The sequence below is a fragment of the Phyllobates terribilis genome, unplaced genomic scaffold (assembly GCF_046119375.1).
Source record: "Phyllobates terribilis strain yellow unplaced genomic scaffold, ASM4611937v1 Scaffold_2__4_contigs__length_985480577, whole genome shotgun sequence".
Lineage (NCBI taxonomy): Eukaryota > Metazoa > Chordata > Amphibia > Anura > Dendrobatidae > Phyllobates > Phyllobates terribilis.
In genome coordinates this window covers 235,732,793-235,804,881 of record NW_027362762.1, presented here as the reverse complement: position 1 = coordinate 235,804,881, position 72,089 = coordinate 235,732,793, and positions in this window count along the sequence as shown.

The following is a 72,089-nucleotide window of genomic DNA, read 5'->3' as shown; positions in this document are numbered from 1 at the left end:
TCACCATCTCTCTATCCTCTGAACTTCCGTTTCTGACAGTCCTGCTCTTGCTGCTTCTGTGGCCGCGCCTATGCGGAATGAGTGTGTCCCGTAATCTTTGGGGTGGTTCCCTGCCGATGTTATGCATTTATTAAATATAGCTTGGAACTGGTATCTTGCTAATGGCGTCCCATCAATGTGTGATAGGAACAAATTACTTTGTGATCTGATGGTTAGATATGGTTTTACTATTGTTACCCGACTCAGTGTACCGTTTGTGGGTTGTAGAAGTACCCAAGTGCCCCTGCCCGCTGGAACCATTTTCGATTTGTGTATGCATTATTGGCTATGACTACGTCCTGGTGTAATAAGCCTCCACTGGTGCTAATTTTGGATTGAGGGACTAATTCGCTTATGCATAGCGCCCCGAAGAAGGCGATCACAAATGCAGTAGACAGTAGTGTTGCTTCAAATTGTGAGTGTCATGTTAATGGTGTTAGGGATATGATGTGAGAAATCAGTTTTAGTGACACGGGACGGGACGTCTACACTCCTGACTTGGCTGACCCCTTTTCCACCCTTTTATGGATTGTCTGATGATGAATCTTTGTCACATCTCCCCAATTCAGTAGTTGGAAGTGAAATGCTACTCCGGTCAGACACCGCTGTGCTGACGCCCCTGATATGCCCCTCATCATTAGCTGGTGGAGAAATTCTATGGTGACTTGTGATCTGGCTTGTTCACATTGGTCAACCCGTCTGCCTGCTACTAGTCGTGTCCACTCTTCCCATGCCTTACCGTATGCTTGCCACGTCGACGGGGCAACTGACGCTCTGATTAATGGCATCAACTATTCGCCACTAGATCCCATAGGGAAGGTGGGCAACTGTTGTCCCGATGGGTGGGCATTGTGGAAGAGCTCTGTGAAAATCTGCCAATTGAATTGTTATAAAGCGTTAGCAGCAGCTTTAGACCCCTTAGCATAGTGGCTAGCGCGGACACATACATTGTGTTTTAGGCACAGGAATGCTAGCCTGGGTAGTAGGCCTAGCACTGGGAGAGACGATGATGCCATCTTATTAATGCAGTGCGCTAAGCTGGTGTTTTTTGTTATGAAGCGTATATTTTTGTAAGCCAGGAGCGCGCCCCATATTTCTATTGCTACCACTATTGGGAAGAAATATTATTTTCAGGGCTAGATGCAGCGAAAAATTATTATTAATTGAAAAGCTGGTGGAGCTTGGTATAGATGGCCTAATACAATGAGACCCACACACTGCTAGAAGGCCAAATATTTTTTCAGAGGTAGATGCAGAAAAAAATTATATTCAGTTTGCAACCTTATGGAGGTCAGTATAGATGGACTAATAGAACAAGTCCCACACACAGCTAGAAGGCCAAATATTTTTTCAGAGGTAGATGCAGAAAAAAATTATATTCAGTTTGCAACCTTATGGAGGTCAGTATAGATGGACTAATAGAACAAGTCCCACACACAGCTAGAAGGCCAAATATTTTTCAGAGGTAGATGCAGAAAAAAATTATATTCAGTTTGCAACCTTATGGAGGTCAGTATAGATGGACTAATAGAACAAGTCCCACACACAGCTAGAAGCCCAAATATTTTTTCAGAGGTAGATGCAGAAAAAAATTATATTCAGTTTGCAACCTTATGGAGGTCAGTATAGATGGACTAATAGAACAAGTCCCACACACAGCTAGAAGGCCAAATATTTTTTCAGAGGTAGATGCAGAAAAAAATTATATTCAGTTTGCAACCTTATGGAGGTCAGTATAGATGGACTAATAGAACAAGTCCCACACACAGCTAGAAGGCCAAATATTTTTTCAGACGTAGATGCAGACAAAAAATTATTTTGAATTTGCAACCTTATGGAGGTCAGTATAGATGGACTAATAGAACAAGTCCCACACACAGCTAGAAGCCCAAATATTTTTTCAGAGGTAGATGCAGAAAAAAATTATATTCAGTTTGCAACCTTATGGAGGTCAGTATAGATGGACTAATAGAACAAGTCCCACACACAGCTAGAAGGCCAAATATTTTTTCAGAGGTAGATGCAGAAAAAAATTATATTCAGTTTGCAACCTTATGGAGGTCAGTATAGATGGACTAATAGAACAGGTCCCACACACAGCTAGAAGCCCAAATATTTTTTCAGAGGTAGATGCAGAAAAAAATTATATTCAGTTTGCAACCTTATGGAGGTCAGTATAGATGGACTAATAGAACAAGTCCTACACACAGCTAGAAGGCCAAATATTTTTTCAGAGGTAGATGCAGAAAAAAATTATATTCAGTTTGCAACCTTATGGAGGTCAGCATAGATGGACTAATAGAACAAGTCCCACACACAGCTAGAAGGCCAAATATTTTTTCAGAGGTAGATGCAGAAAAAAATTATATTCAGTTTGCAACCTTATGGAGGTCAGTATAGATGGACTAATAGAACAAGTCCCACACACAGCTAGAAGCCCAAATATTTTTTCAGAGGTAGATGCAGACAAAAAATTATTTTGAATTTGCAACCTTATGGAGGTCAGTATAGATGGACTAATAGAACAAGTCCCACACACAGCTAGAAGGCCAAATATTTTTTCAGAGGTAGATGCAGAAAAAAATTATATTCAGTTTGCAACCTTATGGAGGTCAGTATAGATGGACTAATAGAACAAGTCCCACACACAGCTAGAAGGCCAAATATTTTTTCAGAGGTAGATGCAGACAAAAAATTATTTTGAATTTGCAACCTGATGGAGGTCAGTATAGATGACTAATAGAACAAGTCCCACACACAGCTAGAAGGCCAAATATTTTTTCAGAGGTAGATGCAGAAAAAAATTATATTCAGTTTGCAACCTTATGGAGGTCAGTATAGATGGACTAATAGAACAAGTCCCACACACAGCTAGAAGGCCAAATATTTTTTCAGAGGTAGATGCAGAAAAAAATTATATTCAGTTTGCAACCTTATGGAGGTCAGTATAGATGGACTAATAGAACAAGTCCCACACACAGCTAGAAGCCCAAATATTTTTTCAGAGGTAGATGCAGAAAAAAATTATATTCAGTTTGCAACCTTATGGAGGTCAGTATAGATGGACTAATAGAACAAGTCCTACACACAGCTAGAAGGCCAAATATTTTTTCAGAGGTAGATGCAGAAAAAAATTATATTCAGTTTGCAACTTTATGGAGGTCAGTATAGATGGACTAATAGAACAAGTCCCACACACAGCTAGAAGGCCAAATATTTTTTCTGAGGTAGATGCAGATAAAAATTATATTCAGTTTGCAACCTTATGGAGGTCAGTATAGATGGACTAATAGAACAAGTCCCACACACAGCTAGAAGCCCAAATATTTTTTCAGAGGTAGATGTAGACAAAAAATTATTTTGAATTTGCAACCTTATGGAGGTCAGTATAGATGGACTAATAGAACAAGTCCCACACACAGCTAGAAGCCCAAATATTTTTTCAGAGGTAGATGCAGAAAAAAATTATATTCAGTTTGCAACCTTATGGAGGTCAGTATAGATGGACTAATAGAACAAGTCCCACACACAGCTAGAAGGCCAAATATTTTTTCAGAGGTAGATGCAGACAAAAAATTATTTTGAATTTGCAACCTGATGGAGGTCAGTATAGATGACTAATAGAACAAGTCCCACACACAGCTAGAAGGCCAAATATTTTTTCAGAGGTAGATGCAGAAAAAAATTATATTCAGTTTGCAACCTTATGGAGGTCAGTATAGATGGACTAATAGAACAAGTCCCACACACAGCTAGAAGGCCAAATATTTTTTCAGAGGTAGATACAGACAAAAAATTATTTTGAATTTGCAACCTGATGGAGGTCAGTATAGATGACTAATAGAACAAGTCCCACACACAGCTAGAAGGCCAAATATTTTTTCAGAGGTAGATGCAGAAAAAAATTATATTCAGTTTGCAACCTTATGGAGGTCAGTATAGATGGACTAATAGAACAAGTCCCACACACAGCTAGAAGGCCAAATATTTTTTCAGAGGTAGATGCAGAAAAAAATTATATTCAGTTTGCAACCTTATGGAGGTCAGTATAGATGGACTAATAGAACAAGTCCCACACACAGCTAGAAGCCCAAATATTTTTTCAGAGGTAGATGCAGAAAAAAATTATATTCAGTTTGAAACCTTATGGAGGTCAGTATAGATGGACTAATAGAACAAGTCCCACACACAGCTAGAAGGCCAAATATTTTTTCAGAGGTAGATGCAGAAAAAATTATATTCAGTTTGCAACCTTATGGAGGTCAGTATAGATGGACTAATAGAACAAGTCCCACACACAGCTAGAAGGCCAAATATTTTTTCAGAGGTAGATGCAGAAAAAAATTATATTCAGTTTGCAACCTTATGGAGGTCAGTATAGATGGACTAATAGAACAAGTCCCACACACAGCTAGAAGCCCAAATATTTTTTCAGAGGTAGATGCAGAAAAAAATTATATTCAGTTTGCAACCTTATGGAGGTCAGTATAGATGGACTAATAGAACAAGTCCTACACACAGCTAGAAGGCCAAATATTTTTTCAGAGGTAGATGCAGAAAAAAATTATATTCAGTTTGCAACCTTATGGAGGTCAGTATAGATGGACTAATAGAACAAGTCCCACACACAGCTAGAAGGCCAAATATTTTTTCTGAGGTAGATGCAGAAAAAAATTATATTCAGTTTGCAACCTTATGGAGGTCAGTATAGATGGACTAATAGAACAAGTCCCACACACAGCTAGAAGCCCAAATATTTTTTCAGAGGTAGATGCAGACAAAAAATTATTTTGAATTTGCAACCTTATGGAGGTCAGTATAGATGGACTAATAGAACAAGTCCCACACACAGCTAGAAGCCCAAATATTTTTTCAGAGGTAGATGCAGAAAAAAATTATATTCAGTTTGCAACCTTATGGAGGTCAGTATAGATGGACTAATAGAACAAGTCCCACACACAGCTAGAAGCCCAAATATTTTTTCAGAGGTAGATGCAGAAAAAAATTATATTCAGTTTGCAACCTTATGGAGGTCAGTATAGATGGACTAATAGAACAAGTCCCACACACAGCTAGAAGGCCAAATATTTTTTCAGAGGTAGATGCAGAAAAAAATTATATTCAGTTTGCAACCTTATGGAGGTCAGTATAGATGGACTAATAGAACAAGTCCCACACACAGCTAGAAGGCCAAATATTTTTTCAGAGGTAGATGCAGACAAAAAATTATTTTGAATTTGCAACCTGATGGAGGTCAGTATAGATGACTAATAGAACAAGTCCCACACACAGCTAGAAGGCCAAATATTTTTTTCAGAGGTAGATGCAGAAAAAAATTATATTCAGTTTGCAACCTTATGGAGGTCAGTATAGATGGACTAATAGAACAAGTCCCACACACAGCTAGAAGGCCAAATATTTTTTCAGAGGTAGATGCAGACAAAAATTTATTTTGAATTTGCAACCTGATGGAGGTCAGTATAGATGACTAATAGAACAAGTCCCACACACAGCTAGAAGGCCAAATATTTTTTCAGAGGTAGATGCAGAAAAAAATTATATTCAGTTTGCAACCTTATGGAGGTCAGTATAGATGGACTAATAGAACAAGTCCCACACACAGCTAGAAGCCCAAATATTATTTCAGAGGTAGATGCAGAAAAAAATTATATTCAGTTTGCAACCTTATGGAGGTCAGTATAGATGGACTAATAGAACAAGTCCCACACACAGCTAGAAGCCCAAATATTTTTTCAGAGGTAGATGCAGACAAAAAATTATTTTGAATTTGCAACCTTATGGAGGTCAGTATAGATGGACTAATAGAACAAGTCCAACACACAGCTAGAAGGCCAAATATTTTTTCAGAGGTAGATGCAGAAAAAAATGATATTCAGTTTGCAACCTTATGGAGGTCAGTATAGATGGACTAATAGAACAAGTCCCACACACAGCTAGAAGGCCAAATATTTTTTCAGAGGTAGATGCAGAAAAAAATTATATTCAGTTTGCAACCTTATGGAGGTCAGTATAGATGGACTAATAGAACAAGTCCCACACACAGCTAGAAGGCGAAATATTTTTTCAGAGGTAGATGCAGACAAAAAATTATTTTGAATTTGCAACCTGATGGAGGTCAGTATAGATGACTAATAGAACAAGTCCCACACACAGCTAGAAGGCCAAATATTTTTTCAGAGGTAGATGCAGAAAAAAATTATATTCAGTTTGCAACCTTATGGAGGTCAGTATAGATGGACTAATAGAACAAGTCCCACACACAGCTAGAAGGCCAAATATTTTTTCAGAGGTAGATGCAGACAAAAAATTATTTTGAATTTGCAACCTGATGGAGGTCAGTATAGATGACTAATAGAACAAGTCCCAGACACAGCTAGAAGGCCAAATATTTTTTCAGAGGTAGATGCAGAAAAAAATTATATTCAGTTTGCAACCTTATGGAGGTCAGTATAGATGGACTAATAGAACAAGTCCCACACACAGCTAGAAGCCCAAATATTTTTTCAGAGGTAGATGCAGAAAAAAATTATATTCAGTTTGCAACCTCATTGAGGTCAGTATAGATGGACTAATAGAACAAGTCCCACACACAGCTAGAAGCCCAATATTTTTTCAGAGGTAGATGCAGAAAAAAATATATTCAGTTTGCAACCTGATGGAGGTCAGTATAGATGGACTAATACAACAAGTCCCACACACAGCTAGAAGCCCAATATTTTTTCAGAGGTAGATGCAGAAAAAAATATATTCAGTTTGCAACCTGATGGAGGTCTGTATAGATGGATTAATAGAACAAGTCCCACACACAGCTAAAAGCCAAATATTTTTTCAGAGGTAGATGCAGAAAAAAATATATTCAGTTTGCAACCTGATGGAGGTCAGTATAGATGGACTAATACAACAAGTCCCACACACTGCTAGAAGCCCAATATTTTTTCAGAGCTAGATGCAGAAAAAAATTATATTCAATTTGCAACCTGATGGAGGTCAGTATAGATGGACTAATAGAATGATGCTATGCCCAAAAGATTTTACTTCACTAGGTGCAGTAAAAAAATTGGTATTCTATACACAGGTGGTATATCTTGCAACACAGATAGGCTACTCCACTGACTAACACACTCTGCAATAGGCCAAAAAGGATTAGCTTTGCTAGATTCAGCCAAATGCTGTGAAAAAAACTTGCACAGCACTGGCACAGACCTGCCTGGCAAAAACTGATGGGAACTGATGTAACCTAGTCCTGAAAAGGACTCCAATTACAATTAGTCTTTACTCCCACAATCTATCTATTTAAAAGCACAGACCTGCCTGATAAAAGTCGTAGGAAATGCTGTAACCTAGTCCTTAAAAGGACTGCAATCACAACTATTCCCTACTCCCAAGCTATCTGTAGATTTGTGCGAAAATTGGCTTGAAATTAACAAGGTATAGCGCACACAGCAACAGCGGTGCCGTCTAACACGCAGCTGCAGCAGTGAGAAAATGGTGGCGACGGGGAAAATGGCTTGGTCTTATAGGGCAAGGACATGTGACATACACTGTCAATGACACATGCCCTTGCTTGTGTGAAAAAAAGCACTTCGCTCCGTGTGTGCGCTGCTGATAGGCTGACAGATTGCACCTCCCACTGCAAATGCGGGAAAGAGAAAAAAAAATGGAGATCTTCATTGTTCCTGCAGAGATCCATCCCCTGCCCCTCCCCCCACCCCGCTGTACACTCAAACTGCATATTAACATTAATTTTCATCATTACTGAGAAAAAATCCAGTTATGATTTTGGTGCACGAACAGTTATCGAACATAACCTCGAACAGCCGAATTTTTCTCAAATAGTTCGTGTTCGCCGAACGGCTCGAACACCGCCCAAAACAGCTCGAATTTGAGATTGGCGAACAGTTCGAGTAGAACAACGCTCATCTCTAATGGAGGCCCTCCTCTATGTGTCTTTAAATTGGTATTGGGGTTTTTCCTACATATAGGCAGCCCTTGCAGTCACTGCATGGGCATTACCACTATAGTAGATCCACTCCTTTATAATGGGAACATTTTTTTTACTGAGGCCCTCTTCTATGTTTCTTTAAAGGGGTATTGGGGTGCGTCCAAATTTTTGGCAGCCCTTGCAGTCACTGCATACGCAATAAAAGTATAGGAGACCCACTCTTTAATAATGGAAACAACAAAGCATAACTGGCTGATGGCACTCTAATAATAGTAAGGGACAACTGCTGGCCCTTTAAGAATAGTAAGGGCCACCGGATGAAAAATAGTCCCTCCTACATAAATGAAACAGGATGTGTCTGATAATGTCTCACACACCACATGGGAAGATAAGGTAGTAAAATGTTAAAATTACATTTAGTGGTAAATGTTTTTTTCTCTGCTGAAAGCAATGCAAAAATGCAAAAATGCATCAAAAATCCTATGTGTGAACATAGCCCAAGGTGTGGAGGATCATTTTTGTTTTTAGTTATTTATGTTGCCTTAGATACAAGTCATCGTCACCCTTGAAAGGATGTTCCTCAACATTTTCCCCTGGAAAATCCATTTTGGTTTAGTTTTTGTAGGTTTTATTGTGAAAGTAATATTGTATATAGTATTGTAAAAGTAGCATAATACTCTGACAGAATTGTTCACAGCAGTGACCTGGGAGTCAGAGATGCTTCCAAGGGTCTTCCCCATGCTGTTCCCATGTCATTTCAGCATTGTTCCCATTAATTTTGGCAATTTTTAGACCCCCTGCAGACCTCCCTGGGAAGGCTGTCGGAAACATGCTCCAGTTTCCCATAGACTTACATTGGGCTCGTTGCTCATGTCGAGCACTCAAGAATTCCAATTTGTTCAACTCGAGCAACGAGTACCCGAGCATTTTTAACTAAAAGTTACCCATGCTCTAGTTTGACTGCTGTAAATTGTAGTTCATCACTGATTTAAGTCATTGAAGTGTTGAATCCCCAAAGGTCGTGACTGCACAAACCAGGTGCCGCACCTGCAGTTCCTTTGTTATGAAAAGTCAGAAGGTCGTGCATTGCCATATTAGACCTATTGAAATGGGCTGACATTTTTGAGGTTATAGCATCACTTTTCTCAAGCATGTACAGTGGTGGCCAAAAGTATTGGCACCCCTGCAATTCTGTCAGATAATACTCAGTTTCTTCCTGAAAATTATTGCAATCACAAATTCTTTGGTATTATTATCTTCATTTAATTTCTCTTCAATGAAAAAACACAAAAAGAATTGTCCTAAAGCCAAATTGGATACAACTCCACACCAAACCTAGAAAAGGGGGTGGACAAAAGTATTGGCACTTTTTGAAAAATCATGTGATGCTTCTCTAATTCGTGTAATTAACAGCACCTGTTACTTACCTGTGACACCTAACAGGTGTTGGCAATAACTAAATCACACTTGCAGCCAGTTAACATGGATTAAAGTTGACTCAACCTCTGTCCTGTGTCTTTGTGTGTACCACATTGAGCATGGAGAAAAGAAAGAAGACCAAAGAACTGTCTGAGGACCTGAGAAACCAAATTGTGAGGAAGCATGAGCAATCGCAAGGCTACAAGTCCATCTCCAAAGACCTGAATGTTCCTGTGTCTTCCGTGTGCAGTGTCATCAAGAAGTTTAAAGCCCATGGCACTGTGGCTAACCTCCCTAGATGTGGACAGAAAAGAAAAATTGAAGAGAGATTTCAACGCAAGATTGTGCGGTTGGTGGATAAAGAACCTCGACTAACATCCAAACAAGTTCAAGCTGCCCTGCAGTCCGAGGGTACAACAGTGTCAACCCGTACTATCCGTCGATGACTGAATGAAAAGGGACTGTATGGTAGGATACCCAGGAAGACCCCACTTCTTACCCTGAGACATAAAAAAGCCAGGCTGGAGTTTGCCAAAACTTACCTGAGAAAGCCTAAAACGTTTTGGAAGAATGTTCTCTGGTCAGATGAGACAAAAGTAGAGCTTTTTGGGAAAAAGCATCAACACAGAGTGTACAGGAAAAAAAAGAGGCATTCAAAGAAAAGAACACGGTCCCTACAGTCAAACATGGCGGAGGTTCCCTGATGTTTTGGGGTTGCTTTGCTGCCTCTGGCACTGGACTGCTTGACCGTGTGCATGGCATTATGAAGTCTGAAGACTACCAACAAATTTTGCAGCATAATGTAGGGCCCAGTGTGAGAAAGCTGGGTCTCCCTCAGAGGTCATGGGTCTTCCAGCAGGACAATGACCCAAAACACACTTCCAAAAGCACCATAAAATGGTTTGAGAGAAAGCACTGGAGACTTCTAAGGTGGCCAGCAATGAGTCCAGACCTGAATCCCATAGAACACCTGTGGAGAGATCTCAAAATGGCAGTTTGGAGAAGGCACCCTTCAATTATCAGGGACCTGGAACAGTTTGCCAAAGAAGAATGGTCTACAATTTCAGCAGAGCAATGTAAGAAGCTCATTGATGGTTACCGGAAGCGGTTGTTCGCAGTTATTTTGGCTAAAGGTTGTGCAACCAAGTATTAGGCTGATTGTGCCAATACTTTTGTCTGGCCCATTTTTGGAGTTTTGTGTGAAATGATCAATGATTTGATTTTTGCTTCATTCTCTTTTGTGTTTTTTCCATGCAAGCAAATTAAATGAAGATAATAATACCAAATAATTTGTGATTGCAATCATTTTCAGGAAGAGAAACTGAGTATTATTTGACAGAATTGCAGGGGTGCCAATACTTTTGGCCACCACTGTATATGTGAAAGAAATGTTGCACTATCAAATTCAGGTTGCTGACCATGCAAGCAGTATGAGCTACTTTGGCCAGGCCTTAGGCAGCCAGAATGTTCTGGGTATTGTAGCTCAAGACAATTTTGAGCTGCAGTTTAGAGCAAGCCCTCCAGCTGCTGAGTTGCCGCTTCATGCACAGCAACAATTTGTTTGCCATATGGCTTGGTTTTTCTCTCCCAGGCTGTAAAGCTGTAAAACTGCTTGGCAGTGTTTTTCCTCCCCTGATGTGCCTAAACAGTGGAAAAACCCCACAAGTGACATCATTCTGGAAATTAGACCCCTCAGAGAACTTGTATAGATGTATGTTGAGCACATTGAACCCCCAGGTGCTTCACAGAAGTTTATAACATTGAGTTATGAAAATAAATTTTTTCCACAAAAAATGTTTTTAGCCCCAAATTTTACATTTTAAAAAGGGTAACAGGAGAAATTTCATTATATAATTTATAGTTCAAATTCTCCAGAATATGCAGATATCCAATATATGGGGGAAAACTACTGTTTGGGTGTACGGCAGGGCTTGGAAGGGAAGGTGTGCCACTCGATTTTTTGAATGCAAAATTTACTGGAATAATTAGTGGTCACCTTTGGAGAGCCCCTGATCTGCCTAAACAGTGGAAACAGTGGAAACCCCCCCACAAGTGACATCATTTTGCAAACTAGACCCCTCAGGCAACTTATCTAGATAAGTGGTGAGCACCTTGAACACCCAGGTGCTTCGCAGAAGTTTAGAACGTTGTGCCATTAAAATAAAAAAAATCACATTTTTCCCACAAAAGTATTTATTTGCATTCTCATAAGGGTAACAGAAGAAAAGGACAAAACTTGCTGTGCAATATTTCCTGAATCCGAAGTTACCCCATATGTTGGTAAAAACTACTGTTTTAGCACACAGCAGGGCTCAGAAAGGTAGGAGTGACATTTTGGAATGCAGATTTTGATGGAATGGTCTGCGGGTGTCATGTCGCTTTTGGAGATCCCCTGATGTGCCTAAATAGTGTAAAACCCCTACAAATGATCTCATTTTGGAAACTAGACCCCTCAAGGAATTTATCTAAATGTGTGGTGAGCACATTGAGCCCATAGTTGCTTCAAAGAATTTTACAACCTTGATCTGTGAAAATGAAAAAAAAAAAATTTTCCACAAGAAGATTGTTTTAGCCCTAAGTCTTTCACAAGCAGAGCAGGAGAAAATGGACCTCAAAATTTGTTGTGCAATTTCTACTGAAAATGCTGATACTCCATATGTGGTCTAAAACTACTTTTGAGGCACAGTGCAAAACTCAGAGGGGAAAAAGTGCCATATTGGAGTTCAGATTTTGCTGGACTGGTTTAAGGGTGCCATGTCACATTGTTAGAGCCCCTGAGGTGCCAGAACAGCCGAACCCCCCATAAGTGATCCCATTGTACAAACTACACATCTCAATGAATTTATCTAAAGATGCAGTGATCATACTGACACCAGAGGTATGTCACTGCATTTTATACTATTGAGCAGTGAATAAAAAATAATTAAATACTTTGTTTCATGCCTAGAAACATTACATTTTCACACTGGGAAATGGGTAAAAATGGCACCTAAATGTGTCCCCAATTTCTGCTGAATGTAGAAATACCCCATATATGGCTGTACAGTACTGCTTAGCCATACGTGAAGAATCGGGAGGGACGGAGCGCTATTTGCCTCCTGGAGCACAGATTTTCCTAGACTATTTTTCAGACTCCACATACAGAGCCTCTAAATGCTAGAAGAACAGAATCCCACCACAAATTATCCCATTTCAGAAATTATACCAGTTTGGGAACTTATCTACAGGTGTAATAACGATTTTGACTCCATGGGTGTTTTCCAGAAACAAGAAGCAGTGAATGTTGCTGAGTGAAAATTGCAAACTGCCGTTGTAGTGACTAGCACATTGTAGTGACCAGTACATTGTAGTGTCCAGTACATTGTAGTGTCCAGTACGTTGTAGTGCCTGTACATTATGCACAGCTTGTGCTTCTGGAGACATGAACTCGTAAATTAGGGGGCTCTCATTACTACAGAAATGCCAAACATGAGGATGCTAAATGTGGTATAGACATAATGGGGCTCAGAAGGAAGGGTAGCATTTGGATTTGGGAGCAGATATATTTTGGAGGGCCAGGAGCCACAGCACTTTTCCAGAGCCTTTGTACTACCAGTAACGTGCAAGCCCTCTATTTTTTTCGATAACAGTTGATGGACCTGAGTGGGGGCTTTTTTGTGGATTGAGTTGAACCTTTTATTGAGAACATTTTACATAACATTTTGGATCACATTTATCCGGCGCTCTACGCTGAGCACTTAGTTTGGGATTTCCATCTAAATCTCTGAGTGACGTGATTCAGATGAAACTCCTGAGGGATCCATTCACTAAAATGAGGCAGCAGAGTCACTCTGGATGCCGTCTGGCCTCTGTACAGCATTGTCCTTTTTTTCAGAAGTGCAAAAAACTGTGGAATACCGCGCTGTTATGCACGCCTAAAAAGACAAACACTGCCGGATCATAGGTCAGATGGCATTCTCAGTGCCTCCATCTGCCTCATTATAGGAAATCTTCCGCTGAGGGTTCAGTCTGAATCAAGTATTTTAGAGAATTACACTTAAACCCAAGAGTAAGCGCTCAGCGCAGAGCGCAGGATAAATGTGCGCCTTGCCTTACTGCGATCTTTGGGAGGCAGAATGAAGAAATCAACAGCAAGTGACGAATCGGTTTTATTTATTTTTTATGCTGTTCCTCATGCGGTAGAAGGGAAAAGATGACTTTGTTCTTTGGGTCGGCGCGATTACAACAATAACAGATTTATAGTGGGTTTTTATGTTTGGCTGCTGTCACACACTAAAAGATTTTTTTTGTAAAAACTAGTTTTTGCATTGCCATATTTTAAGAGCTATATTTTTTCCACATTTCCTCTGACAATGTCACATAATGGCTTGATTTTTGCCGGACGAGTTGACGTTTTTATTGGTACCATTTTTGGGCACATGAAATTATTTAAACGCTTTCTATTCCCATTTTTGAGAGGCAGACAGAACAAAAACAATTCAGGAATTGCTTTTTTTTTTATGCCATTGTGGTAAAATTGATAAGGCAGATTTATTATTCGGGTCAGTACGATTACAGTGATACCACATTTATATAGTTATTTATGTTTTGTCGCTTTTACACAATAAAAACTATTTTATAAAAAAAATAATTATTTTTGCATGACTTTATTCTGAGAGCTATAACTTTTTTATTTCTCTGCTGACAGAGCTGTATGGCAGCTTGTTTTTTGTGGAAAAAGAAGATGACGTTTTCAGCAGTACTATTTTTATTTCCATTCGTCTTTTTGATCGCGTTTTATTGCTCTTTTTGTTTGGCGGTATGATGATAAAGTATAGTTTATTGCCTTGTTTTTTATTTTCAATTTTTACAGTGTTCACTGAAGGGGTTAACTGGTGGGATAGTTTTATAGATCAGGTCATTCTGGACGCGGTGATACTAAATATGCATACTGTAAGGTAGCGCTATTCATCATGCTGGGGGTACTCGCTTCACCGGGTCAATTAAAGCACACCTGCAACATTTTTCTGGTAATTCACTGTCCAGCAGTTTATTAATATCATAAACCGCTCATAACAAAGTCCATCTCAGTGGCTCGCTGACACGTTACACTTATAATGTCCAAGAGACCTTCCAGTGACAGATAAGCCCACTTGGCTCCAGATACAGCCTTCAGCAAGGTAACAATACCAATGTCCACATCAAGCAGCGTTTTTACCGTTGCCGGGTCTTAGCTGCTTCTCTCAGCTCTGTTCTGCCAAAACAGTCGATTAAGGCTCACTAGCCGTAATCTCTAGGCCACGTGCCTTCCAAGACTACTGATATCCCAAAACACAGGGATCCAGCCTCTGCCTTCCAGGCTTCACCAAGCCTCTCTCCAGGCCTCACCAGGCCACTCTCTCTCCCTCTGTTTAAAAACCACCAGGATTTATATATCCTTCTGTGCACACAGGACCTGTGATGATGTCACAGTCATGTGATCAGTCACCTTAGGGGGAGGTAAATGGTCAGCCAAAAAACACCCCCTGGACATTTTAGCAATGCAGCAAGCTGCTGCATTACATATCTCCCCCCTCTGTTTAAACTTGTGGGGTTGAACACATAATATACACAATCATTATAACCCACAGTTCACACAGAGACCATGTACTTGACATTTGTGCTGCTCAGCCCCTGGAACATTAGTCATAACATTAGCCCATTCCTTAGGGACCTACCATCTGTCATTGTCACAAACTTCGTCAAGTCACATTTCTGAGTCGTAACCTTGTCAGACCTCCCCCGCTCCCAGCGGTCAGTCGTAACCTTGTCAGACCTTCCATGCTCCCAGCGGTCAGTACAGCGGTGTGACTCACTAGCCCTTGTATCTAAGGTCAGGTCTGACTTTGTGCTGCCCCATACTCTATTGGGTCATTTATATACGCCTCTCAGACCTGAGTTGCTGGAGGTCTCACTACCTCTAAACCCACGCCCACTATTCTCAGGACATCCTGAAAGGCCTCTAACTTCTACTGTAGTCATCCTATTATTTGAAGGGCCCTTTTTGCATGGGCCTCTCAAACCTGAGTTACTGGAGGTCTCACTATTTGCAGACGGCTGCCATCTTCTGCTGCTCAGATGATGCTGTCTTTCCAAGCGCAGTCTGGTGAGATTCAACTGTTCTACCTCTCACAGGTAGGTCACTCAGTACTCCAACAGCATGTGTATATATGCAAGACTTTCTTCCGTTCCGACAACGGAGAATGACACCATGCTGTCTTCATTTGGTATCCAGTCCTGACGATCACCTGGACTGCCTACTTTCATCACACCAGACTTCTTTACCATCATTTGCATGGTTCGGCCATTTCTCCCAATGAGCTTTCTTTCCAAAGCATGAGGCACCCGGATGACTTCTTCCCGCAGACTTTGATCTTTTCTCATAAGCTCCAGTTGTCTAATGGCTTGTTCTGTTTTCACCCTGACAAACCGCATCATGCGAACACATCGCCAGTGCATGTCACTTAGGATAGCTACCCTCTTCACTGTGACTTCGGTTGTGGACAGGACCACCAGCTGTTTAGCTTCTGAGGTCAAGTACACCTTACAGGCTCTGACGGCCTTCTTAAACTCTTCATGCACTGACTCTCTGGTGCATTCTTCTCTCAAATCTTCGGGTACATCTATGAGACATTTGTTCCGAGACGTTTCTGTCTCACCAGTGGTCTCCAAATGATCCTCTGGCTCAGCTACTCACCTCTCAGCAACCCACCTCTGAAGCTCTTCCGGCTTCAACTGCTCCTTTATCAGCAGAATCCTCTCAGACCTCTCTGTCTCCAATGTGCCCACTCGTTTTCTACAGCCAGTCTCTCAAGCTTCTCTTGCTTCAAATGGACTTGGAGTGACTCCTTGAGCTCCCAGATCTCAGCTTTTACATCCACCGAATCACCCAAGCTCGCATTATTCAAAGAGGCATTTGCTTCATACCTCCCTTCTCCGATAGACTCCTCCATCCTGCAGATTCTATCCTTAGGGCACGTCTCTGCCCTCTGGAGATCATCACAGAACATCTTCATCTCCTTCACCTGAGCTTCCAGACCTAGGGTCTTTCTGTGGAGATCATCATTTTCATCACGGGTGTCCTGCAGAGTGGTCTCAACCACTTGGCGCATGTGCTCTGCATACGCCTTATCATCCTCTAGTTTTTACTTAACCTTGAGGAGATCCTCATGGTCTCTCTTAATTTGTTGCAGTTCCCCACTGAGTTCAACATACTCCTTCTTGGATTCACACAGCTCTTTCTTCACTTGGTACAGCTCTAACTGTACCTGGGAGAAACGATCTTTCACCTCGCACAACTCATCTTCACACTCTGCTTTGTCAAGCTCCAATTGAGAAACCTCCTCTTTATTTCTCTGGAACATTTCTTTCCATTTGTGATTTCCTCACTGCTTTCTTCCAGTTCTCGGTGCAAGTTCCTTACAACCTGGTTTATTTTCGGCCATTCAGACTCCAGGCTCAGCTGGTCTGAGGACCCGTTCTCCAGGTTTTTCCTTAGTTGCTGCACGTCACTCTAATACTGCTGACTGACAGGCTCCAGCTCTTGGTCATGACTGGCCACCTCCTCTTTCAGGGCTGTCGGATCCTGATCCTCCTGTCTCAGTAGATCATCCTGCTTGTAACGAATCTGCAGAATTGCATCCAACTCTTCATTGTTGTCTGATACTGTACCAGAGGTTGCTGCTGGCAACGTCACCTCCTCTTCTTCTAAAAGAGGATCCATACTCGGAATAAAGGCACACAGCCTTGCATTTTCTTTATTTACCCTTTCAGCAAAGGCTACAGGAGCAACTTTTTTGTGGCCCTTGCGCCTTCGACGACGAGAGGGGGACTTTCTCACTTCGTCTAGCTCCTCCTGACTGAACTCTCTTTCTACTTTTATAGTGTCACCGTCAGCTATGGGGTCCGTGTCACTCCCCATGGTGTTGTGGACCAACATGTCACCTCCCACTTTGACGTCAACCCCTTCTACTGGAGATACCCCATTATCAATGGTCAAATTGTCATTTTTAGGCGGTACCAACCCACAACCAGTAACCAATTTTGGTTTTCTAAACTCCACGCTCTTTTTAAACTCCGCCCCCTTTTGAGTCTCTGCCCCCTTTTGGACACCCACACCAGTAGGGGGTACTTTACAAAAAAAAACAGCAATAGTCTTAGGACCCAGTACACAACATCTCTTACTACCTCCCTGGGCACTCTGGGATGGTACCGGCGCCACAGGAGAACTCACAGAATGTTCCGCTACCGCCATTCTGTAAAGGGCCAACAACTCCTGCCCTTCCTGTGCCAAGACCTGCTGTCATTTCTCAAATGCCTGCTGTGAGTCCTGTTGTTGTTTCTCAAATGCCTGCTGCGAGTCCTGTTGGCGTTTCTCAATTGCCTGCCTTGAGTCCTGTTGTCGTTTCTCCTAGCAACCAGGCTGCAGTTGCCCGCATTCTGCAACCACATGTAAGGTAGCGCTATTCATCACGTTGGGGGTACTCGCTTCACCGGGTCAATTAAAGCACACATGCAATGTTTTTCTGGTAATTCACAGTCCAGCAGTTTATTACATATCATAAACCGCTCATAACATAGTCCATCTCAGTGGCTTGCCGACATGTTACACTTATAATGTCCAAGAGCCCTTCAAGTGACAGATATGCCCACTTGGCTCCAGATACAGCCTTCAGCAAGGTAACAATACCAATGTCCACATCAAGCAGCGTTTTTATCTTTGTCAGGTCTTAGCTGCTTCTCTCAGCTCTGTTCTGCCAAAACTGTCAATTAAGGCTCACTAGCTGTAGTCTCTAGGCCACGTGCCTTCCAAAGCTACTGGTATCCCAAAACACAGGGATCCAGCCTCTGCCTTCCAGGATTCACCAGGCCTCTCTCCAGGCTTCACCAGGCCACTCTCTCTCCCCCTGTTTCAAAACCACCAGGATTTACATATTTTTCTGTGCACACAGGACCTGTGATGATGTCACAGTCATGTGATCAGTCACCTGAGTGGGAGGTAAATGGTCAGCCAGAACATACCCCCTGGACATTTTAGCAATGCATCAAGCCACTGCATTACAATACTTTTCTTGTTTATTTTTTTTTACATAAATAAACGTATTTATTGGATGAATAATTTTTCTTTTTTTGTGCTTTATTTTGTAACTTTTTTATATTTTTAAAATTTTTATCAACTTTTTTTTTACTGTTTTACATTGTCCCACTATGGGACATCAACTTCAAAGTGACAGATCGCTGATCTGATACTCTGCAATTCTTTTCCACTGCGGAGCATCAGATCAGCGTCTGATAGGCATAGTAGTTGTCTCAGCTCTTGCTCTCTGAGTAGGCACTGACAGGCCACCTTCTTGAAGGACCCTGAAGGACCCTGTGGCCATCTTGGGACCAGGGGGTCACCATGGAGACCATCAGCACAATGCTATCACATCACGATGTGCTGATGGGATCACAGAGGGAGCTCACTTCCTCTGCGATGCCCCACAATATCACTGTCCCTATTGACAGCAGCATCACAGGGGTTAAATGCCCGCAATCGGTGCTAGCATGGATAGTGGACATTTCTGCGGGGTTTCACCTCTCACATACAGCTGACATCTGCATGTGATTGTAGCGGCGCTCAGCTTGAGCCCGCGCGATCACTGCACCATATATATACTGCTTTTTGCGGGAACACAGCTCCCGCTGACCAGTATATGTACGGTGCATGTCGAGAAGGAGTTAAGTAGCTGGGCAATCTTCAGAACAGAGAACACCTGGAGAAAAGCCCAGCACCTCCCAGTCACAGATTAGACGGCCGAGCTGTCAATCAAAGTACTGACAGCTCAACACGCACATCACAAGAATGGATGGCCGAGCTGTCAATCAAAACACCGATAACTCAGCATGACCCAGATTCCATAGAGCAGCAAAATGTCACTCACAGAGTGGAGGAATCTTGACAGTCAAATTAGAAAACAAAAAATGGTTCATAAGGATAAATAACATGCATACCCCTTTTAAACATGTAAAGCGCCATGGAAACAATGGCGCTATAATAATAAATAATAATAATAATACATCACTACAGCTCTGATACCTCATTTTAGAAGTGTCAGCTGAGTAATTAATGATATATTATCAACTACTTTAAAATAGGGAGTAGTGGGAATTGTTTCCAAATATAAGGACTATGAAGGGAATTCATCAAACAATTTATGCAAGAAAATTGGCCTTAAAAAGTTGCATACTTTATGGCAACACTTTTGACATTTCTACGTCTGCTCCATCAACTTTTTGAAAAGTGTGTGGAGCATAGCTAATTCGCTGTGTCATAACACAGCCCAACAGATTCGCTGTAGTAACAAAAACTGTCTTAAATAATACCAGAAATGTTACTAGAGCATGTTTTCTAACACTGAATATGCAGCTGAAATATGGACCAAATTTATTAAAAATCATACAATGGTTATCTTGCTCCAGCAGATTCTAGATCAAGACTGATGCATAAAAAGATAGCTTTGATGAATTTTCCATCTCAGTGAAGTTTGAATCTTTTTTTTTTAATAAATATTGTGTATATATTAGACTGATTAAAAACAGCTTACTATTTGTGTATACATCTCAAATGCAGAATTATGGTTACAAGCAACAACGTCTGTGTGTAATTTATCCTGTAACATCTAGTAATGAAGACATAAAGATTAGCATAAGAGATGCATGGACATAGTGGTAGTATATTTTCATTTAAAGAGGAGATTTCTACAGTTTGAGCATGTTAAACTAGCCACTTTATGGAATAGTGGCTGAGGTGCTGAATAAAATATATTTTTACTTTTTAATTTCTCATCTCCATAAGGCCACATTCACACGTTCAGTATTTGGTCAGTATTATAAATTATTTGTAAGCCAAAATCAGGAGTGGAACAATCAGAGGAAAAGTATAATAGAAACACACGCACCACTTTTGCATTTTTACCCACTCCTGGTTTTGTCTTACAAATACTGATAATAACTTGTGAAGCTTAGATTCTAATTTATGCTAACTTCAAGGGGGCATTAGCAGAAATTCATCTCCATGTATATGTACTTTTTCCTCTGTATGATATTGACCAATTATAAGCAGGAGATATCATGCAGGTGAAAAAAAGAACATGAACCTAGATTATGTTAGAGCCATCTTTCCCTATGTGAGAAATGAATTGACATACAGCCCTGCTATTCTCACTGATTTGACTGCTGGTATCCACTGTTTAAGGTAGAGCAGAGCTGTGTGTCATTACAAACACATTTTGCAGCTTTCATCTAGCAGCAGTCAGTGTGGGGAGGGGCTAGTAGAGCAGAGCTGAAAGTGTCTTGACCATATAACTTACAGCTCAGGTATAATAACTGCTGTGGTAATCTATTCAAAACTGATATGGGGTTTAAATGACAGAAAGTTCCATTTTTCTCCAGCTATTTCAATCTGGTAATGTGTTTTTTTTTTTCTCTTTGCATTTTCTCTGCTTTCTTCCATGAAATGGCATAGTAATAAATATTTTCAGCATCAATTAATTACTCAGTTGGTAGAGCAAACGATTGCACTTTACAAGAATCATATGTATAAACAGCAAAAGGAAAAGCTAAAAAATGCAAGTTGATTTCACTGGGGCAGACACTTCTACACTTTTTTCTATGTCACTGCTTAATTCATTGTCATGGAAACAAAATGTATCAAAACTGTTCTGTTTTCTTTCAGTGACCCAGTGAGCACAATTGCTACTGAAAAGGAAAGCAGACTGAGGCAATTTTTACAAATGATATGCTTCAGTTTGTAAGCCATTCAATTTTAGATTTTGCCTTTGTGCCATACAAACAGATACAGCTTGTACGAGAGCATATATTTTACATGTCAAGGGACAAAAGGTAAAAACCGGGTATAGTTAGAGGCCTCATTGTCCAGGTGTAACCTATTATTTCCATGTCTTTTTTATAACAAGTGGCTTTCACAAAATTTTATATATATATATATATATATATATATATATATATATGTATCGCATATATAGCATGTGTGATGGCCAGTGCCCATCAAGTGTTACAAGACATTCTGGGATTATAAGTAAATGCTGCTAGTTTATAGTTTTGTTTATCTAAATTACTGTCTTTGAAACACACAATCACCAATGAAGACAGCCAACAACTGAGATATCCCAGCCAGATATTTTTTTGTTATGATTTATCTTTCTCCATGAATGTATTTTGCTCAATCAAGACTAATTTTGCTTTGTTTTATCCTGGCCTTTACTGTTGAGTTGCCATGGAAACGGCACTTCATCTGATTCTTGAACTTCAGTGGCTGAACGCGTTCATAAAACACATCTCTGCTTCCACTGTGGAGACACTAAGAGCCGATTTTGTGTATTATTGTCATTAGAAATTCACACAAAATCTATCAGCAAGTAAAGATAATAGCACAGAGCTACATCAATTAAATAGAGTAGTCAATAATTCATTCTTTAATTAAAGCTTCCCTTTCCAGCTATAGATGTAACCTTTCAAGTGTTAAAATAGGTGACCTATGAGCTAATCATTAGGTCTGAAATATAATTCTCTAATTAACAGTTTGCCAGACACTAATGATAAAAAAACAGCAAATATCATAGAACATTTGCTAGCTGAAAAAACTTTCATTTATGAAAATGGTGTGTAAAATTAAAACAGGTTTAATAAAACAGGTTTTCAACATCTATATAAACTTGTAATAATTAAACTATAATATTTTCTACGCAAGGGGCAAGTATCAGTAATATATATTGTTTTGTTACAACTCAAAGGATGTAATTGCTCATTTATTTCCTAATAGTATGGCATGCATTGTCTTATGTTGGATGCAAAACTTTGGTTTGCAATACAGGGAAAAAAGTTATACCATTGTATAACAGCAAACATATACCAAACTCTTTTGCAGTTAGTTGGATCTGTAATACTACAGTGGAGTAAAAACATTTGCCGTTCCCTGATTTAGCTGCCACATGAGTAGTCCTTGACTGCCGAACAAGAGCCATGCATTGTCCTCCTACTTGCCGACATTCGTGGTACTTCTGATTGTTAGGCCCAATGCAATGACATGGTCCCTGTGGTATGCACCCATAACATCATGTGAGGATTACTGACCAGAAAAAACACTGGGGATGCCAGCAGGTAGGAAGAGGTCTGCAGGGCTGGTGGCAACTACCAAAGTGGCCACTGGAAAATGGTCCTGTTGTTAAGGATATTAATATACAATGAAGATATACAAAATGTTGACACCCTGTACCACACCAGTGTTAGGTTCAGAGGTCTCATAAGACGTGTCAGGATTATATGGACATTGATCTGCTTCGTGCTCCAATGGACATTGATCTGCTTGCTCTGATTTCGCTAATTTATTGTGCAGCTGTGAGCAATGATCATGAATAAATGAAATAATTGCATCTTTCAGCAATGATCAAGAATAAAGATAAGCATCATTGGAAACACCCAAGACACTTGCTATATAAACTTGTGTAACTTGCTTAATAAGCAGAATTTATGCTTTGACTCCTGACTGGCAGTCAAGTGTCATCATTTCTCCATGTACGTGCATGCACCTTCGCATCAGATTTGGCAGTAGACAATTAAGAGGATTGCACGCCCCTAGAGTGTGTCCCAAATCACTGTGAATCTGTTTCCTCAATTCTACATTATAACCTATCAACAAGCTCAGGTAAAATGTTTGATGACTTTGCCTGTGTACACACCCAAAATAACACTGCTTAAAGAGAATCTATAAGTAGGATCAACCCTCTACAGCTTTCTATTTGGTCATAGGAAGCTGAAGAAAATGATGCCTTGATATCTGTGATCCGATGTCATATTCCAGGCAAGCTGTTCAGGACTATGGGCCGGACACTGATCTGCATGAGAATCTGCATCCAGAGCTTATTTTAACATTGTTGCAATACGACAGGGCTTTGAGAGCTGTAGCAAATGTGTTTGTAAGGGGACAAAGTTCAGTTCTACATGTTTCACACTGGTAGTATCTCATTTTATTAAAAATAAGCTCTGGAGAGGGATTCACATGCAGATCAGTGTCCGGCCCATAGTCCTGAACAGCTCATTTACATATAAGAAAAACATGGATTTCTCTCCAATAAGACATCGGTTTGCAGATATCCAGGTATCACTTTATTCAACTTTCTATTAACATCATGCCAAAATAGACAGCATAGGTTGGTTGATCTTACTGACAGATTCCCTTTCAAGGGAATTAGAAATCTTAAACCCCTTCAATTTTCAAGTTTGCACTTTCCTATTTTTATTCACCCTCTTTCAAGAGTCATATCTTTTTTTTCTTCAGTTGAAATAGCATATTTATTATGTGGTAAAAATGACCTCACAATATGATTCTTCATTCTTCATTCTTCTTACATTGTTTTTATTGTTGAGCGAGTATGTTCTATTAACCCTTTCGCCGAGTATGCTCGGGCCGAGCTCCGAGTATTTATAGCTGCCCGGTGATATGGTTGAATCGCTACCGTGTGCATGATTTGCAACTGTTATTACATGGGAGGAATGTCTATTTCTTACACATTCCTCACATGTAATCAAGCTGTCAAACAGTTGCAACTCATGCACACGGGAGCGATTCAACCATTTCACCGAGCAGCTGTAAATACTCGGAGTTCGGCCCGAGCATCCTGGGACAGAACATACTCGCTCAACAGTAATTGTTTTCTTTTATTATCGAAATGATTAAACAAAAAATTCTGAAATTTGAAAAGAAAGTTTTGTGCTGCTATTTTCTGATACCCATAGCTTTTGTTTTCTATCAATAGAGCTGAATGAGGACTTGTTTTTTGCATCATGAGCTGTCATTTTTACTGATACAATTTTGGGATGCATAGACTGTTTTAATTGCTTTTCATTGAAGTGATATCATAGTCTAGGTCTTATAAAATTTAGCTCTAAAGTCCTTACCACCTTTTTCCTGACATTGTCATAGATATTGCTGTTTCCAAAGCAAAGGCTTCATAAAAATACTGTTTGAATAAATTGTTTTCATTCCATATTTTTGAATCCATATTTTTCATTGTATAAAAACTTAAAATAGTATATTACAGCTGCCTTTGATTTTTAGCAGCAAATTATACAGTTAAACAACACTTAATCTTCAGCGTTTAACAATAAAAAGAAAAATAGTAAGTAGGATTTTGTCATTACAAGTAATGCAGCTAATTTAGTTACTGGTTCTGGCAACAGAAATATTGATAATACCATGGTGAATGTACAGCACTTACTGAGACTCATTTGACTCAGTATACAGTACATCGCATTAATGAGATATAAAACAAGTATGTAAAAGGAATCTACAAACATAAGCATTATTTTTTAATTATTCCTATTGGAAACTTGCTTTATTTTGAATGATCTAAGAAAATAAAATTAATATTAATTTGTGGAACAACTGATTTAGAATAGAATAGGAATATTTGAAGTGGTACTTAACACTCTGTATCACTTCCAGATCGATAAGGATGGCATCAAATGAGAAACAATTCCTTGGAAAGTTGACTATTAAAACAATTTGCATAAAAAAAAAAGTTATTGAAGATTACCAAATCAGTGTTTTAAAGTCAGAACACACAGGCAAAAATAATACAGAAAATAAGAAAAAAAAATGTATCAATGATCCCAATATTGAACATGGTGTAAGATCTAACCTCATGATTAAACGTTTTTCTAAATGTAAAGGAGAGTTGCAAAGCAAGTGTCTCTGAGTAAGTAATAGCTTTGACAAGTCAAGCTGAAGTGACCGTTTAAAGATACACGGCAAGACACATCCTGCATAGAATTGTAATGCATAGCTGTCATCCATTGAGGAAGTCAATGCTAAAGTCAAAGTTCAAGAAGAAAGAAAGACCTCTTTACACTTTTTCCAATGCTCATATCAGTAAAGATCAACATTTTTGGAAATATAAAGAGAAATAGATGAAAGAAGAGGGAATAAACAGCTGCCTGAAAAGTGATGATACAGACAGTGTATTTCAGACTACCTCAGAATCCCTACAGGCACAGGTCACATCTTTAATATAATGGGCATGGGCTAAAAAGCAGCTAAGCAGTAAGCACTGAAAAGAGTACAGTAGATAGACGACAACTATCTTCTATAACATACGTGTCAAACTCCGGCCCGGATGCCAAATTTGGCCCGCAGGATGGTTATAGTTGGTACGCAACACCAGAACCACCACCCCTATGTGGGTACATTATTTTGTTTGGAGGACTATGTGAGGCCCATTATTCTGTATGGAGGACTATGTGGGGCCTATTATTCTGTACGGAGGACTATGGGGTGCCCATTATTCTGTATGGAGGACTATGGAACACTCATTATTCTTTATGGAGGACTATGGGGCACCCATTATTCTGTATGGAGGACTATGTGGGGCCATTATTCTGTATGGAGGACTATGTGGGGCCATTATTCTGTATGGAGGACTATGTGGAGCCCATTATTCTGTATGGAGGACTATGTGGGGCCCATTATTCTGTATGGAGGACTATGTGGGGCCCATTATTCTGTATGGAGGACTATGTGGGGCCCATTATTCTGTATGGAGGTCTATATGGGGCCCATTATACTGTATACTGGTTGGCCCGTGACTTTGTCCAAGTTTTTAATGTTGGCCCTCGATGTGTTTAAGTTTGACATCCCTGATCTAGAAGTACTGAACTACAGTACATCTGCTTTTAAGCTCAGTTCTTTAATTCTTGGTTAAAAAAAATGATCGCTTGTTCACTTATATAACACTTTGAAATACATTATTGCCATTTACTTTTATACCAAGCATATCCTAATAAGTGAATGCTTACAGCAGACTTGTTTCCCATGGTCATGTAGTGAGGAATCATAGAATCAATCCACGCTCATCTGATCCAATCCCCTGCTCAATGCAAGATTCACTAAACCATCTCATAAAGATGTCTGTCCAGTCTCTGTTTGAAGACTTCCATTGAAGGAGACCTCACCACCTCTCGTGGCAGCCTATTCCACTTGTTAACCACTCTCACTGTCAAAAAGTTTTTTCTAATATCTAATCTGTATTTTCTTCCATTCAGTTTCACCCCATTGCTTCTAGTCTTTCTTTATGCAAATTAGAATAAAGTTGATCCCTCTGCAGAGTGATGGCCCTTGAGATATTTGTAGACAACTATTAAGTCTCCTCTCAGTCTTCTCTTTTGCAAGCTAAACATTCCCAAAACCTCTAACCGTTCCTCATAGGACATTGTTTGCAGACCGGTCACCATTTTGGTGGCTCTTCTCTGAACTTGCTCCAGTTTTTCCATGTCTATTTTAAGTTGTGATGACCAGAAGTGGACACAGTATTCCAAATGAGGTCTTACCAAAGAGGAATAGTGGGGGATAATTACTTCATGTGATCTAGACTGTATACTTCTGTTAATGCAACCCAGAATTGTGTTTGCCATTTTTGCTGCTGCATCACACTGTTGACTCATGTTCAGTCTGTGATCTATTACTATACCCAAGTCTTTTTCACATGTGCTGTTGATTAGCCCCACTCCTCCCATTCTGTATAAGCTTTTTTGATTTTTCTTCCCCAGATGTAGGACTTTGCATTTCTCCCTGTTACAAACCATTCTGTTAGTTGCTGCCCACAGTTTCAGTTTGTTTAGATCTTTTTGAATCCTCTCTCTTCTATAGTATTAGCTATCCCTCCTAGCGTTGTGTCATCAGCAAATTTAATCAGTTTACCCTCAATTCCTTCACCTAAATCCTTGATAAAGATCTTGAACAACACAGAGCCCAGGACAGAGCCTTTTGGTACCCCACTTGAGACATTCTTCCAACTGGATGTGCAATCATTTATGACCATTCTTTGGGTCCGATCACTAAGCCACCTTGTCCATTATCCAGTTGCCTTGTCCATTCCACAGTTGGTAATTTTTTCAGTAAGAGTGGTATGAGGTACTTTGTCAAATGCTTTGCTAAAGTCAAAATATACTATACCTACTGTGTTTCCCTGATCTACCAATTCAGTGATTCTGCCATAGAATGAAATTAAGTTAGTCTGACATGACTTATTAGCTGAAAACGCATACTGGCTCTGGTTAATCATTTCATTCGTATAAAGGTACTTGCACACATATTGTTTAATCATTTGTTCAAAGATCTTTTCTGGTATAGAAGTAAGGCTCAAAGGCCAATAGTTCCCTGTGTCCACCTTCTTCCCCTTTTTGAAGATAGGCACAACTATTTTAAATATCTCAGGTAAGACAGCTACTATTCAATAAGACATCTAAATAGTTAAATAGGATCAGAGGCTGGTCATTACAGTCAGAGCCTTGTCAATCACTGCTGGGCTCCTGCTGTTTAATGCACTGGCACAGCTTCCATATTCATACTATGACCATAACATATGTATGTCATGCGGCCTTAAATGGCAATTTTTTTGTTGTCTCTTGAGCAGCACACATTTTTTCAATCTTATTCAATTCCTGGGTTTTGGAATGGTTGGCACTGCTGCATGAATGACAGTTTTGGTGATTAGCAGAGCTATAGTATTAAGTTGAACTACGGAGCTCAGCACAAGTTCAACGCTAACACATTCACCTATCAGTAGTTTGTTCTGGAATGTACACTGCTATTACTTTATTTGCACATAGAGAAAACAGGGAGTTTGAAAATTCAAACAGCTAAATGAGAGACATGATAAGGAGGCCTGCTATGGGATAAGCATTTGCTTCCAATGGTGATTTTGCAAGACATAAAACAGCAACTTGTCAGGAGCAAAGAGGGATTGTAAGGGGGAGAGAGGTGATCAGTTAGCTGCTGTACATAAATCAATGGGTTGGAGATAGGTGGCTGATATATTATTAGTTAACTCCTCTCCTAGAATAAAACAAAAAAAATGAGCCGGACTATAAGTTAGTATATGTGCAAAGTGTAAGAGCACGTTCACACTGTGGCTATTTCCCAAACAAATCCCAAGAAAAAAACAAAAATGAGCATATACCCTACAGCAAGTAAATAAACATTATGCACCTGTTGCGGATCAGTGACTTGCTTTCCTCTGCCTGGTCTGCTGCACTCTGCTGTGCTCCACGTCAGGCTTTGCAGATGGCCTGGCGTGATCCCATGTTAGCATTAGCTTGGGCCTAAATAAGGTTCACTGAAACACACCCTTGTGTCTTTGTATTGCATTAAGACTTTTGTGTTGCATGATCATGGCTTGCTAATCAGCTACTTCTGCACTCCACATGCTTTCCTGCGGTTTCCTGATGTCCCCTGCCTGCTTGCAGTTTCCTGCACTGTGCCTGTCTGTTGTTTCCTGATGTCCTTGCCTGCCTGAGGTTTCCTGCACCCCGCCTGCCTGTGGTTTCCTGATGTACTCATCTTCCAGGTGTTTTCCTTCACTTGGCCTGCCTGCGGTCTCCCACAATACGCCTACCTGCCTCTGGTCTCCATTTTCTTGGCTGTACATAGTTCCCCTCCTGTTTGCTGTGCTGATGCCTGTGGTCCATACGTCCACGCAGACCTTGGGCTTGAAGGATCCACCTCACTTGGTGAGTCTAACAGAATACCAAGATCATGGATCCCAGAGGTCAGTAGGAATAACACCATTGCCATGAGCTAAGAATGAATTGCCTTGACTTGTGGTAAAACTGGCTTTCAGGTAATGTGAACTTTTCCAGGATGTATAAGACCTTACAGCCCATGTGGACGAGCTGCCTCCGACTCCTTCAGTCTCTCCACCAGCCTATCAACATGTGCCACACTCTACTCAACAACATCCAGCTTAGGAATGGCTCTGCTTTTACCGACGCCAGCAAAATTTAATGGTGATCCTAAAGCCACTCAGGGTTTTGTCAATCAGTGTACCATACACTTTGAATTATGCCCCCAGCATTTTTTACAGACCAGTGTAAAGTGGCATATATTTTTTTTCTATTGTCTGGTGATGCTTTGGCTTGGGCAGCACCATTTTGGGTGCAAGATGACCCCATGATGCATTCTCTACCCTCCTTTCTGTCGGCTTTCTGCCGAGTCTTTGATGAACCAGGCCACATTCACTCAGCTGCCAATTCCATCCTGTGGCTAAGACAAGGGACTAGTTTTGTCGGACATTATGCCATCCAGTTCCATGCACTGTCCGATGAAATGGCCTGGACAACGACGCACTCTTTGCCATCTTCTACGCCTGTCTGTCCAGGCATGTGAAAGGTGAACTTGTGGGTAGAGAATTTCCGACTTCACTTAATTACTTTATTGCCCTTGTGACTCATGTGGCTTACATTTCAAGGAATGTTCTCATAGAAAATTCTTGTGTTTCTTCCTCAAGGGTCTCTTCGGAATTGCCTCCCAGATTGGTCACACCTGAGCCTATGCAAATAGGTCAGGAACATTTATCATCGGCTTAAATATCGACTCTCAAGGGCTTTGTTTATATTGTAGTGAATGGGTTCACTCTCACACAGACTGTTCTAAACTGACGGCCAAACAGGGAACCTATAGCCCTTAGGTGAGAGAGGAAGTACCACCCTTGGGGTAACACTGTTCTTCATTAAAGTTAAATTGCTTGTTCCTATGTTCCTTTCCTTTGTCTCCCATGTGTTCACTGGGCATGCATATGTTGACTTTGGAGCAGCAGAGAATTTCATGGACTTTTCTTTGGCAAAAAGGTTGAAGATTCCTTTCATCCCTCTACGGACACATCTAAAGCTAATCTCCATTAATGGCTCTGTGATCTCAGGAGGTCATATCCAATTCCGTACAGAGAAGATACCTCTGCAGATTGGTGTGCTACACTTAGAGGACATATTTTTAAAAAAAAATTTACCACTCACTTATGCACCTGTATTTTTGGGACAACCATATCACTTGGTGGAGTCCATCTTGTTTTCATAGTTGCCTAAAAACTGTTTCAACCCTCTGCTGTGAAGCTCTGTTTAGCAACTGTAGTCTCCAATATACCTGCTACCTATCAGGACTTCTCTGCTGTCTGCTCCAAGCAGAAGGCTAAGACACTACTGCCTCATGGGTCATTTGACTGTGCCATTTCACTTAATGCTGGCATAGAACCAATCAGAGGGATAGTTTATCCTCTACCTCTCCCGGAGATTAAGGCAATGTCAGACTACATTAAAGAAAACTTGGAGAGGGGATTTATCAGGAAATCTTCTTCCCCATCCGATGCAGATTTCTTCTTCATAAAAAATAAGGAGTGTCGAGGTTTGAATAAAATCACTCTGAAAGACTGTTTCCATTGCCCCTCATCTCTGCATTATTTAACAAGATTAAAGGTGCTTCTGTTTTTACTAAGTTAGACCTGCGTGGTACTAATAACTTAATCCGTATCCAGGAAAGCGATGCATGGAATACACCATTCAACACCCGTGAGGGTCACTATAAATATCTAGTGATGTCTTTCAGATTATGCAATGCACCAGCTGTGTCGCAGCATTTTGTGTTTTTCGTTATGTCCCACATCAATATGTCTTAGTCTGCCTACCTAGTCAACTAATTTACTCTTGTGACTTGGAGTCTCATCACCTTCATGTCTAATCTGTTCTAATGAGACTGTGGCAAAATCATCTCTATGCCAAGTTAGAGAAATGTCTGTTTGAGTGACAAGAATTACCGTTCCTCGGCTACATCATCTCCTCTGATGGTCTTCGTATGAACCCATATTAGGCTGGCCACAGCCAGTCGGTCTAAAGGTTCTCCAAAGATTTCTTGGCTTCACTAGTTATTACCGCCAATTTATTAAAATCTGTTCTCTAGTGCTTGCCCTGCTGATGGCCCTTACCTGGAAGGTTGCTAATTCGTGCAACTAGACAAAATTTGTTGTTAACGTGTCATGGCACTGTTACAGGATATCCCGGGACAAAGGGGCTTCTTCTCTATCCCTCAAACTATGGGGCCCCCTAGTCTATCCCGGTCACCCGGATTACTTCCGATGGTGAAGATGCCATGGTCACGTGCCTTGCTATGCTCCTACATCAACCCTTGTCTCTCCACTTCCCCACACAGCTTGCCCACGGCCTCGGCCTCTGCTTGCACCATCAACATCAGGTCCACTTCCCCATCCCTTGTCATGCACCTTTCCCATTTTAAATGAAGTTTAATATTTGGCACGCTCCCAAAAATGTCACAGTTATTGCCGCAGTAATATCGGACCACGTCTGATTTCCAATATTTTGGGCAGTGGCCTTGTAGTATGGTAAGAGCGCCAAACATGCTCACCTGGTGAGTGTAACAATAAGTAAAAGCAATATAAACAACATAAAGTACTTATTTAACCTTATTTTGGTCAGAAAAGTGATCTTAAGACAACCAGGTGTACCCATCAGGATGGTCCTAGCCTGTCTCTAGAATTAAATCCTTGCTTTATGTGGTGGGATGGCTTTTATGCTCCTTTTATCAAAATAGCATTAACTAAGTATCCTATGCTATTTTATTGTACTATTACTATTTATATATTTACTTGCTGTAGGGAATATGCTAATGTTTGTTTTTTTTGTTGCGTTTTCTCCTCTCCTACAATGTAACTACTGCGCACTCTCGGCTAGTGTCGGGGTAGGCACTTGTAGCTGAACTCCATAGAAAAATGCTGTACACTTTGAAAGATAAAACTATAATTGCAGGAGAATTACAGAAAATAGAAAAAGCAAGTCAATATCAAACATTCTTATTTTCATGCAGTATAACTAATTAAAGCAATTTTATAACTTGAGAATATCCCTTTACTATTAAGCCTTCCATTATGTACATGTACATGATAGTGAGCTAAAGATCACAGCTAAACATCTGTTTTACTCTCAAATGGCTAAATATATAAAATACATAAAATATACAAACACTGGTGCTCACTATTCTTTAATTCTCATTTAAAGTTAGTGCTGCTTCTACTGCATTGTTTAGTGAGCGGAAATACTGATACAGACTTTTTCCTTAAGGGCAGGGACACATGGCCGTATGACATGTGGGATGATTGCATTGCAATGAACAGACTGGCCTGACACCTCTCCTGAACTGAGCATGACAGCATGATGGATTTCCATGCATCTGTCAAGCTCAGGTCAGAAGTAGTGTTGAGTGAGCACTAAAATGCTCAGGTACTCGTTGCCGAGTTGAGCAAATTGGAAGTCTATAGGAAACTCGAGCATTTTTCCGTCTGCTCACCCCGGTGGTCTGCAGAGGGCCTAAAAATTGCCCAAATTGATGAGAACAGTGCTCAAATGACATGGAAACAGCATGGGGAAGACCCCTGGAAGCATTTCTGACTCCGAGGTCATTGATGTCAACAATGTTGTCAGAAGTATTACGCCATTTTTACAGACTCACAATAAAACATACAAAAACAAAACTAAAATGGATTTTCCTGGGAAATATGTTAATGAACATCCTTTCCAAGGTAATGACCTGTATATAAGGCAAAATAACCAAAAACATAAATGCTCCTCTACACCTTGGGCTATGTTCACATGTAGCGTTTTTGATGCGTTTTCGCACTTTTGCATTGCTTTCAACCAAGACAAACTCATTCACCGGAAAATGTCATTTTAACATTTTATAACCTTATCTGGCCATGTGGTGTGTGATACATCATCAAACACATCCTGTTTCATTTATGATGGAGGGACTCTGAAAGTCACAAAGACTATTTTGATAAGGCCATCAGACGGCCCTTACTTTTCTTAAAGGGCCAGCAGTCGGCTATGCTTTGCTGTTCCCATTATTAACGAGTAGGTCTCCTATACTGTTCTTTCATATGCAGTGACTGCAAGGGCTGCCAAAAATTTGGATGCAACCCAATGCTCCTTTGAAGAGACATAGAGGAGGGTCTCAGTAAATAAAATGTTCCCATAATAAAGGAGCGGGTCTCCTATAGTGATAATGTCCATGCTATAACTGCAAGGACTGCCAAAATTTGGGAAAACCCCCCCTAACAATTTAAAGACTCATATAGCTGGGCCACAGTAACAACATGTTCCCGTTAGAAAGAAGAGGATCTGTTATTCAGTTATAGGGTATGCAGTGAGTCCAACGGCTGCCAAAATTTAGGGAAAAAAACCCTCTAACAATTTAAAGACACATACAGCTGGTACAGTAACGAGTACGACATGTTTCCATTAGAAAGGAGAGGGTCTGCTATTCAGTTATAGGGTATGCAGTGAAGTAACGGCTGCACAAGATTTGGAGGTACTCCAATGCACCTTGCAAGAGACGTAGAGGTAGGAGGGTCTCCTGCAAACAATATTCCCATTATTAAAAAGTGTGTCTCCCATACTGTTTGCCTATGCAGTGAAGCAATGGCTGCCAAAAATTTGGAAGAACTCCAATGCCCCTTGCAAGAGACGTAGAGGACGGAGGGTCTCCTGCAAACAATATTCCCATTATTAAGAAGTGTGTCTCTCACACTGTTTGCTTATGCAGTGAAGAAACGGCTGCCAAAAATTTGGAGGAACTCCAATGCCACTTGCAAGAGACGTAGAGGTTGGAGGGCCTCCACTAAAAAATACTTCCATTGTTAGGAAGTGTGTCTCCCATACTGTTTGCCAATGCAGTGAAGCAATGGCTGACAAAAATTTGGAGGAAGTCCAATGCCCCTTGCAAGAGACGTAGAGGTCGGAGTGCCTCTTGTAATTAATACTCCCATTATTAAGAAGTGTGTCACCCATACTGTATGCCTATGAAGTGAAGCAACGGCTGCCAAAAGTTTGGAGAAACTCCAATGCACCTTGCAAGAGATGTAGGAGGTCGGAGGGCCTCGTGCAAAAAATGCTCCCATTATTAGGAAATGTGTCTCTTGCAAGAGATGTAGATATGGTGCTATAATACATATGGTGGTGACATGGTGGTGGAGGATGAGGATGTGGATAAGGAGGAGGACAAGAGCAAATAGACAAAATCAGGAAGCGTATACCCATGTCTGGGTGTGAAAACAGAGGTGCATGGGAATAGAGTTAGACCTCGCAAAAAAAGACACTGTATTTGAGTTTATGTTCCGCTGCTATCATTCGGTGATGTTGAGAAGTCTGGACCCTTGTTCATTTTTATAAGAGTCAGCCTGTCAGCATTTTCAGCTAACTGGCAGAAGTGCCTATCGGTTATAATTCCACCAGCGGCACTAAAAACCTGCTCTGATAAAACGCTAGCGGCAGGGCAGGCCAGGACCTCCAAGGCATAGAGAGACAGTTCATGCCACGTGTCCAGCTTGGATACCCAATAATTATAAGGCACAGAGGAATCAAGGAGGACGTTGGTACGGTTGGCAAGGTACTCCCTCACCATCTTCCCAAACTTATCCTTCCTTGGGTGAGTACACCGTGCCTCAGAGCCTGTATGATAGGAGTGTCTGAGAAAACTGTCCCAGAACTTTCACAGTGTTTCCCTGCCTCTGCTGGATTGCATTTGTTTCTCTCTTGCCTGTGCTCCTTGGTTGCCAATGAACTGTGACCTCTGCCGCCAGTGTTTTCAGATGGGAATTTTTTAAATAATTCCGCAACAAGGGCCATCTCTTACTGCCCCATTTTATTAGGCTTGTCCTGCAAGGGAATATGAGACAGAAAATTCTCCTTGTGGCATGGGCCTAGAAGTGTCACCAACCAATAATGACTGTCACCCAAAATTTGGACTACGCGAGGGTCACGGGAAAGGCAGTGTAAAATAAACTCAGCCATGTGTGCCAGACTGCAAAGAGGCAAGACTTCCAGGTCCTCACCAAGAGGATGACTGACCATGCTCTCCTCCTCCTCCTCCTCCTCCCTGTCCTCAGGCCATTCACGCTGAACAGACGGTATGACAGTTGTGCAGGTAGTACCGTCTATAGCGCAGGAAACTACCTCCTGTTCTTCCTCCTCCTCCACTTCCTCATTGTCACCAAATACACTTTGAGATGAGATGAGGCAGGGCTGTGTGTAATCACCCTGTATGGTTCCTTGCTCCATCTCATCATGCTCCACCTGCAATGCATCCTCTTTAATTGTGAGCAGAGAGCATTTCAGAAGACAGAGAAGTGGGATGGTGACGCTAATTATGACGTCATCGCCGCTTACAATCTTAGGTGGGCACTTTTTTTTTCTCGGTTTCATTTTTCTGTTACCTATATCTCTGCTACTAAGAATGTTAAAGCCGATGCTTTATTTCGCAGCTTCTCTCCTGCGGTCGGTGCCGAGGAGGAGGAGAACATTTTACACTACACAAAGGTGTTGTTGTGGCGGCATTGGACTCCATTTTGGAGAATGGGAATCTAAAAGCTCAAGATGATGCTCCATTTAAGACTCCTCCTGGGAGGTTGTTCGTGCCTAGAAACTTTAGGAGAGACTTGTTTGTGAAGTGTAATGACTCTCGGTTGGCAGGTCATCCAGTAATTTCTGAGACTAAGAGACTTATCAGTCGCAGTTTTTGGTGGCCTGGATGGCAGAAAGAAGTCATCAAGTGGGTGAGTCAATGTACGGTGTATGCTAGGTCAAAGGCTTCACATACTCCTGCTGTGGCGTTGCTTTGCCCTCTGGAGGTTCCTAGTGTGCCTTGGGTACATCTCACAATGGATTTTATTACTGATCTGCCTGTGTCCGAGGGTTTTACTGTCATGTGGGTGGTTGTTGACCGTTTTAGTAAGATGTGTCATTTGGTTCTATTCATTAAATTGCCCTGCGCCAAGACACTTGCTAAGGCGTTTGTTAAGCAGATTGTCAAGCTTCATGGTGTTCCCACGGATATTGTTTGTGATAGAGGACCTCAGTTTGTGGCTCACTTTTGGCGTGCTTTTTGTGACAGGCTGGGAGTCCATTTGTCATTTTCGTCTGGGTATCATCCTGAGTCTAATGGAGAGACTGAAATAAAGAACCAGGATGTAGAACAGTTTTTGCGATGTTTTGTGGCGGACAATCAAGAGGTGTGGTCTGAGTTTCTGCCTCTCGCAGAATTTGCTCTTCACAATCATATATCCTACTCAGCTGGGTATTCTCCATTTTTTTTGTTGTACTAGGAGACATCCGTATTTTGGTTCATTCTCCAAATTGGGGTCTGCGGTGCCGGAGGAGGAGAATCTTTCCGGTGATTTGGAGAGAGTTTGGACTAATGTACGTTGCAACCTTCAAGAGGCTAACAAGAAGTCCAAGAAGTATTTTGACAAGAAACGTAAGAAGGTTTTGTTTACTGTGGGTGACATGGTTTGGTTGTCCTCAAGGAACCCGTGGTTGAGGATTCCCTCTAAAAAACTAAGTCCTAAGTTTGTGGGTCCATTTAAAGTGCTTCAGGTTGTTAACCCATCTGCGGTTAGGTTGGATGTTCCTAGTTCCTGGAAGATTAATCCTGTGTTTCATGTTTCCTTGTTGAAAAAGGCAGATGTACCTGATAGGGATGCCACTGTCTCAGTTCCTCCAGTGGTGGAATACGGCGAATATGAAATTTCACATATCTTGAATTCTAGATGGCATAGAGGGAGAGTACAGTATCTTGTCTCCTGGAAGGATTTTGGTCCCGAAGATAACTTCTTGGTAAGGGCGGATGATGTCTCTGCTCCTAGGCTTGTTAGAGCTTTCCACAAGAGGTTTCCAGATAAGCCTGAGCCTGGATGATCCGGAGGATCCTCTTAAAAGAGGGGGTACTGTTAGAACCCTCCTGTTTGTTTTTTCCATCTTGTGTTTTGCGGTCACGTGACCATCTGCCTTTATATTCCAGCTCCGCCTTTTTGGCTGTGCTGGACTTCAGTGTTGTTTGACTGTTTTTGGTCTGTACTGTATATATGTTGTGGAATACCTATACTAATTATGAAGAAGCAAATTTCTCCATGACAGAGCAGCACCTCTCCCTACTCTGCCTGTTTCCCGAGTAGACTGTGACGAGCATGGCGACGCCCTGTTTTATATACACCTCATGATGATGTGCAGCCAGCCAATCACTGTAATGCCCACAACCAACATGGCTACGTTATTACAGTGCATGGCAGGTAATCCCTGCATGTTCATTGGCTCTCTAAAGAGCACCAAACATGCAGAGAGAGCACCTGAGTTCCCGCCCGAACAACCTGGAATTACTTGCCGAGTGCCGAGCTTGTCGAGCACAGTGATGCTCGGGCGAGTACCGATCCGTGGCGAGCTTGTTCGCTCATCACTAGTCAGGAGAGGTGCCGGCCAGTACGTGCTTTATGATGCGATCCTTCCAAGAGAAATACGGCAGTGTGTCTCTGCCCTAACAGTCATACTGAATACTTGATGAGAATTCACTACATTAAACTAGCTCAGTGATAAAAATAACAAAACTATGACAATAGTTTCATTTTCTACTCCAGTTTGGCCCATTGTTTTAAAAGATAACATGAAAACAAGCTAATGAGAAATAAAAAATGCATAGCATGTAAAGACAAACGGAGTTACTTTAAATTATTCAAGAAGGTAAGTACGAACAAGAATTTTAATTGGAAATCATTATACCATTTTTTAAGGCAGAATTAAATTATTCTGATGCTAACCCTACTAAAATATGCAGTAGCCAATATGAAAACAGGATATTACCCCTATGCTGCTAAAGTTGTAACCTTTGATTTCTTTGTTGGTATTAGTTTATATTTTTATATTAAGCAATATGTACAGCTTAATAAGATTAGTTCCATTTATTAATCTCAAACAATATTTCTAGCATGTATATTTAAAATGTGAAAAATATTTAGTAACATTTAATATTAATCCATTTACTGAACATAACACACAGTTCCAATATTAAAAGTCATTTTGGCGAAACATATCAGTTTTATTTTTACTACCATGTAAAATAATTTGCCTACATATTTAAGAAGTTATAATAAAATTAGAGCAACCTCTTATGTGCCCTCCCAGCTCATTTCTCTAGATCTAGTTCATAATATGCCAAGACACTATGGGGCCTCAAGATCATGCCACTCTGTGGCCATGTACAACCCTTTCTCTCCACTTTTTTTTGTTTACCAGAACCAGAATTGATCACTTTCTCCTTTCACACACAGGTATCACTTATTAACTCATAAAAATATTTTTGTCCTTTTTACATATGGGGCATCAACAGCCATATATATAAGAAGTTCTTCAATGACAAACAAGCATATCCTTCTAACAATCTATGTAATAATCCACCATCTTCTCAAACATCTTTTTATATTTAGTGCTAAACTTTTCTTAAAAAGTCACAGGACTTATTTGCAAAGTCACATTAAGCACATAACAGGAGCAAGATTTTTTTTTTTACCATAATGTGCATGTCTATAAGTCAAAAGTCCATTTAAACTGCTCTTGAAAGAAAATCGAAGATGCCTCTGAGAGTAAATATCTGTATAGAGATACACTTGCTTGTACTGCAGATCGTCTTAGTTTTCACGACAGTTTTTATTGGGATATGTGAGAACCTAGTTGATGCAGTAGCTGTAGTGCTTGAAGTGAGATTTGCCATTTGCTATTTTTAACTACTCTCTCATAATCCCAACGTAGCATTGACTTGTCCAATTTCCAAGTTTAGTAACTGGAACTCTGCTGTCAAACCCACATTACTTTAGTTAATAAAACTGTATAGGTAAAATCATGTGTAGATATTTGGTTTTAAATTTAAAAAGTTTAAGGTATTTACAGTATTTTAGATAATTACATGTTAATGCAAAGCCATAGTGTAGGGTGATAATTAACCAGGAATGAGAAATCTAACTTTTTTCCATTACTATTTCAATCATCTGGAGCGAGCTTCAGCACTGAACAGTCCCTGATGTAGTGAGTGCTTTGGTAGTAATTACACAAAAGCTGCATTTACACTAAAAGATAATAGTTTTACGATTATATTCCAGTGTAAACTTCCTAATGATCACCTGATGAATGATCGAAAACACTTATCCACCCGGTGAAATTATCTTTTCGCAGTGAAAAAAAATCATCATTCTAGGCAATGCATAGTCTTGTGTAAACCGGACTTGCACTTCCGAGAACCATGACAAACTATTGGCAGTAAGCTATTATAGATGATTCAGTGTGCACTGTTTACTTTGGTGTGATTGTGTAATCAGACTATTAAGCCAACCGGAGAAGGTTTACCAATCAGCAGCTACTCCATGACACCATAATATAAAATCAAAAAAGGGGCTCGCACTGCCAGAATTCTGTGCTCAGAAGGAAAACAAGAATATCTACTAATAAACCTAGAACCTTTGGCACGATGTAAGCACAAGAGAAGAAATATTCTTTTGAAAATGAGTTTATTTGTACAGGCAACCAGTAGAAAAGTAACCCGATGTTTTGGCTGTTTTGCCTTTATCAATGTTATCTATTGTAAGGCGGTGGTGTTCACACCGTGCAGTAACTGAGGCGGTGACCCAAGCAAGTCCAACAGGAACTGCTTTTATTCAGCAACTCACGGGTAAAAAGAAAGTCCTCTGGTTCACAGTCGGGTTAACATGAGTCTATAAACAACGGTTGCCGGGGGCAACGGACGCCAGGCCGCTCAAACTCTGACAGGTGCAGAGCCTTCCCAGGCGGGGGTTCAGCCACACTCAGTCCTGCTGAGCTATCCTCCTACCAGGTTCCAACATAGAACAACACTAATCCTTAGTGTAGGGGTTTTAAAGGACCTGTGGCAAGAGCCACTGGAAAATCCGGGTAGGAGGGAGGAGGCCGCCCCACTGCCTCCTGTGACCTCCTCCAAGAAATTAAGGCCCTGCTGGGTTTTAATTAATCTGCCAGGTAGTCTGACTAGGTCAATGCTCACCTTCATTCCTGCATTGCAACCGCAGGTGTGCCTGTGACTGCAATGAACTCCAATGGTTTTATTCGGTCTCTGTACACATTCTGGGGGAGATATTACATCCCTCGTATACGATCCCGGTCACTGCCTCACATATCCCCCCCCTGTTCAAACTTGTGGGGTTGAACATTTGCCATCATACAGGGTGCCCGGGACAGTGCATCCGCGTTTCCCTGCGACTTCCCAGGGCGATGTTCTACAGAGAAACTGAAATTTTGCAGTGATAGGAACCACCTGGTGACTCGCGCATTCCTCTCCTTGGCATTTCTCATCCATACCAAGGGTGAGTGGTCCGTCACCAAGCGGAACTGACGCCCGAGTAAATAATAGCGTAGCGATTCCAATGAACACTTAATAGCCAAACACTCCTCTACCACGCTATAGTTTTTCTCTGCCGGGACAAGTTTTCTACTTAAGTAGGTGACCGGGTGCTCTTCACCATTCACTTTTTGTGACAATGCTGCGCCTAGGCCTACCTCTGAGGCATCTGTCTGTACAATGAAGGTTTCCTTGAAGTTGGGGCTGATGAGGACTGTCCATACAGGGTCAACTTCATGGACTGAAAAGCTTCATCTGCCTGAGGGTTCCACCGAACCATTACCGATTTTTTTCCCTTTCAAGAGATCGGTCAGGGCCGCCGTTCTCCCAGAAAAATTAGGTATAAACCGGCGGTAATACCCAAGGATGCAAAGGAACGCCCTCACCTGCCTTGTACTTGACGGTTTAGGCCAGTTTTTTATGGCCTCAACTTTATTGATTTGGGGCTTGATAGCTCCTCGGCATATCACATACCCCAAATATCAGGCTTCCTCTAGCCCTATCACACATTTTTTTGAGTTTGCCGTTAACCCCGTGGCTCTGAGAGAATCCAGCACCGCTTGTACCTGTGATAGGTGTGTATGCCAGTCGGTGCTATAGATGATAATATCATCTAGATACGCTGACGTGTACTCCTGATGAGGCTTGAGCACTATGTCCATCAACCTCTGGAATGTAGCCGGGGCCCCATGTAACCCAAAAGGTAAGACCACATAGTGATATAGACCCTCCGGAGTTATGAAGGCCATCTTTTCCTTCGCCGATTTTGTGAGAGGTACCTGCAAGTAACCCTTGGTGAGATCGAGCGTGGTAAAGTACTGGGCCTGCCCCAGTCTCTCAATCAGCTCATCCACCCTGGGCATTGGCTAAAGATCAAACTTCGACACTTCATTCAATTTCCGGAAATAGTTACAGAAGCGTAACGATCCGTCTGGTTTCGGGATCAGTACAATGGGGCTAGCCCACTCACTCCATGATTCCTCTATGATGCCTAACTGAAGAATTTGTTTTACCTCAGCCGTGATGGCTTGCCTCCGGGCTATGGGTACCCGGTGCTGTCTCATTCGCACCCTTACCCCAGGCTCGGTGACAATGTCATGTTGGATAACCGTAGTCCTACCCGGTAGCTCTGAGAATACGTCGGTATTGTGCTGCACCAGCGAGCGAGCCTCCCGTCACTGCTGTTTAGAGAGGGCATCAATTATCCTGACCTCCCCCTCGGACGCTTCCCTGGCTGAAGGTAGAGAACTCTCTTGCGATATGCCCGGGGTGACGTCTGTAACTAAACACTCTCGATCTCTCCAAGGCTTTAGCAGGTTTACATGGTAAAGATGCTCAGGTTTCCTCCTTCTGGGCTGATACACCCGGTAATTTACCTCCCCCACTTTTTCTCGAACCTCATATGGCCCTTTCCACTTGGCCATGAGCTTACTCTTGGCTGTGGGTACCAGTACTAACACCCGATCGCCCTTGTTAAAGAACCTGACTCTGGCTCTTTTATTATATGTGCGCCTTTGGGCTGCTTGGGCATCTAACAGATGTTCTTTCACGATGGGCATGACCGCCGCGATCTGGTCCTGCATACTAGCCACGTGTTCAATTATACTCCTATGTGGAGTCGGCTCTTGTTCCCATGTCTCTTTGGCTACATCCAACAGACCCCTAGGGTGTCTGCCATACAATAACTCAAAGGGAGAGAACCCTGTGGAAGCCTGGGGTAGGTACCTCATGGACGGAGAACTTCAAATAGGGTAGCAACATGTCCCAATCCCTTCCGTCCTTAGAAACCACCTTTTTTAACGTGGACTTGAGGGTTTTATTGAACAGTTCTACTAGCCCGTCGGTTTGTGGGAGGTACACCGAGGTGCGCAATTGTTTAATTTTTAGCAATTTGCAGAGTTCCCTTGTCACTTTGGACATAAAAGGGGTCCCCTGATCCATCAGGATCTCCTTAGGTAGTCCAAGGTGACAGAACATGACAAACAGCTCCTGTGCAATCAGTTTTGCCGAGGTGTGGCATAGCGGTATAGCCTCCTGGTACCGGGTGGCATAGTCGACGACCACCAGTATATGTTGGTGGCCACAGGCGGATTTTACTATGGGCCCTTAAAGTCCATTGCAATCCGTTCAAAAGGTACCTCTATCACTGGCAGGGGTACCAATGGGCTACGGAAACTTGCGATGGGTGTGGTCAACTGACATTCGAGGCAGGATTCGCAGTACCTTTTGACCTCCACGTAAACCCCAGGCCAAAAGAAGCGCTGCAAGATACGTTCTTGCGTTTTTTTTACCCCTAAGTGTCCACCCAGCAGGTGTGTGTGTGTGCCAAATCTAGAACCACCCGACGGTACGACTGAGGTACCACCAACTGTTCCACGACCTCGTCCCTGATCTTATCTATCCTATAGAGCAACTCACTGTTGATTGCCATGAGTGGAAATTCAGTATCTGCACCGGGCTGTTGGGCGATGCCATTTACCTCTAACACCCTTTCCCGCGCCTGAGTCAGGGTGGGATCTTGTAGCTGAGCCATACAAAACGTGTCCCGGGACATTTTCAGCTTGGGGATCGATGGGGTCTCCTCGACCTCTTCTGCCAGCACCTCTAAGGGAAAACTATTGGGGTCACACACTGTCCCTAGGTTGGACACCTCTACGACAGGTTCCCCTGACTCGGGTTCGGCGGGTACAGCGCCTGTTACACTTTTTACCGGGGGAGAGTGGATTTTGTTTTTCCACAGAGTCCAGAACAGGGGCAAGTCTCTTCCCAACACAGTCCCATAGGGAAGAGTTTTTACCACCCCCACCACATGTTTTATATCTCCACATGGCGTGGACAAAACTACCTCCGCAGTTGGGTACTCTCGGAGGTCCCCATGGATACTCACAACCCCAACTGGCCATTCACTGGGGTTGTCTCCTGCCACCAGCGACCCATGTACCAAAGTCACGAGGCTCCCTGAGTCCAGGAGGGCCTCCGTTGGGTACCAATTAACCAGTACCTGGCATAGTTGGAGTTCACTGTCCCGGGGGTCGGCGCTCGCCGTGCAGACGATCTGGGCATACATTGAGACCCTGCGGCTATATCCGCAGTCCATTGGTTCTGTAGTCAGGGGACAATTAGCAACCACATGTCCCTGCCCCTGACACTGTCAGCACCTAAGGGTGGAGGTATTGTTAGATCTTTTGACAGTTTGGGAGGGAACCGGTCTCCTGCCACTCTCACTCCGGGGTTTCCATTCAGCACGGGTACGGTGCTGACTGTCCCCAGCAGAGGGACGCGACCCCTTTCCCGACTCCTGGGTTGACAGGAATCGGCGTGACAGCCACGAGGGGGCAGAGTCCTGGATAAAGTCCTGAGTGGCTGAGTAGCGCTCGATCAGGCTGACCACCTGGTCGAGTATGCCGGGGTCCCCTTGCCCCACCCATCGCTGGATAGCGGCTGGCAAAGTCCTCACCAGCCGGTCAACCACCACCCTCTCCACCATCTGGGCTGGAGACAAAGTCTCAGGCTGGAGCCACCTCTTTACCAGCTGCAGGAGGTCATGAGCCTGAGACACATAGGCCCACGAAAACACACGCTGAGCCCTCACGTATGTATTGACCCCCAGCCGGGCAAGGATGTCACCTTTGAGACTCTGGTAGTCCTGGGCATCCTCTCGACTGAGGTCAAAGTAGGCCTTTTGGCCATTGCCAACAAAAAACGGAGCCACCACTTCTGCCCACTGGCCGGCTGTTAGGTTTTCCCGCTCTGCCGTGCATTCATAGATGGTAAGGAAGGCTTCCATGTCATCCTCCGGTCCTATCTTCCTCAACGCTGAGCGAACCTTGTCCCGGGCTTCTCGACATTCTGTGGCTGGTGCTGTCGGCGTCTCCTGCAGGGCTGTGAGCCGCTGCACTATCAGCACATTAGTGTGCTGCTGCTTGAACTGCATCTGCTGCTGCTTGAACTGCTCCTGCTGCTGCCGCTGCATGAGGACCAATTGCCTTAACAGCTCCTCCATTTTGTCCACGGGGTGGGGCTGAAAGGTGGCCGGCCGGATTGTGGTCATGCAGCTGGCGGTGGGGGTATGCCTCAGTCACAATGCCCGCATTCTCCACCAAACTGTAAAGTGGCGGTGTTCACACCATGCAGTAACTGAGGCAGTGACCCAAGCAAGTCCAACATAAACAGCTTTTATTCAGCAACTCATGGGTAAACAGAAAGTCCTCCAGTTCGCAGCCGGGTTAACATGAGTTCATAAACAACAGTTGCCGGGGGCAACGGACGCCAGGCTGCTCAAACTCTGACAGGTGCAGAGCCTTCCCAGGCGGGGGTTCAGCCACACTCAGTCCTGCTGAGCTATCCTCCTAGCAGGATCCAACATAGAGCAACACTAATCCTTAGTGCAGAGGTTTTAAAGGACCTGTGGCAAGAGCCACTAGAAAACCCGGGGTGGAGGGAGGAAGCCGCCCCACTGCCTCCTGTGACCTACTCCAAGAAATGAAGGCCCTGCTGGGTTTTACTTAATCTGTCTTAGCCAGGTAGTCTGACCAGGTCAATGCTCACCTTCATTCCTGCATTGCAGCCGCAGGTGTGCCTGTGACTGCAATGCACTCCAATGGTTTTAATAGGTTTCTGTACACATTCTGGGGGAGATATAACGTCCCTCGTATACGATCCTGGTCACTGCCTCACACTATGTAGAATCAAAAAAAATATATATCATGAAAAAATATCAGCACTGGAAGTTTACAATCATGTGAATACTAGTAAATCACGACCAAAAATAAAATAAATAAATTCTATGCTCTTCAAACGAATGATAGATCAAATAATAAAAAAAGGACCATATATATACATTGTGGTATAAATTCATATATGTACATATATATATATATATATATATATATATATATATATATATATATATATCACGCGACTGTCGCCACTCCAGAGGGAGAACATCTGTACTATAAAAAAATTTCTGATAAAACAGCCTAATATAAACTACACAATGAAATAAAATGAAATGAGTATAATGGGGAGCCTCAGGTATTTGGCCCAAGAGAAAAAAGAAAAAAAAAAAGAAAAATGGACAATAGAATATAGATACATTAAAGGTTGCTAGTTGCTGCATAGATGAAATAATCCAAAAAAACTTGAAATGAAAGGTCAATGTAAAACACAGTGCCCGCATAAGAAAAGTCCAAATGACTTATACATAGTATTGTGCATTCCGATACTGAAATATCGGGTATCTAGCGATATTCGCGGTTTCGGAGTTCCGATACTAAGTTCCGATACTTTTAGAATATCGAATACCGGAATCGGAAGTTCCCATAATGCCTGCGCTCTGCAGTGTCTCTGAAGGATGGCAAGCTGGATGGCTAAGAATAATGTAGAATGTATTACATGAACAGCCGGCAATTCAGCAGCGGCATACACCGGTACCCGACAATTTAGAACAGAAACAATAGAGCATCACACATAGATTAGATAGATAGAAACTTGTCAGCCACATATATCAGAAGTACAGTGACAGTGCTGCTTACTGTTCTTGTCATTTAGAGTTAAAGGATTTATTAAAAAAAATAATAGTGTTTTCATGCACCGTCTCTTTAAAAAAGCCGGCCGGCAATTCAGCAACGGTACCCGACAATTTATAACAGAAAGAATAGAGCATCACACATAGATTAGATACATAGAAACATGTCAGTCACATATATAAGAAGTACAGTGATAGTGTTGATTACTGTACTTGTCATTTAGTGTTAAAATAAAGGATTTATTAAAAAAAAATTGGCGTGGGGTTTCCCGTAATTTTAGTCTCTAGCGGAGGTTAAGCAGACAGCTGGGGCAGATGTTTGAAGCCTGGGAAGGGGTAATACCCACGGAGCTCCCCAGGCTACTGATATCAGCCCCCAGCTGAATACCTAGCCTTTACTAGCTATTAAAATGGGGGACCCCCAAAAAAATGACGTGGGGTCCCCCTTATTTTAATAGCTAGCAAAGGCTAGGCAGACAGCTGGGGGCTGATATTAATAGCCCAGGAAGGGTGCCATGAATATTGGCCCCCTCCCGGGCTAGAAACACAAGCCGTCAGCCACCCCAGAAATGGGGCATCCATAGGATGCACCAATTCTGGCACTTAGCCTCACTCTTCCCACTGCCATGTAGCGGTGGCAGTAAGGTAATAGGGCTGGGGTTGATGTCAGCTTATAATGCCAGCTGACATCAAGCCCAGGTAAGTAATGGAGAGGCGTCTATAAGACACCCCCATTACTAACCCCATAGTCAAAGGTAAAAAAAACGCAACACCCAGAATAAAGTCCTTTAATTGAAATAAAGACACAATTCTTTATTGTTCTAAATTAAACTAAATGACAAGTACAGTAATCAACACTATCACTGTACTTCCTATATATGTGACTGACATGTTTCTATGTATCTAATCTATGTGTGATGCTCTATTCTTTCTGTTATAAATTGTCGGGTACCGTTGCTGAATTGCCGGCCGGCTTTTTTAAAGAGACGGTGCATAAAAACACTATTATTTTTTCTAATAAATCCTTTAACACTAAATGACAAGTACAGTAAGCAACACTGTCACTGTACTTCTTATATATGTGACTGACATGTTTCTATCTATCTAATCTATGTGTGATTGTTAGGCATCGGTCTGGTTCTGGATTTGAAATGGGTCCAGGACTTTCTGTGGTCTCCTATGTCAGTCCAGCCAGGGCTGATGCTGCTCAGCATCGTCGTCAGCCCCAACGCCTAGCTGGTCCACGAGACATACAGATTTTATCCCATGTATTGGCACCTAGCAAGGTTAAGCATAGGTTTCAGAGGGAGAAAGGGTGCTTGGAGTTTAAGTCCAGGATTCGCCATTCTGAGCATGCCCGTGACCTGGCGGATCGTGATTGGTGGTTTGGCACCCACCTGACCCGGTGACCTGGCACCGCCTGATTGGTCCATGGGTAACGTCACCAATGGCGCATCAGTGGGCAGGGCTTAGTCTTTTAATGGCCCTCCCACAAACATGGCGGCGTGCTCTGATCATTTGAGCAAGTGATGCTGCTGTGTGGACAACTGTGTTCCACGTGCTCCCTAGCTGTTCGCTCCGTGACCTGCCGATGCCAAAGTTCGCTCGGCTAATTAGCACAGGTCACTTAGGCAGGCTAATTCCATAGAGGCAGGCTAGTTTCATAGAGGCAGGTAGTTTCGTCCAGCAGTCTGGCTCTGCCAAAGGGGTCGCCTAACACCCTGAGCAGCCTGCAGACGTCCTATCCTCGGCTATCGCCTGTCAGCCTCGTGGAGTAGTACCCTTCAGTCCGGTAGCACGCCGGCTGGAGGCACGTGTACCCGTTGGCGTAGTCACACATGCATCCTAGCGCCACCACTGTAGTTCCTGTGCTGTAACAGGACTACAGATAGTTTTTCTCTGCCTATCTCCCGCGCTGTTAACGGAGATAATGCGATTTGCTATACCCGTTCCAGTGTGCAGGAACACGGAAGGGTTTTACATTTAAGTTGGTTGCTTTCCTTTCCACCCGGAAAGTGTTCGGCAGCAGCCCACCAGGCTGCATCGCGGACCCCTGGGTCGGTTGCATTCCATTAAAATAAAGTTGTCTGCAACCGCCCTCCTAACAGTATCAGAGCGCCAGGGTCTTGCCGAACATGGCCAACAATCAACAACTGCAGCGTTATATACAGCAACTGGAGACTAGACTTAGAACTCTGGAACAAGCTGCTCCGGTCGCTGATATCCCTGCAGTAGCTTCCCAGGCGGCTACTCTAGCAGCCAAAATTATTAACTCGGCTGCGGTGAATACTGCAACCACTGCAAGTGCCCCATTAACCCGGTTTGCTCTCCCGGAGAAATTGTCTGGGGATAGTAAACTCTGCAGGGGTTTTATTAGTGTATGCTCCATTCATTTGGAGATGATGGAGGCACGGTTCCCCTACGAAAGAGCCAAAGTGGGATATATCATCTCATTGCTTTCTCACAGGGCTCTGGAGTGGGCTACTCCTCTATGGGAGCGGAACGACCCAGTTGTAGTAAATGCTGGTCTTTTCCTTAAGACCCTAAAAAGTGTTTTCCTGTGTCCTCAGGTCACTCATGATACGGCTATTAAGCTCCTTGCGTTGGTCCAGGGTTCAGCCGCCGCCAGTCACTATGCCGTCCAGTTCAGAACCTTAGCGGCTGAACTGGATTGGTCTGAGCGGTCGCTTATCCCGGTGTTCTGGAAGGGTCTGGCCGGGCATATTAAAGATGCAGTATCTACCAGAAAGTTTCCAACCTCTCTGGAGGAGTTAATATCTCTCGCTGACCGTATAGACTTGCGTCATGCAGAACACAAGTTAGAGCTAGAGGTTGGCAGACCTCAGTATCTGTTGGCACCAGGGGTCTTTAGATCCAAACCCAAGACTCTCGACCCGGAGCCTGAGGCTATGGATATATCCCAGACTGAGTCTAGTCCCTTTCGTTCCTGACCTTCACATCTCTTGGAGCACCCCGTAAATAAGGGTTCCAAGCAGTCGGTAAAACGAGTAGGTCTTACCACCGTTGGTGGAGGTATATTAAATTCCGGGACTTCTTCCTCCAAGTTATAATATGATGTGACATTGTCCTTTGGTAAATCTGCAGTTACTGCCAAGGCGTGGGTGGACTCTGGTGCTGAGGGCAATTTTTTATCATCTACATTTGCCCAGAGGCATGCCATTCCTACTGAGCTACTCTGTAGTCCATTGAACTATTGTGTTGCTACAGAAGCTGTCTTCCAGAGCTGTCTACAACTGTTCAACGTTGTGCGGTTTGTCAGCTAAGCATATTAGCTTCAACACAGCCTGTTGTCGCTTGGCCGAGGCAGTGCTGTAGTGCTTCCAGCTTGCAACTGATGTGGTCATTTCGGAGATAGAGGCTGAAGAGGAGGAGGAGGTGCAGGAGCTATAGAATGTAGTGGAAACCCAAATTGACCCAGGGCCCGCAATCCTTAGCGTCGGGAAGACGTGTTCGGTCCCAAGGTCCAACTGGGTCCCGGCTTCCACTATATTAACCCAGTGTGCCAACAGATGTATCATCCCTGCCCACAAGCACTGGTCCACGTGTCCGTGGTTAGGTGGACTTTCTTAGTAACTGGATTTTTGGGGGCACGGCTAATGTTGTGGGACACGTGCTTGTGTAATGCTGGGATGGCACACCGGGAGAAATAGTGGCAGCTGGGGACCGAGTACCGAGGGACGGCCGCTGCCATCAGGTTGCGGAAAGCTTCCATCTCCTCAAGCCTAAAAGGCAACATTTCGAGTGCAAGTAGTCGCAAAATGTGTGAATTTAGATGTGTCGACTATGGGACGTTGGCTGCATATTTGTCCTTGTGTTCTAAGGACTGGTGTAGGGACCAGTGAACGCTGCGCTGGGACAAGGACCTGGGTGTGCTTGATGGTGGTGCTAGTTGAGAGTGTGCAACTACACGTGCAGGGGGTTAGGCATCTTGACATGTGCCATGGACAGGGGTATTGGTGTGCATGCACAACAGCGGAGGAAGTAGTGGTGTCACCTGCAGATACTGTTGCTGGACCCTGAGATTTGGCCCACTTAGTCGGGTGCTTTGCTGTCATGTGCCTGATCATGCTTGTGATGGTCAGGCTGCTAGTTTTGCTACCCCTGCTGATGCTGGCCTGGCAGGTGGTGCAAATGGTCTTTTTGGGCCATCTGCAGAGTCTTTAAAAAACAACCAGACTCGGGAAGACCTAACAGTTGTACTGGCAACTTCCGTCGTGTTGGCATTACGAGGAGTGCTTTCCCGCCTTGTGTCTGCGGCCACAACACTGCTTCATCCTGCCTGTTGTGCTGCTATGCCTCCCTCCCCCTGTGTGCTACTATCCTCACTCTATATGTGCCCCTGCCAGGTTGGGTCAGTAACTATATTATCCACCACCTCGTCTTACACGTCCGCTCCCTGGTCCTCCTCCTGACTTTCTGGCAATTGTGTCTCATCATCATCATCAATTACCTCTTGCAACAGTAATTGCACTTTCCCACCATTGCCTTCATGTGACCATGGCTGCTCAAATATTTGGGCATCGCTACACACGTTCTCCTCTTGACTCACTTGAAGCTGGCCGGGCGAGAGGCCCGAATCTACAAATGGAAAAGTGAACAGCTCTTCTGAGTGTCCAAGTGTGGAATCAGTTGTCTCCGGGCACTCGGAATGGTGGGAGGAAGGAGGATCAGGATGAGGAATTTGCGGTCCAAACTCACGGCTGCTAAGACTTGGCAGTGTGGAAGACAGGGTGATAGTGGTGGTGGCAAAGTGACTGGAAGTGTTATCTGCTATCCAACCAACAATCTTTTGATACTTCACTGGGATCAATAATGGTGTACTGCGGTCCCCTAGTAATTGGGACAGGAAGGTCGAGCAACAACATGTGTTTGTTGTGGCACAATTTCAGCTTGCCCATGGCCATGTTCTCAGCCTCTGCATGCACCATCATCATCACGTTCACTTCCCCGTCCCTTGCCACACACCTTGCCCATTTTAAATGGAGGACAATATTTTCCACGTTCACGAAAAATGGCTGATTTTGGAATGCAGTTATTTGTGATATGTCTGACAGAGAAACACAGTTAAATCAATTCCTATAAATATGACATATGAACTGTGGCTTTATAAAATATAACATTTATTATCAGAATCAGATAAAATCACATAAAATATCATTAGAGGGAAGAGAATAACAAAAGAAGGAGGTCAGACTAGGGAGTATGGGCAAATGAGCATAATTATTATTTATAAGAATGCCACTCAAATGTTGGCACTTAATGAGTACTCTGCATTAGGATATTACAATACCAAATAAATAAATAATTTCATGAATAAATAAATAAATAATAAGGTATGTAGTGAGTAAATGTAAAGTGCTTAGTGCATGATACCCTACTCCACACTACCCTGGATATAACCAATGCTATGAAATGTTGTATTGTAGACATCAACAGTGATGTCACTGATACTCAAACCGAATTATATGCCAGAAGTCATCAGAGTAGGTGGTATACATGATAAATACTATATGACATGCATGACAACAGATTAAAAAGTGACAATAAATGTACAACAATGATAAGTATTACTGACCCCTGAGTGTTGACCGGATCCAACGCGCGTTTCGCGCGTCAAAGTCAGTGGCAAAACGCGCGTTGGATCAAAGCAAAAGGTGGCTACTTTGAAGAACCTAGAATATAAGACATATTTTCAGTTGTTTCACACTTTTTTGTTAAGTATATAATTCCACATGTGTTAATTCATAGTTTTGATGCCTTCAATGTGAATGTACAATTTTCAAAGTCATAAAAATACAGAAAAATCTTTAAATGAGAAGGTGTGTCCAAACTTTTGGTCTGTACTGTATATATGTTGTGGAAAACCTATACTAACTGTAAACAATCCAATCCCTCCCTGACTCAGCAGCACCTCTCCCTACTCTGCCTGTTTCCAGGGTAGACTGTGACGAGCATAGAGGTGCCAGGTCTTTTATAGACCTGATGATGCTGTGCGGCCAGCCAATCACTGTAATGCCCACAAGCCACATGGCTATGGCATTACAATTCGTGACAGGCATTCCCTGCATGTTCATTGGCTCTGTGAAGAGCGCCAAACATGCAGGGAGGGGACCCGCCCGAGCAACCCGGAAATACTCGCCGAGCGCTGAGCACCGTGATGCTCGGGCAAGTACCGAGCAGTGGTGAGCACGTTCGCTCATCACTACTTACGGCCAATGAAAACACAAAAGTCATTATCTCAGTAAATCAGAATACTTTATAACAACAGCTTGAAAATGTTTTTATATTGGCCTACTGTAATGTATGTTCAGTAAATGCACTCAATACTTGGTAGGAGCTCCTTTTGCATCAGTTACTGCATCAATATGGCGTGACATGAAGGCGATCAGCCTGTGGCACTGCTGAGGTGTTATGGAAACCCAGGTTGCTTTGATAGCAGCCTTCAGCTCGTCTGCATTTTTGGGTCTGGTGTCTCATCTTCCTCTTGACAATACCCCATAGATTCTCTATGGGGTTAAGGTCAGGCGAGTTTGCTGGCCTATCAAGCACAGTGATACTGTTGCTTTTAAACCAGGTATTGGTACTTTTGGCAGTGTGGACAGGTAAATTTCCATCTCCAAAAACCTTGTCGGCAGAGGGAAGCATGAACTGTGGGCGACAATATACTTATTAAAGTGACACCTTTGTTTATGAAATTCATCCTGTGGTTCTTGTGTAATCTTTGCTTTCAGTTTGGAGATAATGATTTGCTGTGGGATGGGACCTACCTGGTGCTCTGTTACATATTCAGCTATATGCTCTTATGACAGCTCACTGATCGTTCACTGACCTGCCTCCTTTTTTACTTAACATAATGCATTTAGTAGTGTAGGGCTAGGTAAAATAGGAGGCAGGTCAGTGAAGGCACAGTGTGCTGTCATAAGAGCATACAGATGAATAAGTAAGCAGAGCACCAGATAGAGCCCACCCCACAGGCCGCTCCGGAGCACGAGCATATCATTATCTCCAAACTGAAAGTTAAGATTAAACAAGAACCTCAGGACGGATTTCATCAACCAAGGTATCATATTAATCAGTGTAATGGCGTCCACCTGACAGTGTATGTGGTTTACTGAGCACAATCCTGCTGACAGGTGCGCTTTAATAAAAGATTTCGTACTCCCTATTGAGGCCAAAAGACTCTAATGTTTCTAATTTGTATATTCAGAAAGCTTCTCATTTTTTCAGTTTCTGAATTATATTACCACCTTGTCTAAGTATAGGAATTGTTTCCAAAACCTGAAAGCGAAGTTGGGACACATCATGACCAGCTGATATAAAATGTGCGTGTACAAGTAACAGAGTTCTTTTGCATCCTATAGTGGACAGCCGAATCTTTGGGTTACTATTCTACTGGTCGCCTGTAAAAAAAAAATTAATTTGCAAAAGAATACTTCTTCTCTTGTGCTTACATTGTGCCGAGTGTTATAGTTTTTTGGATACCATGACACCAGTCAGTCTATGTAATTGGACTGTTACTGTTGCTTGATTGACATCTAGTTAAACACATCAATTCTAACTCAAATGTCAGTCAAGGCTTCATTACAGCCCATATACTGGGGAAAGCAGTGGCGCTTTAGTGCTGCAGATCCTCTCAGATGACTGAAACTGAGTTGCTTGTGTCTTAGTTAAATTTTTTTTTAACAGTTTCCTTTGAAGGTGTCTCAATATTAAACTCAATTGTATGAGGTGTGCAGACAAGTATTGTTTTTTTGGGCAAAATCTCTTTGTGCAGTGATCTTTATTGATTTATCCTACTTTCTGCAAATACTATGACCTAGATTTTTGTTCTTTGGCGCATATCAGCTACTCATAGAAATCATCACATTAATTTGTAAACTTGAACTGCAAAAAGTAGTAGTAGTGTTTTATTATTATAGATGTGCAATAATTACTGCTGGAATTTTTACTTGTTTTAAACTGCAGTATTCTTCAATGCGCATCTGTCTTTGAATATAGTGGCTTTCGAAAGTATTCAGAATATACCTGTATTTCACATCATCCATCTTCTCCTCGACTAAAACCATTTTCTCTGTCCCTGCTGTGGAAAAACATCCCCAAAGCATGTTGCTGCCAACACCATGTTTCACTGTGGGGCTGATGTTCTTTAGGTGATGAGCTGTGTTGGTTTAGCACCAGACATAGCGTTTATCTTGGTGGCCAAAAAGTTCAATTTTGGTCTCATCTGACCACAGCAACTTCCTCCATACATTTAGGAAGTCTCCCACATGTAATGTGGCAAACTCAAAATGAGACTAAAATTTTTTGTGTATAAATAAAGGTTTTTTTTTCTGCCCACTCTTCCATAAAGGTCACCTATATGGAGTGTATGGTATATTGTGGTCCTATGGACAGATACTCCAGTCTCTGCTTGGCAATTTTGCAGCTCCTTCAGGGTTACCCTTGGTCTCGGTGCTGCCTCTCTGATTAATGCCCTTCTTGACAGGGCTGAGAGTTTTGGTGGGTAATCCTCTCTTGGCATGTTTAGTGTGATTCTTTCCATTTAATGATAATGGATTTGATGGTGATCAGAGATTGTCATATTTATTTATAACTCAACCCTGACTTGTACTTCTCAACAAGGCTGTCCCTGACTTGTTTTTTGATCTCCTTGGTCTTCATGGTGTTGTTTGGTTAGTGGTTTCTTAGATTGCACACAGGTGGACTTCCTTTCACTAAGCATGGCTCTTATGAAGGTAATTGCTTGCACTAGAAATGTTTTGGGTCTTCATAGCAAAAGGAGTGAATACATATGCACATGACAATATTTAGTTGTTTGATCCCATATATTTAATTTATGCCTGTATTTTTCTCATTTCACTTCACCAACTAGTGTTGTTGATGCATCACACACAAATCAGATTGCAAAAATATTTAAACACAGGTTGTAATGTAACAAAATAGGTAAAAAGTAGTGATGAGTGAGTACTAAAATGCTCGGGTATTCGTTGTTCGAGTCGAGCAAATTGGAATGCTCGAGTGCTTGGTCCAAGTAACGAGCCCAATGTATATCTATGGGAAACTCAAGTATTTTTCTGGTGGCTCCCCCTAGCGGTCTGCAGTGGGCCTAAATATTGCCCAAAATCGATGGGTACAGTGCTCAAATGACATGGGAACAGCATGGGGAAGACCATTGGAAGCATTTCTGACTCCCAGGTCATTGCTGTCCAAAACGCTGTCAGAGGTATTACGCCACTATTACAGAATCACGAGAAAACATACAAAAACAAAAACAAAATGGATTTTCCTGGGCAATATGTTAAGGAACATCTTTTCCATGGTAATGACTTGTATTTAAGGCAAAATAAATAACCAAAAACAAAAATGCTCCTTCACACCTTGGGCTATGTTCACTGTTTTATGCATTTTTGCACTTTTGCCTTGTTTTCACTAAGACAAATGCATTCACTGGGAAATGTCATTTTAACATTTTACAACCTTATCTGGTCATGTGGTGTGTGACACATCATCAGACACATGCATACAGTGCTGCAAAGACATGGGAACAGCATGGGGAAGACCCCTGGAAGCATCTCTGACTCCCAGGTCACTGCCTAAAAGTGTGCCCAACACAAGTGATCCTTGGTACATGCGAAGATGCCTCCCGCCATGCACCTGTCATTGCAGACTTGCAACAATCACCGTCCATGTCCTTGTCCCAGCGCAGCGTTCAGTTGTCCCTACCCCATTCCTTGGAATGCAAGTGCAAGTATGCAGCCAGCCACCCACCCACAGGCTGCATTAATATACTGCCAAATTTTTGACAGCTGCTTGCACTTGAAATGTGGCCTTTTAGGCTCGTGGAGGCGGAAGCTGTACACAACCTTATGGTGGTGGCGGCCGGATGTCCATACTCGGTCCCCAGCCGCCACTATTTGTCCCCGTGTCGTCTCCGCCTTCCACAAGCATGGGTCCTACAACATTACCCGTGCCCTCTCCAGTGCAAGCATCGCCTAACCACAAACACGTGGACAGGTGAATGTGGCCAGTGACAGTACGGAGCCAGTCCACAGCTTTATGTGAGAGTTGTATTTCACCACAGCCATATTTTTTAGCTAGGTGAAAGGACTGACTTGGGAAACCATATCTACTCCAGCTGTCATTTCTCCCAGGAAGTCCTCTAATGCAGCTTGGCGCATAAGCAATGGCAGCCAGTCCAACATCAGCTTGCACTTGTCGGTGGTGCTTCCTTTGCCATATAATTTAATGGCTACAGAGTTGGGCAATGGCTTAATCTGCAATATGGTTTCAAAAATAACTTGCAATTAAGCACGTCCAATCCACATTAAAAAAAACAGCCATAGAGTGTCCAGGAACCTTCCCACACACTTTTCAGGACTGCTTCTCGGCAGGGTTGGCCGATCCCACCAGAGAATCCTCGGGTGGGCCCCGGCTTCTCCATCAGGAGAGTGCATGATAGTGCAAACTTTGCAACAGCTATGGGGCTTTTGAGTGGGGGAGAAAGGTGAGCCCTCAGAATCAAATGCTCTTGTGGGCCCAATGTTTTTCAGTTTGAAACTGCTTCTCAGTGGGAGTTGTATTTCACCACAGCCATATTCTTTAGCTCGGTGAAAGGACTGGCATAGAGGGAATCTGTATCTACTCCTGCTGTCATTTCTCCATCGCCAGGTTCTATCCATTGTCACACACGACCATGCCTGGCTGTGTGTTCTGCGGTGCAAGCCACAGATCAGGCTGCTGTGTTCAGCTTTCAACAACTCTTCAGCTGTGGGCGGTTTGTCACCTAAGCATTAAGAATGTTATCTGCAGCACAGTCTGTTGCCGCTTGGCCAAGGCAGTGCTGTAGTGCTTCCAGCTTGTGAATGATGTGGTCATTTTGGAGATGGATGCCGAACTGGAGGAGGAGGTGCAGGAGCTGAACAATGTGATTAGATTGAGGTTACACTTGCGAGTCTGTTTTTTATACTAAACAAATATCCTACTGTATTTTTATTTTTTTTATTTATTTATTTTGTTTACGTTATTTTTTAAGACAAATGCATTCACCGGGAAATGTCATTTTACAACCTTATCTGGCATTGTGGTATGTGACACATCATCACACCTCTCCTGTTTCAGTTATGATGGAGGTAATTTGAAAGTCACAAAGCCTATTTTTATAGGGTCATCAGGAAGCCCTTACTATTTTTAAAGGTCCAGCAGTCGACCCTCACTATTGTTAGAGAGCCATCAGCCGGCTATGCTTTGTTGTTCCCATTATTAATGAGTAGGTCTCCTATACTGTTATTGCCTATGAAGTGACTGCAAGGGTCACCAAAAATATGGACGCAACCCAATACCCCTTTGAAGAGACATAGAGGAGGGTCTCAGTAAAAAAAATGTTCCCATTAAAAAGGAGCGGGTCTCCTATAGTGGTAATGCCCATGCTGTGACTGCAAGGCCTGCCAAAATTTGGGAAAAACCCCACTAACAATTTAAAGAGACATAGAGCTGGGCCACAGTAATGACATATACCCATTAAAAAGGAGCGGGTCTCCCATACTATTTTCCTATGCAGTGACTGCAAAGGCTGTCAAAAATTTGGAAGCACTCCAATGTCCCTTGCAAATGACATAGAGGTCGGAGGGCATCCCGAAAAAACATGCTCCCATTATTAGGAAATGGGTCTCCCATAGTGTTTGCCTATGCAGTGAAGCAACGTGTGCCAAAAATTTGGAGAAACTCCAATGCCCTTGAAAGAGACATAGAGGTGGAAGGGCCTCCTGAAAACAATGTTCCCACTATTAGGAAGTGTGTCTCCCGTACTGTTTGCCTATTCAGTGAAGCAACGGCTGACAAAAATTTGGAGGAACTCCAATGCCCCTTGCAAGAGACGTAGAGGTCGGAGGGCCTCCTAAAAATAATGCTCCCATTATTAGGAAGTGGGTCTCCCATACTGTTGCCTATGCAGTGAATGCAACGGCTGCCAAAAATTTGGAGGAACTCCAATGCCCTTTGCAAGAGAAGTAGAGGTAGGAGGGCCTCCTGCAAAAAATGCTCCCATTATTAGGAAGTGGGTCTCCCATTGTGTTTGCCTATGCACTGAAGCAACGGCTGCCAAAAATTTGGAGTAACTCCAATGCCCCTTGCAAGAGTCGTAGAAATTTTTATATGGTGCATATGGTGGTGATATGGTGGTGGGGGATGAGGATGCGGAGAAGGAGGAGGACAAGAGCAAATAGACAAAATCAGGAAGCATATACTCATGTCTGGGTATGAAGACTGAGGTGCATGGGAATAGAGTTAGACCTCCCCAAAAAAAAGACACTGTATTTGAGTCTATGTTACGCTGCTATCATTTGGTGGTGTTGAAAAGTCTGGCCCAATCCAGCCCTTGTTCATTTTTATTAGAGTCAGCCTGTCAGCAATTTTGGTTGAAAGGCGGATGCGCCTATCGGTTATAATTCCACCGGCAGCACTAAAAACCTGCTCTGACAAAACGCTAGCAGCAGGGCAGGCCAGCCAAGGACTTTCAAGGCGTAGAGAGCCTGTTCATGCCATGTGTCCAGCTTGGATACCCAATAAGGAGGAGGAATCACAGAGGACGATGGTACAGTCGGCAAGGTACTTCCTCACCATCTTCCGAAATGTTGCACTCCTTGTGAGATTACCCTGTGCCTCAGGGCCCGTGCGATGGGAGGGTCTGAGAAAACTGACCCAGAACTTTGACTGTGCTTCCCTGCCTCAGCTGGATTGCATTTGTGGCTCTCTCACCTGTACACCTTGGTTGTCCAACGAATTGTGACCTCTGCGCCAGCGTATTCAGATGGGAATTTTTTTAATAATTCTGCAACAAGGGACTTCTCGTACTGCACTATTTTATTAGGCCTGTCCTGCAAGGGAATAAGAGACATAAAGTTTTCCCTGTAGCGTGGGTCTAGAAGCGTCACCAACCAGTAATGACTGTCATCCAAAATTTTGACATAGCGAGGGTCATGGGAAAGGCAGCGTAACATAAACTCAGCCATGTGTGCCAGACTGCAAAGAGGCAAGACTTCTGTGTCCTCACCAAGAGGACGACTGACCATGCTCTCCTCCTCCTCCTCCTCCTCCTCTTCCTCCTCCTCCCTGTCCTCAGGCCATCCACGCTGAACAGACGGTATGACAGTTGTGCAGTTAATACCGTCTATAGTGCAGGAAACTAGCTCCTGTTCTTCCTTCTCCTCCTCCACTTCCTCATTGTCACCCAATCTACCTTAGGATGAGATGAGGCTGGGCTGTGTGGAATCACCCTGTATGGTTACTTGCTCCATCTTATCGTGCTCCGCCTGCAATACATCCTCTTTAATTGAGAGCAGAGAGTGTTTCTGAAGACAGAGAAGCGGGATGATGATACTAATTATGGTGTCATCGCCGCTCACCATCTTGGTGGAGTCCTCAAACTTTTGGAGGATGGTACATATGTCTGGCATCCATGTCCACTCCCGAGGTCTTATGTGTGGAGTCTAACTGAATACTTATGGCCTTGTTGATGATTGTAGTCAATAACTGCCCTCTTCTGCTCACAAATCTTTCCCAACATCTGCAATGTGGAGTTCCAATGCGTGGGGACATGATATACAGTTGGTGAGCGGGAAGCTGCAAATGCTGATGATGCTCGGCAAGGGCAGCGGGACATGTAGCTGACTTTATGAAATGGGCACACAGGTGGTGTACTTTGACAAGCAGATCTGGAAGATCTGGATAGGTTTTGAGAAGCTGTTGAACCATGAGGTTAAGCACATGAACCAGGCATGGTACATGTGTGAGCTCATCACCTCAGAGCGGCCACCAGGTTCTGGCCATTGTCACACATGACCATGCCTGGCTGTAGGTTCAGCGCTGTCAGCCACAGATCTTTCTGCTCTTTCAGAGGTGTCCACTAGTGTTGAGCCACCCCCGTAGTGTTCGGGTTCGGTTCGGTTCGTCGAACACCGGGAGGTTCGAGGAACTGTTCGTCGAACTGTTCATCGAACACCTTAGAACACCATCGAACACCGTTAAAACCAATGGCAGGCAAACAAAAACACATAGAAAAATATAGAAAACACTTTCAAAGGTGTCCAGAAGCTGACAAACTGCTCAGAAGACGCTCTCTTTAAAAAAGCCGGCCGGCAATTCAGCAGCGGCATACACCGGTACCCGACAATTTAGACAAGAAGGAATAGAGCATCACACATAGATTAGATAGATAGAAACATGTCAGTCACATATATATGAAGTACAGTGACAGTGTTGGTTACTGTACTTGTCATTTAGTGTAAAGGATTTATTAAAAAAAATATTAGTGTTTTCATGCACCGTCTCTTTAAAATAGCCGGCCGGCAATTCAGCAGCGGTTCCCGACAATTTACAACAGAAAGAATAGAGCTTCACACATAGATTAGATAGATAGAAACATGTCAGTCACATATATATGAAGTACAGTGACAGTGTTGGTGACTGTACTTGTCATTTAGTGTTAAAATAAAGGATTTATTAAAAAAAAATTGGCGTGGGGTTCCCCATAATTTTAGTCTCTAGCAGAGGTTAAGCAGACAGCTGGGGCAGATGTTTGAAGCCTGGGAAGGGAGTAATACCCATGGAGCTTTCCAGGCTACTAATATCAGCCCCCAGCTGAATACTTAGCCTTTACTAGCTATTAAAATGGGGGACCCCCCAAAAAAATGACGTGGGGTCCCCCCTATTTTAATAGCTAGCAAAGGCTAGGCAGACAGCTGGGGGCTGATATTAATAGCCAAGGAAGGGTGCCATGAATATTGGCCCCCTCCCGGGCTAGAAACACCAGCCGTCAGCCGTCCCAGAAATGGCGCATCCATAGGATGCGCCAATTCTGGCACTTAGCCTCGCTCTTCCCACTGCACTGTAGCGGTGGCAGTGGGGTAATAGGGTTGGGGTTGATGTCAGCTTATAATTCCAGCTGACATCAAGCCCAGGTTAGTAATGGAGAGGCGTCTATAACACACCCCCATTACTAACCCCATAGTGAAAGTTAAAAAAAACACAAACACCCAGAATAAAGTCCTTTAATTGAAATAAAGACACAATTCTTTATTGTTCTACATTAAACCCTACTTACCGTATCGCCCATTCCAGCTGAAGCCAACGATCTCCTGCAATAAAAGAAAAATAATAAAGCAACATCATCCTTACCTTTCCATGGTTCCCAGGACAGCTTCAGCTCTGCTACATCGAGATGACAGGCTGGACCAGAGCAGAACGCTGCCATCCTGCTTGCCATGCCGCAGACACTGAGAAGCGCAGGCAAGCTTGCGCTCCTCAGTGTCTCGCTGTGACGGCATCCAGATGAGCCGAGGTCATGTCCAATGAACTCGGCTCACCTCATGTACCTCTCTGACAGCGTGGGAAAATTCTCCTGCACTCAGCGCTTCAGTGTGAGAATTCTCCCACGCTGTCAGTGACGTGCATGAGGTGAGCTCATGTCCAATGAACTCAGCTCACTTCATGCACGTCACTGACAGCGTGGGAAAATTCTCCTGCACTCAGTGCTTCAGCGTGAGAATTTTCCCACGCTGTCAGTGACGTGCATGAGGTGAGTTCATGTCCAATGATCTCAGCTCACCTCATGCACGTCACTGACAGCGTGGGAGAATTCTCACGCAGAAGCGCTGAGTGCAGGAGAATTCTCCCACGCTGTCAGTGACGTGCATGAGGTGAGCCGAGTTCATTTTACATGAACTCGGCTGATCTGGATGCCGTCACAGCGAGACACTGAGGAGCGCAAGCATGCCTGCGCTTCTCAGTGTCTGCGGGATGACAGGCTGGATAGCAGCTTTTTGCTGCGGTCCAGCCTGTCATCTCGATGTAGCAGAGCTGAAGCTGCGTGGGAACCATGGAAAGGTAAGGATGATGTTGCTTTATTATTTTACTTTTATTGCAGGAGATCGTTGGCTTCAGCTGGAATGGGCGTGATGGTGAGTATGGTTTAATTTAGAACAATAAAAAATTGTGTGTTTATTTCAATTAAAGGACTTTATTCTGGGTGTTGTGTTTTTTTTTAAATACTTTACTAGAAATTCATGGCGGTCATGTCTAATATTGGCGTGACCCCATGAATTTCGGGCTTAGGGCCAGCTGATAATACCAAGCTGGCCCTAACCCCTTTATTACCCAGTGAGCCACTGCACCAGGGCCCTGGATGAGTTGGGTACAGCGCCAGAAGATGGCGCTTCTATGAACGCGCCATTTTCCGGGGTGGCTGCGGACTGCAATTTGCAGCGGGGGGGGCCCAGAAAGCTTGGGCCTCCCTGCGCTGCAGATTCCAGCCCCGAGCTGCCTAGTTGTACCTGGCTGGACACAAAAATAGGGCGAAGCCCCACGTATTTTTTTTTTAATTATTTCATGAAATTCATGAAATAATTAAGAAAAAAAGGCCTTCCCTATATTGTTGTGTCCGGCCAGGTACAAATAGGCAGCTGGTGGTTGGGGGCTGCCTGTTCCAGTCTGCTGTACCTGGCTGGACACAAATATAGTGCGAAGCCCCACGTCAATTTTTTAAAATTATTTCAGGAAATTCATGAAATAATTAAAAAAAAATTGACGTGGGGCTTTGCACTATATTTGTGTCCAGCCAGGTACAGCAGGCAGGAACGGGCAGCACCCATCCACCAGCTGCCTATTTGTACCTGGCAGTAGACAACAATATAGGGAACGCCTTTTTTTCTTAATTATTTCATGAATTTCATGAAATAATTTTAAAAAAAAATACGTGGGGCTTCGCCCTATTTTTGTGTCCAGCCAGGTACAACTAGGCAGCTGGGGGCTGGAATCCGCAGCGCAGGGAGGCCCAAGCTTTCTGGGCCCCCCCCCTCCGCTGCAAATTGCAGTCCGCAGCCACCCCAGAAAATGGCGCGTTCATAGAAGTGCCATCTTCTGGCGCTGTACCTAACTCATCCAGGGCCCTGGTGCGGTGGCTCACTGGGTAATAAAGGGGTTAGGGCCAGCTTAGCATTATCAGCTGGCCCTAAGCCCGAAATTCATGGGGTCATGCCAATATTAGACATGACCACCATGAATTTCTAGTAAAGTATTTAAAAAAAACACAACACCCAGAAAAAAGTCCTTTAATTGAAATAAACACACAATTCTTTATTGTTCTAAATTAAACCATACTCACCATCACGCCCATTCCAGTTGAAGCCAACGATCTCCTGCAATAAAAGAAAAATAATAAAGCAACATCATCCTTACCTTTCCATGGTTCCAACGACAGCTTCAGCTCTGCTACATCGAGATGACAGGCTGGACCGCAGCATAAAGCTGCCATCCAGCCTGTCATCCCGCAGACATTGAGAAGGGCAGGCATGCTTGCGCTCCTCAGTGTCTCACTGTGACGGCATCCAGATGAGCCGAGGTCATGTCCAATGAACTCGGCTCACCTCATGTACGTCACTGACAGCGTGGGAAAATTCTCCTGCACTCAGCGCTTCAGTGTGAGAATTCTCCCACGCTGTCAGTGACGTGCATGAGGTTAGGTCATGTCCAATGAACTCGGCTCACCTCATGCACGTCACTGACAGCGTGGGAAAATTCTCCTGCACTCAGCGCTTCAGCGTGAGAATTCTCCCACGCTGTCAGTGACGTGCATGAGGTGAGCTGAGATCATTGGACATGAACTCACCTCATGCACATCACTGACAGCGTGGGAAAATTCTCACGCTGAGTGCAGGAGAATTTTCCCACGCTGTCAGTGACGTGCATGAAGTGAGCTGAGTTCATTGGACATGAGCTCACCTCATGCACGTCACTGACAGCGTGGGAGAATTCTCACACTGAAGCGCTGAGTGCAGGAGAATTTTCCCACGCTGTCAGTGACGTACATGAGGTGAGCCGAGTTCATTGGACGTGACCTCGGCTCATCTGGATGCCGTCACAGCGAGACACTGAGGAGCGCAAGCATGCCTGCGCTTCTCAGTGTCTGCGGCATGGCAAGCTGGATGGCAGCTTTCTGCTGCGGTCCAGCCTGTCATCTCGATGTAGCAGAGCTGGAGCTGTCCTGGGAACCATGGAAAGGTAAGGATGAGGTTGCTTTATTATTTTACTTTTATTGCAGGAGATCGTTGGCTTCAGCTGGAATGGGCGTGACTATAAGTAGGGTCTAATTTAGAACAATAAAGAATTGTGTGTTTATTTCAATTATAGGACTTTATTCTGGGTGTTTGTGTTTTTTTTAACTTTGACTATGGGGTTAGTAATGGGGGTTTCTTATAGACGCCTCTCCATGACTAACCTGGGCTTGATGTCAGCTGGCATTATAAGCGGACATCAACCCCAGCCCTATTACCCCACTGCCACCGCTACAGGGCAATGGAAAGAGCGAGGCTAAGTGCCAGAATTGGCGCATCCTATGGATGCGCCATTTCTGGGGCGGCTGACGGCTGGTGTTTCTAGCCTGGTAGGGGGCCAATATTCATGGCACCCTTCCTCGGCTATTAATATCAGCCCCCAGCTGTCTGCCTAGCCTTTGCTAGCTATTAAAATAAGGGGGACCATACATCATTTTTTGGGGGGGTCCCCCATTTTAATAGCTAGTAAAGGCTAGGTATTCAGCTGGGGGCTGATATTAGTAGCCTGGGAAGCTCCGTGGCTATTACACCCTTCCCAGGCTTCAAACATCTGCCCCAGCCGTCGGCTTAACCTCCGCTAGAGCCTAAAATTATGGGGAACCCCACGCCAATTTTTTTTTTTAATAAATCCTTTATTTTAACACTAAATGACAAGTACAGTAATCAACACTGTAACTGTACTTCTTATACATGTGACTGACATGTTTCTATCTATCTATTCTATGTGTGATTCTCTATTCCTTCTATTCTAAATTGTCGGGTACCGCTGCTGAAATGCCGGCAGGCATTTTTAAAGAGACGGTGCATGAAAACACTATTATTTTTTTTAATAAATCCTTTACACTAAATGACAAGTACAATAAGCAACACTGTCACTGTACTTCATATATATGTGACTGACATGTTTCTATCTATCTAATCTATGTGTGATTCTCTATTCTTTCTGTTCTAATTTGTCGGGTACCAGTGTATGCCGCTGCTGAATTGCCGGCTTTTCATGTTTCACTGTGAGCACTGTTCCCATCGATTTGGGCAATCACTGTAATGCCACAACCACCATGGCTGTGACATTACAGTGAGTGGCAGACAATCCCTGCATGATTGGTGCTCTAAATAGCGCCAGAAATACAGTACACACTTTTGGTGCACGAACAGTTATCGAACATAACCTCGAACAGCCGAATTTTTTGCAAATCGTTCGGGTTCGTCGAACAACTCGAACACCGCCCAAAACAGCTCAAATTTGAGATTGGCGAACAGTTCTAGGCGAACACCGCTCACCTCTAGTGTCCACAACTCTTCAGAATTGTGCATCTTTTCACCTAAGCATAATAGCTTCAGCACAGCCTGTTGCCGCTTGGCTGAGGCAGTGATGCAGTGCTTCCAGCTTGTGACTGATGTGGTCATTTTGGAGATGGAGGCTGAAGAGGAGGAGAAGGAAGAGGATGAGGTGCAGGAGCTGAAGAATGTGGGGTCAATCCTGATTGACCTAGGGCTTACAATCCTCATCATCGGGAGGACGTGTTCCGTCCCAAAGTCCGACTGGCTCCCGGCTTCCACTATGTTAACCCAGTGTGCCATCAGCGAGATGTACCATCCCTGCACACAAGCACTTGTCCACGTGTCCGTGGTAAGGTGGACTTTCCCTGTAACTGCGTTGTTGAGGGCATGGCTAATGATTTGGGACACGTGCTTGTGTAATGCAGGGACGGCACACCGGGAGAAATAGTGGCAGCTGGGGACCGAGTACCGAGGGATGGCTGCCGCCATCAGGTTGCGGAAAGCTTCCGTCTCCATGAGCCTAAAAGGCAACATTTTGAGCGCAAGCATTTGCGAAATGTGTGAATTTAGCAGTGTGGCCTGTGGAGCGTTAGCTGCGTATTTGTCCTTGCGCTCCAAGTACTGGGGTAGGGACAACTGAACACTGCGCTGGGACAAGGACGTGGACATGCTTACTCATGGTGCTAGTTGAGAGTGTTCAATGACAGGTACAGAGCGGGATGCATCTTGTCATGCGCCATGAACAGGGGATTTGCATGCACGCACAACAGCGGAACAAGCAGTGGTGTCACCCGCAGACACTGTTGCTGGCCCCATGGGGTTCAACCCACTTAGTCGGGTTCTTTGCTGCCATGTGCCTGATCATGCTGGTGGTGGTCAGGCTGCTACTTTTGCTACCCCTGCTGATGCTGGCCTGGCAGGTGGTGCAAATGGCCTTTTTGGGGTTATCGGCAGTGTCTTTAAAAAACAACAAGAATCGGGAAGACCTAACAGTTGTACTGGCAATTTCCGTCGTGTTGATGTCTTGAGGAGCGGTTGGCCGCCTTCTGTCTGTGGCCATCACACTACTTGTTCTTGCCTGTTGTGGTGCTACGCCTCCCTCCCTCTGTGTGCTGCTGTCCTCGCTTTGCATGTCACCTTGCCAGGTTGGGTCAGTGACTTCATCGTCCACCACCTTATCTTCCTCTTCCGCACCCTGGTCCTCCTCCTGACTTTCTGGCAATTGTGTCTCATCACCATCCACCTCTTGTGACAGTTTCACACCGTCGCCTTAATGTGACCGTGGCTGCTCAAATAATTGGGCATCGCTATATGCGATCTCCTCTTGCCCCACTTCAAGTGGACTGGGCGAGAGTCCCGAATCTACAAATTGAAAAGTGAACAGCTCTTCGGAGTGTCAAAGTGTGGTATCAGTTGTCTCAGGACACTTGGCATGGTGGGAGGAAGGAGAATCAGGGTGAGGAATATGCCGTCCAGACTCACGGCTACTGAGACTTGACCATACGGAAGACTGGGTGGTAGTGGTGGCTTAGTGTCTGAAAGCATTATCTGCTATCCAACCAAAAACCTTTTCACACTACTCTGTTTTCAATAGTGGTGTTCTGTGGTCCCCTATTAATTGGGACAGGAAGGTCGAGCAACAAGATGTGGGTGTTTATTGAGGCACATTTTCAGCTTACCCACGGCCTCAGCCTCGTCCTCTGCATGCACTATCACTATCACGTCCTCTTCCCCGTCCCTTGCTATATGCACCTTGCCCTTTTTAAATTGAGTAAAATATTTTACACCTTCACTACAAATGGCTGGATTTGAACCGCAGTGATATGTGATACGTGGGATGGAAAACCACAGTTTTAAATAGCTGGCCTGTAGGTTACTATTTTTCACAGCGACCTCGTGTCAATAACTTCACTGATGCACTGCAACAAAATTTAAATGGAGGCCAGAAATGGCTGAATTTGGAGCACAATTATTTGTGATACATGTGACGGAAAACCACAGTTTTAAATAGCTTGCCTGTAGGTTACTATTTTTCACAGCAGCCTCGTGTCAATAACTTCACTGACACACTGCAACAAAATTTAAATGGAGGCCAGAAATGGCTGAATTTGGAGCACACTTATATGTGATACATGTGATGGAAAACCACAGTTTTAAATAGCTGGCCTGTAGGTTACTATTTTTCACAGCGACCTCATGTCAATAACTTCACTGACACACTGCAACAAAATTTATATGGAGGCCAATATTTTCCACGTTCACTACAAATTTCTGGATTTTTATCGCTGTAATATGGAAAGGATCTGTCTCTATTCTGCAGTGCCAACAAGCAAATGAAGCAAAAAAATGGAATACTCTGGATTGCTTTTTAATCAAATAAGCAGGATTAAGATAAAAAAAAAATTCCCTAGCCCCTGATATCTGGGGCTATGCCTACAAATATCTGTAACAGCAGCAGAAACGTTTAATGGACCCTCTTGCACTATATGTACTGCAGTCTGCCACATACACTGCCTGCCTGCCTAGCACTGATTATATGCAGCTGGATTAGTCCTCAGAAGGACTGTTAGTTCAGATGGATATAGATATATCTTGTGGAATATCTATGCTAACAGGATGTTCAGTGGACCCTCTTGTGCTGTATCATGCACTGCAGTCTGCAACATACACTGCCTAACACACCCTCTCTCTCTACTGGGACTTGTACCCCAAAGAAATAAGAATTGTACGAGTATATTATTCAACCATAAAAATAGATTTTATTTGATCACAAATAAAAACACAATAAAAACCAATGCAGTGCTTCACAGACCTGAGCGGGCAGAAAATACCTCCCTGAAGAAGGTTAGATGAAACGCACGTCGGGGCGACGGGTGGGCAGCTGCATAAGACACTTTATTTAGGTATTAATCCTTTTGATATTAATTCTTCTGTTTATGTTCATTCATTCTTATAGGCATTGGGAAACTGTGTTTAGAATTGTCGTTCATTGGCAACTGCTTCTATACATCAGTCCAATACTTGATTATGCTACAAATTAGGTCTGCCCTCATTTCATATGCTAATTGTGGCAGCAGTATTGTCATATTATGGAACAACCCATCAGGGTCACATGTTCTTTCCACCTTGTTTATATCATAAAGGTATTGCGATATAATACTTTCCTTGTTCATATAAATTAATTTGCTGCCCGCTCATGTCTGTAAAGCACTGCATTGGTTTTTATAGTGTTTTAATTTGTGATCAAATAAAATCTATTTTTAAGGTTGAATAATATACTTGTACTATTCTTCTTTCTTTGGGGTACAAGTCCCAGTAGAGAGAGAGGGTTAATAAACATACACTGCCTGCCTGCCTAGCACGGATTATATGCAGCTGGATTAGTCCTCAGAAGGACTGTTAGTTTAAATGGATATTATAGATATATGTTGTTGAATACCTATACTAACTCTAAACAAGCAAACCTCTCCCTGATGCAGCAGCCCTTCTCCCTACTCTGCCTGATTAAAGGGGACGACTGTGACTAGCATGGCGGCTTATATACATCTGATGATGCTGTGTGACCAGCTAATTACTGTAATGCCCACAACCAACATGGCTATGGCATTACAGTGCGTGGCAGGCAATCCCTGCACGTTCATTTGCTCTCTAAAGAGAGGGAGGAGACCCGAGCTCCTGCCCAAGCAACCCAGAAATACTCGTAGAGTGCCGAGGATCTCGAGCAGTGAGATGCTTGGGCGAGTACTGAGCAGTGGCAAGCAAGTTCGCTCATCACTAGTGATGAGCGAGTACCGTAATATTCGTAATTGCTATACACGTAATGAATACTTTGTAATAATCGCGTATTCGTTCCAAAAAGCGAGTACAATGTAAGTCAATGGGAAATGCGAGTAATTTTCTGCTGGACCCTACGAAGGGTTCTGGGGACCTGAGGAAAAGGTTGAAATACATGGGAACGTGATGAAACAGAATGGGAAGAGCCTGGAGAATATGCCTGCATGCATTTCTGACTCACATATGGTTTCTGAGAATAAGCAGTATTACGCCACATTTGCAGACACACAAGAACAACTTCCAAACGTAACCTAAATTGCATTTAACAGGCCAAAAAGGTTAAGAAATAGTTTTCCTTACATATTCACTTGTATATAAGGCTATTTAAACCGGAGAAACCAAAAAAATATCCCTTTTAGCGTTTGTTCACACATATTGTTGTGGCTTCTTTTTGCCTTTTACAATTGAAAGGGCCCTGACTTATACATTTTGTAGGTGCCTCCGTCATAAATGATTTTTAGTTTGCTATTCCCCAGCACTTTACAAGCACAGCCAGAAAGCACCAGTAGGTATGTTGATCTTTGACCTGAGAGGCCTCAGGTGACTCTGTAACATGCGTTTTGGAGGGACAGGTATTACTTAGACATTTGGGCGATCCCTCCATCATTGACATTCAGATAGTGGAATACATATTCCATAGCTGTTTACAATGTACCCATTGTAGCAATGGTCTTGACCCTCCTCCTCCTCCACCACCATGTGATACTGCAGCCCTAAATTGAAATGATCAAAGGGCCTGCAGTTGGCAGGAAAGCTGAGTTTTGTGAGAGCTCTCGTGTGGCCCTATAACATACATTTTGAAGTGCCCTCTAGAAATTTTGGAGGTCCCTCTTTTGTACATTTGAGAGTGCCCTCACTTATTCATATTGTAGGGCCCTCACTCTATTATTTAACTCATTTCAGGGCAGTGTATACAGAGAAAAAGGCCAAGAGACATGGAGTACTAGAATGTAGAAATGAGTGCGGCCTGCGATCCTCAGGTATGGCTGAACTCTGTGAACCGGAAAAATAAAGCTGCACTAGTCAACTGGATGACAAGCTCAAATATATCACTTGTTCAAGTCAATGGACAAAGGATATATGGTGCCCTCCCCTCTAGGATGGGTTGGAGAAGCTTCTCCAAATGACTCAGAGATTTTGATTGTCAATATTCCCCAGATTATATAGCAAGAGAAGACTTCTTGATACTGTACTACTTGGTCTAGTGCAGAATGTGCATCGCATTTCCAAAAATTACTCCTGGGGGCTGTGTCATAGGTGCAGGAAGATTCCATGACAAGGGCCTCCCTTGACAAACATTATCTACGATGGAGTACTATAGTAGTTGTGGCCCTCAATTCAAGTTTTCAGAGGGCCATCAGTCGGTCATCAACAGTCAGTGTAAATTTCTATTGAATATGTATCCCCTATTTCAGTCACAATGTGACCCAAGCCAGGCATGTTTTTTTGCCAAATAGGGTGACTGACAGTACATTTCTATTGAATATGTATCCCCTATCTCAGTTACAATGTGGCACAACCTGTGACAAGGGCCTCCAATGACAAATATTAGTTTGGTAAGACCACTGTACATTCCAGATTTGTCCACTGCACAATGTGCATAGGGTTTGTAAAAATTAGCCCTGTGGGCTGAGTCATGGTTGACGCAGGAAGCCACCATCCCAAGGGCCTCCAATCACAAATAGAAGTCAGACTAGAGTAGGAATACTGTCCTGGTTTGTCCACTGCACAATATGCATAGGGTTTGTAAAAATTAGCCCTATGGGCTGAGTCATGGTTGACTCACTATTTTGGCTGTGACAACCAGCTTGGCTTGTGCCATCAACATCTGAAAATCTGTCAACAAAACCCAAAATGGCAAAAAATCCTGTTGTTAAGGGACGTGGATGTTGACGTGGTGTTGTCAGTGATGTGCAAGAAGGCACTCAGTCTGTGTCAGGTCAGAAGAAGCTTTATGCATCCACTATGTTCCTGGAAAAATTTCCCGGTCTGGAACGTAAATATGTGTGGAAGCCAGAAGAGTAAGAGCAGATTCTGTCTTGGATAGCAGACAAGGCCTTTACGCATTTGTCAAGCAGCAAAAAATCTTCCAAGACCACATAGTCTACTGTGGATACACAGAAGGCTGGCCCACCCAATCCTGAAGCTGGTTCTCCTTCCTCCCACCATTATTAGTTACAGGAGACATATGACCCCAAGCTTGGCCACTCCGAGGATCTGTTTAGTATCATTTGGTTGGGTCTGGCCTATCACCGTGCAGCATTGAAGAGGGACAAGAGGAGGAGGCATGCATTGATGCTCAAGTATTTGAGGACCTATGGCCAGAAAAAAGCCATTTGGAGGAACGTCATTTACTGTCTCCAGAGGTGGAGGATGATGAAGATGAGACACAGTTGCCATCAGGTCAGCATACAATGTCAACTGGGAAGGAGGATAAGATGGAAGACGAAGTGGTTGATGATGAGTCCACTAATCTGACCTGGACCGTTGGCATGCATAGCCATGACAGCAACACAGAGGAAGATAGATATGTAGCAACAACACAGGAACCAAGGGGTCATCGTTTGCTCAGAGTGAGAACTCGTTCAACTGTTCCCAAGAGCACTCCAGCTGTGTGCCAAGTCAGGGCAAGGGGGCATTCAGCTGCTCTGTGGAATGTTTTGTATGAAAGTCCTTCAGAGAAAAACATTGTAGTCTGTAGCATCTGCCATACCAAGTTGAGCAGAGGCCAGAGCAAAGGCAACCTGAGCACCACCAGTATGCGAAACCACATGGCAGCCAAGCACCACAGTAGGTGGG